This window comes from Zonotrichia leucophrys, chromosome 2, assembly GCF_028769735.1.
Source record: "Zonotrichia leucophrys gambelii isolate GWCS_2022_RI chromosome 2, RI_Zleu_2.0, whole genome shotgun sequence".
In the NCBI taxonomy this organism is placed as follows: domain Eukaryota; kingdom Metazoa; phylum Chordata; class Aves; order Passeriformes; family Passerellidae; genus Zonotrichia; species Zonotrichia leucophrys.
The window spans coordinates 118,695,961-118,756,908 of record NC_088171.1 but is presented as its reverse complement, the minus strand read 5'-3'; the positions used below and the strand labels follow the sequence as shown (position 1 = coordinate 118,756,908).

The window sequence follows — 60,948 nt, the reverse complement described above, 5'->3', positions numbered from 1 at the left end:
TGGCAGGGCGCTGTGCCCGGCAGGACACGCTCCTGCCGTGCTTTTGGAAACCTCCGTGCCCGGGGAGCCCCCGGGGACCCTCAGATTCCCCCTCAGCGGCAGCGCTGAGGGGAAGGCTGGGGCCGGCCCCCGCCCTGTCCCTTCCTGTCAGTCCCTTGCCGGCTGCAGCCTGTCGGAGCTGAGCAGCCTCCCGCCCCCTGAGCCTGGCCAGGGGCACAGGTGACACGGGAGGGAACCTCGCCCGGTGCTCCTGCGGGGCGTGAGGCGGCAGAGGAGGGATGTACATGCGGGGTTGTCACCTCGGAGCCGCCCCCGAGGGGGGCAGAGGAGGCATATACGTAGAGTGTCGCCTCAAACCAGCACCTGAGGGGCACAGAGGAAGAATATACACGTGAGGTGTCACATCACACCAACATCCGAGCGAGACAAAGCAGGAATGTACATGTGGGGTGTAACCTCACACCCTACTGCCACCCCCAGCGCTCCCGCAGGAAGCGCAACAAGCGCCGCCGATTGCCCTGCCCGATTGCACTCCCGGCCCACCCGCCCACGGACTACGCTTCCCAGCAACGCCGCAGGGACTCGCCCCTCCCCCGCCCTCCCACTCTCCGCCGCATGGCATCACGGACTTCGTAGTCTCCCCATAGCACGTAGATCCCTTCCCCACATCGGGCCGTGGCGGCGAACGAAACTATCACTCCCATCCGCCTCTGCAGCGCCGCGCGTGCGCCGCCGGCGTGGAAGTGCGCGAGGCCGCGGCGCTGCGGCCACTGAGGCGGCCGAGGGGCGGTGAGAGCGGCGGCGGCTTCCGCGTCGGGCGGGGGGCGGCGGGCGGCGCTCGGTACCGCACGGGCAGCACCGGCACCGGCGGCGTCTGAGAGGCGGCGGTCGTTGTCCGGCGCGCAGGGAATGCGCCTGTGAGGGCGGCGGAGGAGCGGGTGCGGGTGAAGCCCGGGCGGAGAGGAGCGGAGCGATGTCCCAGCCCCAGCAGCCGCCGCCGCCGTCCCCTCAGCAGCAGCCGCAGCCGCCGCCTCCGTCCGCCTCCAAGAAGCGAGACCGGCGCATCTTCTCGGGCACCTGCCCCGATCCCAAATGCCAGGCGCGGCTGTTCTTCCCGGCGCACGGGCCGCAGGGCAGCGGCAGCATCGAGTGCACGGACTGCGGGCGGCGCCACGAGCAGCGGCAGCTGCTGGCCGTGGAGGAGGTGACGGACCCCGACCTGGTGCTGCACAACCTGCTGCGGAACGCGCTGCTGGGCGTCAGCGGCGCCGGCCCGCCCCGCAGGAACACCGAGCTCGTCAAAGTCCATGGCCTCTCCAACTACCACTGCAAGCTCCTGGCCCCCATCCTGGCCCGCTATGGGATGGACAAGCAGACTGGCAAAGCCAAGCTCCTCACGGAGATGAACCAGGGAGACATCTTTGACTGCTCCCTCCTGGGCGACCGCGCCTTCCTCATCGAGCCAGAGCACGTCGAAACCATGGGTTATGGGAAGGACCGCTCCGGCAGCCTCATCTACCTGCACGACACCCTGGAGGACATCAAGAAGGCCAACAACAGTCAAGAGTGCCTCATTCCTGTCCACGTGGATGGAGATGGCCACTGCCTTGTCCATGCAGTCTCACGAGCGCTTGTTGGCAGGGAGCTGTTCTGGCATGCTCTCCGAGAGAATCTAAAGAAGCATTTTGAGGAGAATCTGAGCCACTACAAGGCACTTTTCCATGACTTTATTGATGCTGCAGAGTGGGAGGATATTATCAATGAATGTGACCCTTTGTTTGTTCCTCCAGAAGGTGTGCCAATGGGCCTTAGGAATATTCACATCTTTGGTCTGGCCAACGTGCTTCACCGGCCTATCATCCTGTTAGACTCCTTGAGTGGAATGCGAAGCTCTGGAGATTATTCAGCAACATTCCTCCCTGGTCTGATACCTCTGGAAAAATGCATGGGGAAAGATGGCATGTTGAACAAGCCGATCTGTATTGCGTGGAGTAGCTCAGGGCGTAACCATTATATTCCTCTGGTTGGAATAAAAGGTGCTGCTTTACCTAAGCTGCCTAGGAAGCTGCTTCCTAAAGCCTGGGGAGTTCCTCAAGACCTCATCAAAAAGTACATCATGTTAGAGGAGGATGGTGGTTGTATTATTGGAGGAGACAGAAGTTTGCAGGACAAGTACTTGATGAGGCTTGTTGCTGCAATGGAGGAGGTTTTCATGAGTAAACACGGTATCCACCCCAGTCTTGTAGCTGATGTGCATCAATATTTCTACAGAAGGACTGGTGTCATAGGGGTCCAGCCCGAAGAGGTCACTGCAGCTGCCAAGAAAGCAGTGATGGACAACCGCCTTCACAGGTGCCTCATCTGTGGGGCTCTCTCAGAGCATCACGTTCCCCCAGAGTGGCTGGCTCCTGGGGGGAAGCTGTATAACCTGGCAAAAAGTACTCATGGCCAGCTAAGGCCTGACAAAAATTACAGTTTTCCCCTGAACAGTTTGGTGTGTTCTTACAACCCTGTGAAGGATGTGCTGGTACCAGACTATGGCCTGAGTAATTTGACTGTCTGTAACTGGTGCCACGGTAACCTAATGCGTCGCGTCAGAGAAGATGGGTCTGTTTTGTATATTGATGGAGACAGAACTAATACTAGGTCTTCAGGTGGCAAGTGTGGCTGTGGCTTCAAGCATTACTGGGAAGGTAAAGAATATGACAATCTGCCTGAAGCTTTTCCTATAACTCTAGAGTGGGGTGGAAGAGTGGTGAGAGAGACTGTCTACTGGTTCCAGTATGAAAGTGACACCTCTTTGAACAGCAATGTGTACGATGTTGCCATGAAACTTGTTACCAAGCACTTCCCCGGTGAATTTGGTAGCGAGATTCTGGTGCAGAAAGTTGTCAACACAATACTGCACCAAACTGCCAAAAAGAACCCTGATGATTATACCCCTGTAAATATCGATGGTGCTCACGCCCAAAGAGCTGATGATGTACAGCAAGGACAAGAGTTAGAGTCGCAACTTCCAACCAAAATCATTTTGACTGGACAGAAGACTAAAACTTTGCACAAGGAGGAGCTGAATATGAGCAAGGCTGAGAGAACTATTCAGCAGAACATTGCGGACCAGGCTTCTGTAATGCAGAAACGGAAAAGTGAGAAATTGAAACAAGAGCATAAAGGGCAGCCCAGGACTGCTTCTCCCGGGGCTGTCCGTGAAGGGCCCTCGTCTGCACCCGCTACACCCACCAAAACCCCGTATTCTCCAACATCTGCAAAGGAGAAGAAAATTCGGATAACCACCAATGATGGGAGGCAGTCCATGCTTACCTTGAAGTGCACTACCACCTTCTTGGAGCTCCAGGAAGGCATAGCAAGAGAATTTAATATTCCCCCGTATTTGCAGTGTATTCGCTACGGCTTTCCTCCAAAAGAGCTTCTGCCTCCCAAAGAAGGCATGGAAAATGAGCCTGTTCCTTTGCAGCACGGTGACAGGATTGCCATAGAGATTCTGAAGGGCAAGGAGGAAGGCAGGCAGGCTGCCTCAGCTCACTCAGCCCATGCTGTGAAGCACGAAGATGTTGCTGTGACCAGTAAGATCTCATCAAAGGATCTGCAAGAGCAAGTTGACAAGGAGATGTATTCACTCTGTCTTCTGGCAACGCTCATGGGTAAGGCTAACTTGGTATTATTCTTCAAAATTGTGTTTTTAAGTAGAAGATAACATGTTGCAAACTGTAGTTACATACACATTTCCCTTTTTCTTAAATCACGCTTAATCTTGCAGCTGACAAAAAATCCCTTTTTCCTTTATTAGAAGAACATTTAATATGCTGTCAGTGACTTTTGGAAATGTATATATGGGGTATATGAGCTTCTTTTGCTACAAAGTCCTCTTTCAAAAATTGCTGTTTAGAGGTGATTGCATTGCCTCAGCTATCCTGTCTCTCTGTTTTTCCTGCCTCTCATTAGGCGCACATTGGAAGTGTATGTGTGAAAGCTACAGATTTTTTTTTCCTACATCTCCCTCAGGTTTCAGGAAATAAATTCAGAGCAAGGGTTAAAAAGGGGATGCTGAATGTCTGCTCATTGGAAGTTTGAGGAACAAATTTTCACCTTTGTAGTAGGAGGAAATCCTGACATTTAGCCCCACAGGGAGTTGTCTTGGTTTAAGCATATCAACTTGGCATTTTCTCCTTAGATAATCCGTTAGTTTTAAATTAAGATCTGGTCCTTTTAAAGATTTAAGAAAAGTACTATTTCAGAATATAAACAGAGGAGAAACTGAAAGAATCTAAACATGGATCTGAATTCCAAAGGTTGGACATAAGGTTGCAAAGCTATACTTATAAATTATCAGTCATGTAAATCTGACTGTCAGTAATTCAAGACAAAAGGACTTTTCTCAGGTGCCTGTGTTTTTTATTTTCCTTTTTGAACTCGGGAGACTTGGACCCCTGTTTGTGTATTTTGTTCATCAGGTTTCACAGTTCTTGCTGCTTTCTGGCAGGAAGTAGAGCTGTAATTATCATACATTCAGCTCTGCAAACCAGTTGAATAGTCATGTTTACAGGTTTTTTTGTGGGAGCCTTCTCTTTTGCTGGAGGGATTTGGTGTGGCTAAAGCATGTGATGTTTCAGAAACGAAACAATTACGTAATCACAGAGTGCTATGTCAGAAGTTCATCAAGCAGAACTTTGATTCTTTTCCAAGTGTGATTGTTTACTGCTGTGTCTTTTACAAGATCGTCTGCTGAATCACTACTCCCCTCGTCACACTGACATTTACACCCCAGTTCCAAAGTGCAGGAAAAAGTTAGGTTTAAAAGTTGTCTTAACTTTTAGATGAAGCTGAAAAGAGGGAGCTTATTTCCTGTCTGCAGGAAATACTGCTGGAAGTATAGTTACTGACTTCATAAATCTTTGGCATGCTTTAACAATGTCTTGGTTACTTAAGCATTAAGGTGTGTTATTATTTCAGAGGTGCTTATCCATAAACTGTGAGCTGATCTTTGTATGCAACAATGGCTTTTTGTCTCTGCCCCCACTACTGTTGGATTCTGCTTTAAGAGCAGCAGTTAGAATAGAATTTATCTCACCCTTCTCTGGCTGCATCCATAGTGCATTACTAATAGAAGTAAAATCAGCAGCAAGTGATAAACCTACCAGTTATAAAGCCTTATGCAACTACTGAATAAGATGCTGTTATTACATCATATTTTTTCTCATTGGGTCTTCATTTTCCTTTAAAAATACTTGTGAGAGAAATCTAGTTGCTAGACTGTTCACAATTGTGATTTTTCAACAGATTAGCTAACCTTTTAAGTCCTTGCACTTTCTTAAGGGTGGCAATTCCTCAAGGTGGCATATTCAGCCTTTTTGAGACAAGAAGCCTTAGTTTTTTTCAACAGCATTTCTGTACTGCTAAAACTGCTGCAAAGATCTGAGAGGCAGCTGTGCAACTTGATTCTGCTAAAAACATTCCTATAATGCAGTGAGATTAGAGTGTGTAGAGGGGAGATGCTGTTGTGATAGATTATAGCTCATTGGGCTGGACACACTTTTCTTTTCCCCAGTGCCTGTAGCAGAAGTGTGTCTTCAGACTTCCATAATTATTCATTCTGTGTGATTAAAACATTTTCTTTCATACAGAGTCTCCTGTAGAATTAAGAATTTTTCTTATTTCAGCTACTAGAATTTTTCTTTTCTAGTCTCAGTTACTTATTAGAATTTTAGATCATGTTCTTAAGTTTCTCTGTATATAATTTTTAAAAATTAAAATTTTTTTCATGGGAAATGAAACACTCATTTCTGGACCAATTAACATATTATGCATGATTTTTTGTAAAGCTTTCTCTTATTTTTTTTTTTAGCTCAAAATGCAGAATTCTGTAGGGAAATTACTAAAGGAATTGGAATTTTGCATTAACATATTTCAACCATTATATTTTAAACCAGATTTATTTGCATCCCTGCAGAAGCACTCTAAAATATGTGCAAGCCAGATATGAATTTATTTTGATTGGTTTGTTTTTCACTGATGAATTCATCCATACACAAGGAATCAAAATAGCCAGGTTTAAATTTAATGTATTATGTGATACCAGGATTTTCATGGAATTAAACAGCTTGCTTTGAAGCCAGCTGAACTTCCCTATAACATATGTTTATCAATTGGGTTTTTTATTTGTGTTGCACTTTGTGTGTTCTCTCTGCTGTCTGAAGTGACAGTCGTGGGCTTGCAGCAGCTGCAGGCTAACTTATATCAGTGAACAAGGCCTGTTTGTGGGCAGGACAGTCTTGATTTGTTCCCATACCTTAATGTTTTGGGATTGGGATCTGGCTGAGGAAGTGTGTGCTGGAGTAGGAACAGTATACTCTCTTTGATAAATGTAGTATCTTGAGGGAGTTTTTAATCTAACTAAATGTTCATCCAAATTAACTTGTGACCTATAAACATCTTGCTACCATGGCAAACAAATCCAAAACAAACGGTAAAACTCAGCTAGCAACAAAAATGTGCAAACCTCAAATGTAGTTTAGTTGAGTCACACACACTAGTTCCTCTGATCTGGGAAAGTCCAGTTGTAACTCTGGGCTTTTTTAGTCTTCCAGTGGGAGATGTCTATCAAAACAGTGTCATTAGTTTGTATTTCTTTCAGTGGCTGATGCTTTTGTATTGTGAGCCCTGCTCTCCATGCTTTCCTGCCTGTAGTACTTGTTAGTATTGCATAAAAGGCTGAATAAACAGTGATGCTTCCCTTGTGCAAGGCTTGAAAAATCATGCCCACAGCAAATAGGGAATCTTTCCTTGGAAAATGTCAGTAATTCTAAGACTGGACTTCTTTAAGTCCAGTGGTTGTCTTGTGTAATGAAAGGGAGTCCTTGAAATAGTAATGGGTTGCTCAATGCAGCAGTAAAGGAGTCCTTAGTATGGAGTCCTGCTGGCTGTGGCCTCTTCAGGCTTCAGTGCACTGAAGCTGTATCCTGGTAGTTCTCAGCAGCTGTATCCTGGTAGTTGTCAGTGCAGTGGTTGTTTTGATTCCTGTGGGCAGTGTTTAAACCATCAGGGAGGCTTGGAAGAGGCACAGCAGCGATGCTCTGGAGGCACTGTGTACAGGGAGGTGCATTTCAAATTGCCAATGAGAGTAAGGACACAGGTGGCAGTGACAGAAGACTTCCTTCAGTAGATCATGGAAAATAAGAAAGAAGAGCAGTTGGTTTATTACTTCAGTGTTCATCTTGGAAGCAAAGGCTGAATTTGTGAGCTTGATGTGCGAGTGAATGCAATGAACCTGAGCATATATGGTTTGAAGGAATGTTTTCAAAATTAATCAGATTATATCAGTCTCCTGTCTTTAAAACATCCAAAGTCAGACTGTGGTGAATGTGCAACGTACTTTTGTAAAGTGAATGGGGGCTTGAGTAATGCTTGCATTGGAGAGGTGAGTGACAACTGTGGGGGAGCAGATGAGCAGGGAATCCTGTGCCTCCTGTGCTCTTTTATTTTATTTTATTTTCCCTATAACAGCAAGCAAAGACATATTGGTGGTCATATTTTACAGCCTCACACACTCCAGCTTTCTCTATCCAAGCAGTACAACAGTTAACTATAGCTGAAGATTTACATTTTCCAATCTTAATAGAAATTTGAGAGATGTTGTTATTGAGATTTCAATCCCTACAGAAGGGGGCAGTTTCTGCCTAAAATGTATCGATATGTTCCTTGTATATTTGATAGAAAGTGAGAAAAATAATATTTTTTCTGAAAATGTGTATGCACAATAGTTGTTCCTGCATCAGGAGAATAGAATTTATCAGAACTTTGTACTGCTTAGACAGCTACAGCACATGTCACTTCTCTGAAGCAGGTAAGTGGTTAGCAAAATAAGGAAAAGGGTATAGGCAAAATGCAGATCTGAAATGATTGAGCAGGTGCTGTTAGGTCACTGATATTCCATCACTGTAACCCAATTTTTCAGTTCTTTATATTCCTTTCCTTATGTAGTCTAGGTTGTTTTTTTTTCCTCTCCATGGCATTTAAAGTTGTCACATTTCAATGCCATTTTTGGCGTTGTTGAGGAACGCTGGTTATACAGGACTGCCAGGGCCTCATGGTTGGTATTTTGTTTCTAACTCTCAAGAAAAGCAAGGTACAGACACAGCTTCTGTGCAGCTGCCTGGGTGGACGTTTGTGTCTCAGCTGCAGTATTGTCTGCTGTGTCACAGCTGTGAAATTGAGCTCTGATTTTGGAGAAGGTGTAGGGATATAGAATTCAAGTTTTAATGAGCAAGGATATGTGCTTGAATTCTGGAAGTGTGTTAGTAATTTCCTAGTTTAATGTTGAAAGCAGAGGTAGGAGGGGAATGGAGACTCGTGTTTAGGGCTTGGCAAAGAACCAGGAGCTGCACCTTGGATCAAATCAAATTTGGGAACCTTTGTTCTAGAACATGTAGGATATTTGACTGCAGACAGTGTTATGTTTTTCTAAAAGTCTTTCAATGTCCAAGGCTCATGTTCTGTGCATTTGCAATAAAAATTCAAATTCTTAATTGCATAGAAGAGAGTGAGGACTCCACTTTTGATTTAAGGAGTAACATTTTCAGCCATTGTCTATGATATGAAAATACAACTGTTTGATTTTAATGTTTGTGTTTGATTTTTACAGGAGAAGATGTTTGGTCTTACGCCAAGGGGCTTCCTCAGTTGTTTCAGCAGGGTGGAGTCTTCTACAGCATAATGAAGAAAACAACAGGTATTTTTTTGGTTTTGTTTTTATTCCTTCCTTCTTCTGTTTCCAAATCCTGAAAACTGTAAATTGGTCTTGAGTCACTTGTAAGCATAAATATATTGTTTTTATTCTATTAATATGGTAAATTTTCATTCTTAAATATTGGAGAAGTCCTAATGCTGCCTCAGACAGACTACGACTAGGGAATCTGCCTAAACCTATTGCATTGAACTTAAACCTCTTACTTCCTGAAATTTTCATTTCCTGAATTGTACAAACAACTCTTTTTTTTTTCTTAGTAACAATATGACCAAAAAAAAAAAATCAACTGATATTTTGTTTTCTTAATCTTTTTCTCCTGAAAGAAAATCGTAACATCTATTCCTTTACTTCAAGATGCTTACTGGATAAGGAGTTCACCTTTCTTATGCTTCTTAGTAGATATTTTATACAGGGTACCTAATTTTTTAAGTTTAAGTGGTTGGTTAAATTTGTTTTACATATTTCTAAGATTATTATTCAAAAGCAAAATTATCAATCCCCTTCTTGAATTGCTGAATGTTGCATCTTGGGTTCTGTGCAGAATAACCAAGCAAGTAGAGTACGTTTGATTTTTAGATGGCTTTAAAAATACTGCCCACAAAAAAGAGCAACTGTTTCTTTAGAGAAGAAAGTACTAAGGAGTTATTTTCTCCCAAAGTTTATTTTCTTGATGAAATCTTTGCATTCACAGTTTAGCTGTTGTGATTTCAGCTATTATAATGGTCCCTTTACTGCTTTCTTGCTATTTGATTTTTTTCTTAGGCAGTTTTATCAACCTTATCTTACTAATTTCTGGAAATAAATTTAAATGTGTGATATACGCAATGCCCACTAACTCTCACTGAATTATTAGCCTGATAATAGAGTTAGCATGCTAAGTGTCTTATATGTTTCCTTTTAGTTTTCCTTCTTTTACTCTGCTTGTACAGTAACGAGTGCTGCATTGTTTGTGGAAAGTGAATCAGCTTAAACAGTGCCTGATGGAAAGGGTATTTTTGACCAATTAATGGCTAGCCAGATTTGAAATCCTGAAATCCAAGGAATTTTAACCCAACTCACAGAAAATGTCTAACTTAAAAGCCATTTTCCCCAGCTTACTGTGTGAGAAATAAGGCTGTAGCAGATAATGCCTGCATACAGAGAAATGCAATAGTTTCAATTACAGACTGTCTTGGTAGGTACAATTCCTATTTCAGCATTAGTACACTTTTACAATTCCAGTATGCAACAATCTGACTCATCTTTCCAGTTTAAGAAGCTGCTTACCTATTTATAATCTTTTAGGTAATGTAATAATGCACCTATTACACTGGATGTTGGGAACAAAGCTGTCTGTGAAGTGTAGGTACTGTTAACCAATTGAAACTTGATTTAATGCATCTTGTTTAAGGCCCTACTTTGAGATTTTGGGATTGCAGTTTCAGAGGCAGTTTTGGTCAATCATAGGAATTGTTTCAGCTCTCTCTTTTGCAAATGAAAGTTGAGCTCCTAAATTATGTATTTAAAATATGTTCTTCAGGCGAAGCTAGACAGGTAGGTGTTTGAGGTTAAATTCTGTTCTGCATTTTGGCTGTTTGGTTATTGCTTCCTATGGATATGTAAAGAAAGGAGCTACATGTCTGAAGCTCTCAGAATGAAATCTTATTTGTAGATCCTCTGCAATTGTGCATATGTGAATCAGAAGCTGTGGAGGATGAGATTAATAAGGAGGTTCATTAGGATGAAAAGAGTTTAATAACTTACCAAATTATTGAATGACCTTTTTCCACTGTTGCCCAGAATAGTCATTTTGAAGGCATTGTATTTGGTAATACAGAAATAGAATTTGCTTGTTGTGTTTCTTCCCTTCTGAATAATTTCTGGTGGTTTTCTTCAAGAATTTTGAGAATGAGAGGGAAAATCCCAACAATTTATCTGTTCCTCACACCTTTTAAACTGTGTTGTTTTCATTGTAGCTCTCCATGCATAGCTGATGGAACTAAAGTGAAGAGAATGGTTGCAGCCAAGTTTTCATCTGCAGATAGCTTTTAACTCACAGAAAGCCACCATCACTGAAGTGATACCTTACTGCTTTTACCACAGCCTGTATGGGACAGAGTTGAAAGAGTTATTTTGTGTTTTATGGTGATAAACTGTAAAAACTGAATGTTGTCCATTTTTGGCACAAAGAAACTTTCAGAACTTAAAATTATCTAGTGAACTCTCAATTTTAACAGACTGGTCAAGTGGGACAATTAAACAAACAGCAGAGCAATAATATTATGCCTTATGTTTATTTTGTAAAGGTTAATAGTTATAATATCTGGGACTACTAAATACAGTAAGCTTGAAACACTTCTGTGAATCTAGCAACACTTCCTCTCAAATAGCAAATTTGAAATTCCTCAGGCCTATCAGCAGTTAGGCAACCAGAAATCCTACTACAATTTTAACTAGTATGGGAGTAGTCTCAAATAATATTTCTTCAGATAGTGTTTTGAACTGTTCTCCTTGTCAGTTTTTGGGTTTTGATTGTTGATGTTTTGGTTTTGTGTGATTTTGGGGGTGTGGGTGGTGGTAGTGATGGGGTTTGGCTTGTTTTACATTACTGCAAGCATAGAACTGCAAGTTGTAGCAGTGTGGTCATTTTATCTTGTAATAGTACAGTATTGTCTCTTCATCAGAGTCATCACAGAAGGCAGCAGCATCTTTGCAGCATGCTGTGGTTATTGTATGGCATAAAAGCCTAAATTTTTTCTCCCACAGTAGTAGTTTTCAGTGTTTGATTTTACATACTTGATTCAGTAAATTTAAATAAAATAATTACTGTGTGTTCGGAGCATGCCTTAAAATATGTTAGCACTTTGAATAACTTTTCCTGTCTTTATAGGTTTGGCTGATGGCAAGCACTGCACTTTCCCACATCTGCCTGGTAAAAACTTTGTGTACAATGCAGCAGAAGACAGACTGGAGCTGTGTGTGGATGCTGCTGGGCACTTCCCGATCGGCCCCGATGTTGAAGAGCTGGTTAAAGAGGCCTTAAGTCAAGTGCGAGCAGAAGCTGCTTCAAGAAGCAGGGAAGCAAGTCCTTCACATGGAATACTGAAGCTGGGTAGTGGTGGAGTAGTGAAAAAGAAATCTGAACAACTACATAACATAACTGCATTTCAAGGAAAGGGTCATTCCCTAGGAACTGCATCTAGTAGTCAACAGCACGATCAAAGGGCCAGGGAAACACCACTTTTAAGAAAGCATAGCACAGAAACGGACTTCAGTCCTTCTGCTAAAATTGAGCCTTCTGTATTCCCAGCTGCTTCTGGTAACAGTGAGCTTATTCGAATTGCTCCGGGAGTTGTGACAATGAGAGACAGCAGGCAGCTTGACCCCACTTTGATTGAGGCCCAGAGAAAAAAGTTGCAGGAAATGGTCTCTTCTATTCAGGCTTCAATGGATAGACATTTGCGGGATCAGAATACAGAGCAGTCAGCATCAGTTGATGTATCTCAAAGAAAAGTAGAGGCAGTGAGTTCAACTGCTAAAACTGGGAGCTTTCAGGCTGCCTTACCCGAATCATTCTCTGCACCAAGTGGTACTGAACACTTGAATACTGAGTCAACTGATGGTAACATGGTGAATTCTGTGGGAACAACATTCCCTGCAAGGTCTAAAGCACAAAAGGGAAATTCTGTTGAGGAGCTTGAGGAGATGGATAGTCAAGATGCAGGAATCACTAATGCAACTGAGCCAATGGATCACTCTTGATAGGTTAAAATCTAATAAGGGTAGAAGAAATTACTGTTCAAATGTAATGTTTATTGGCTGGGCCACACAAAGTGATTAGTTATTAAATCTTGTATGTATGTCAAAGATTATATCATCTTATTCAGTGCATGATAAGCATGTGATTGGCAATAGCTTTCAATATTACCATACTGCTGCCCAGGCTGGCTCTGTTACCTGTAAATTAGTTATTAGAAAATGCACTGAGATGAATATCTGCTGTACATGTGGGTTCTTGAAAATTCTTTGTAAGTTTTAATTTCTTAGAAGTCTTAAATTTTAAGCCCATGCAAGGTTCTTACCATGCTAGCTTAAGGTTACTGGAAGGGCTAGAACAGGCAAAACTAGAAACATGGCAAAGTTAATTCTGTCCCAGGTACTTAATTCCAATAAAAAATACCCTATTGTCATAAATTAGACATATGTTTTAAAAAGTAACTGAAACTAAACTTCTGCTCAATTTGATAATGCAGCATATACAGTACTTTTAATTAAAACTTTGCTGGCACTTCTCCAATTTAATAACTTTTTCATTCATATCCTCCTCTCAGAGATCTTGAAATAAGTGTAACTTTAGTAAACTGAAGTCTAAGTTCTCCTATTGTCAGTTAGAAAGCAAGTTATAAAAAAGGCCACATAGCATATGATGAAGCTACATTGAATGTGGTGTGGTTATGCCTGGCTGGCTGAGCCAACACAACCATTTTGGTGCTCTCTTGGTAGCATTTCCTCCCAAATACCAAACTGGTCAGGTGGTTGTGCAACTTTTGAGACAATTACAGTTGGCAATTGCAAGTAAGAGCAAATGTTCAATGGCAAATCCATTTCTTTTAGAAGACTTAGATTGCTAGCATTGTTGAGAAATAGCAAAAATGAAATAACAGCTGTCCTCTTAAGAGCAAATTAACAATTTATTGGAAGGAAATGACTCTCTAACACGCATTATCCTAAAGTGTTGGGTGATAATTGAGCTTTTAGAAGCTCGCTGTTTACTCTGTGGGAACAAGGGATACAAGCTGTTTCAGTGTCTATAAAGACTCCCCACCTCTCTCAGCCTCACTTCAGCTTGTGATGCAGATTTCCCTGCATCAGTGATAATAGAGCTGCTATCCACTTAAGCAGTGTGTTCATCAGACCTGTAGTGCTAGTTTTTAAGAAGCAGCCATTGTGCTTGCTCCCTAAGGATGGAATGTGTTTCTGATACTGCACTTTGCTTCCTATCTTCATAGTCCTTTAAATGCACTATTGTTGCTTCTTCTCATGGTAAAATAACATTGAATGGATGAAAAGATCTTAATACAGCTTCAAAGGAATTAAGAGCATTTAAATACTGAAGTCTGTGTTTGTGCACATGTAGGTTTTTTCCAGTTCACAAATGTGGTTTGTGTTGTATGTTTGTATTCAGGAAAGTCTCCTCACTTTTTACATTTCTAATCACTAAAACAGTTCTAAGTGTTAGTATGAGAAAATGTCCCATGGGGAAGGATTTATTTTTGTATGTAGAACTGAAATGAAGCAAGTCACTTAAAGAATAGCCCTTCTCTTTTGTCAAAGTAAATTAAAATTGCTCTGTTGGTTAACTTTTTATGTAGATGGTACAAATATTTTATGATTTCATACACTACTTAGAGGTAAAATATAAATACCACATTTTCACAAATAAATGTTAATGAAAAATGTTAAGATCTCAAATTGCTATCCGGTAAGTTAGCAATTTGGAAACTTGGAATGTATGAAGTAATTGGCTTGCCAGAACTGACCTTGCTGATGCACTGATTAACTGGCAGGGCTTATTCAATGAGAAACAGGATGCACATGCAGCACCTGGAAGCCTGCCATGACTTCTGAAAACATTTAGTCTCCCATGAATCAGTCTAGCTCGCTGAAGGCTACATCTATATAGAAAATGTTGAGTAGAAGCTTGTGCTTTGTCACAGTGTTAAAAAACTATAGCAGTGGCTTGTTCTGGGAAAGAATGTCAATTGGGAGAGGATGGGGGGGAGGAATCTCCTGGATCTCCTGCATTTTAGACCAGGTAACTAATGCTTTGATAGTTTTAACCTTTTCTTTAGGGGAAAAAAGTCTTCCTCGGCTGGAAAAACAATGAGCGAGCAGTGTATATGACAGAATTTCAAGTTTGAAATAAATTGAAATATTTATTGCCCATTCATTCTTATTTCAAGGAAAAAATGCTTCTTTCATGCCTTTCTGGTAAGCCTGCAGAAGTCTGTGTGCCTTTTACTGTGTAAAGAGGAAGGCTTGGTTTAGTTTTGACACACTTCCCATTTCAGCAGTAATTTGACATTTTCCTTCTTATCTAAATAGGCATAGAAGCAGATAATAGCTCTGTTTGACTCACCATTAGTGTCATCTCGGGCCCACTCGAGTCATGTAGAGCAGAACCCTCCAGTTCCTAAAAGAAGATGGTCTCTCAGGACTGGTAAAATGTCAGTCACAAGATCTGCTGGTGTGAATTCTGGAAGGCAGGATTGTGCATATTTCTTTGCAGTGTTCTTATCTCACATAGCTTTTTCATGCATTTAATATCAGTGGTTTTGAGAAAGATAGATAGCTCTTGGTGCTCTCAAGTGAAGCTAAACTTCATCTATGTGCCAGTGAGATGTGACTGTGCAGGAGAAGTGAAATAAAGAACACTGAAGTGTGAGTTGGAACAGATGTTTCATTTGGTTGCTGGCAGTGGGTGCAAATGTAAGTGGAGACAAATCTGTGTGCCTGTCCAAGAAGCACCAGTGTGCTTGTTAGAATTCCCTGTTAGAGTCAGGAAAATGCTGCTGGAGTACAAGGCCAGGGAAGACTTTGGCTCATTGTGGATGAGAAGATGTGTCAGTAGGACTTCTCAAATGTCAAGAATGGTGCCCTTTTCTTGAAAAGTAAAGGCAACCAACCCAAATTCTTGCTTCCAAATTGCCTATGGAAAGAGGTTGTGGTTTTGAGTACCCACCTTGATTACCTTCTCGTCTGAAGGCCAAGGATCTTCTGTGCTGTGTCTCATGGCAGAGAGGACGCATCATTAGAAAATCCTAAATGCTACTACGGCTTAGTATGTATAACCTAAAGAAAAGATGATTGCTAAAAATACAGGCCTAGTACAAAAATAAAAAAGGGAATGAACTAGATTGCTGATGAGCACATGGGAAACCTCGGGAGAACAGATCAGTTTTCCAAAACTTTTACTACTTCAAATGGCTGGCTGTTTAGTTGACTTTTTGATAGTGCTGTTTCTCTCTGAATTGTTTGCATTTCAGTGAGGAAAAAGAAATAGCAGATTTTCAAATGAAATCAAAGAAATGTATTTGGGATGTCTTCCCTGTTATAGTCACAGAACAGCTGTGTGCATTGTTGGCTTTGTGAGTTCCATGTAGTTTACTAGTCTTGTGCTGGCTGCAAAATACAAGCTAGACGTTTCCTCTGCCAGAGTGTTTTAGCAGTGTCACAGAGGCACAGTGCCACAGGGCTGTGTGCTAACAACCCTGCAAGGCCAAAACACTTGATTCACACTCTTTCACGAAGTAGAATCTGTTGTCATTGTCACAGGGTTAGTGGAGTTGTTGCCACTTTTTCAATGAGCTGAAAATGCCAGGTAACAAAATTCTTGGTATGTTTACAGTTGGGAGAGTGATGCTCGATCTGAGTTGTATGGAAAATGAATGATTTAAGAAGATGCCACTGTTATCTCTACATTTGTTTGGCTCCTATTTTTAAATATCAGAATCTACATGCTTTTGTAAAATAATAATAATATGAATATGAAGTTAATCCTTTTGTTAAAAAAAGCCACAACAGAGAGTGGTTTCTTTGTTTTGCTTGTGGATATCAGTTTAGCTTCATGAAGAAGTTGCTTAAGATCTTTAGAGTGCAGGATTCCCTCTGAGCCCTTATGCCTGTGGTTGAGCAATAAAAGGTTGAAACAAGAGTGGTATTTTCAGAGTTATTTTATGTTTGATGAGGATTATTGCCAAGAATTGAAAGAGTGCACTTTTAGGAGGGAATGCTATTTAAAATGTATAAATAGGAATTAAAATAGTGTATATATTTAGAAAAAAAATCTTTTTAAAAAGTAAGTGCTTTACATGTTGAATTAAAAACAAATTAGCATAGAAACTATACCATCTCACAGTACTGGCTGTTATCCAGCAAGGTTTGGTTTGTTCTATTTGTGATTGCTGTACTAATTATATTTGATTTTTTTATCAGTAATGTAACAATAGTGTATTATAACAGTATATAGTGTACTATACTACACTTCACTGTACAGTATTTGGAATTTTCTTTGATTGCTATATTAAAACTATAAGTTGAAACATCTGCTTTGGTTTTATAATGTGTATTTTTATCTAGCCTTTCACACATTAGCTTGTTTCATTAATGCTGATTTGCCTACCAAATGAGTCAGTTGAAAATGTATTAATTTCTGCATTTTGCATATAAATTGCATTAAACTTCCATACATGAATACTAGTACAGAGGTTGAAAAACTGATACAATTCTTAGAAAAGTAAAATCTGATGTTACCCATTTTCCTTTAGTAATGGTTCTTTTTCAAAATATTTTTTTTGAGAGAAAAGCTCTTTAAGAAAAAACTTGGGTTTTTTGACCTCCTGCCTAATCTAAGTATTTCATTGAAGACATAGGACCTTTGAATTTGAGAGATTTCTACACCGTGTATGTTTGATATATTTGAGACCAAAATTCAAGACCTGAATCTTCTTTTTTTTTCAAAATTGTCATGAAGAAGATGTAGAAAAATGCTGACCAAGTCAGCATTTAAGATACCTTGCAATCTGTGATTTGAAATGTTGGTCAAAGTGTATTTCAAAGCAAAATTTTAATGTGTGCATGTAATAGTCAAGTATGAATAAGTACAATTTGGAAGAACTACGCTTTTGAAAATTTGGCAATACTCAAAAATGAACATATTGACAACTATCTAAATTATCCCTATGCTTTTCCCACCAGCTACATGTGGTACTTTGTTTCACAAATTGGCTTTAATCAAGACTTCTGAGCCTAGAAACAAGCCATAAAACCCATCTGCAAAACTTTTGTGTTGCTTCTTCCTGTATTTACTGAAAGGCCTTAATTCCAAGTGTACTAGCATTAAAGCATTCTTTAAAATGATGGGTGTAAATACACTGTTAATTTTGATTGCATGTCATATCATGAAGAATTGAAAATTATCCTTCAGAAGATTTGTATTTCAAAAGCTTAAATGATTAATGCTAAGCTAGAAATTTGCTCATCTTTATTAATACAGTACTTATCATTTTAGCCAAAACCAGTACTGAATGTATGAAGCAACAAAGTTAAGTGTGGTTTCAAAGTGTTTTCATTTTACTTCTGCATTTAATTGTACAGCCTTAATATCTGTCTAAATTTTTATTTTGGATTGGAGTTGTTTGGTTTGGGTTATTTGTTGATTGGTTGGCTTGTCTCATTTTTTCTTATGCATGTCCACAGCAAATCTGTTGTAACATCACTGTAAAACCCCATCGTCCTGTCACCATGAAACTCCTCAAAAAACAATCTTATCCCTGGGGCCAGGGTGAGAGTGAGCCTTGGATATTCATCAGGATGTGTAGCAAGTTATGGACGGTGCTTTTGGTATTACAAAGTCAATTCAAACTCCTTATACTGTCTGCAGAAGGTAATTGAAATCATGTTGCTTTGCTTGATGTAGAGGCTTTGATATATGTTGGCTTCTACTGGTTTGTGTAGTTTGGAGCATTTATTACTCAGAAATGGATAAAGAAAAGTAGGTGTTTAGATTCACAGTAGACTTGATGGCCAGGCTGACATTGCAGAAACCCTGTTGCTGCAACTGGTTTGAAATGGATTATTTGGATTTGAGTTACTTAAATTGATGTATACTGGGTTATTCTGAACATCTGTTAACACAGAGGAATTAGGCTTCAGTGTAAGCATGACCTCTGTTGCAGTAACTTGCAGACACTTTGAGAGGTTTCAGAAAAGACTATTATTCTTTGTTCTGTTACTGAAAAACATTGATTATGAGATAGCTGCACAGACTTGTGTTTGGACTTCATCCACCTCTGTTTTTAAAAGACTGCCTAATTTTGTTTTCCGCTGGAAATAATACTTCTAGTGGCTTGCCTTGCTGGTAGCAAATCTAATTTCACTTCTAAAGTGATCCTGTAGGTCTGGACTGGGTCTGTGCTGTTTGGAAACTCGTATTCAATAAATGAAAAATTAAAAGAAAGATGGCAGATGGAAGGAAGTTACTAGAAATTATAAGAAGGTTTAAATGGTGCTGTGGTTCTTATTAGCCATCAGTCTGTGGAGTCTGGCTGGATGAAGTGCACAGTCACTTCTTACAAACCCTCAAGGCATGCTTCAAGCAACTTCTTTCAGAATAAGAAAACTTGATTTTATAGGCTGCTTTGTCAAGTCAGTGTACAAGATTTTCTTTAAAATGAAGTTTCTTTTAGATTGTCACATTGTTGTGTAAATGTAGAGCAATACTTACAGACTCTACCTCCTGATCTTAAATTCGTCTTTCCCGCATGCATTTGTGCCGCCTCTGCAAATCCTCAAGAGGTCTTCTGACACTGGGCTGCCTTTCCTGTTTGCTTTCCATCTGTCTCTTGAACTTTTAGTCTATATCCTTTATACCACGGGTATTTTTGCAAGTTTATTGTCCTCTATTTATACTGTGTCTCTTAGAGACAGTAAGAGGCAACAAATGACTGAATTTCACACAAATTAGACTGAAACCTTATTGCAAGCACAAAAACCTTATATGGCACAGAAAGCAACAGAGGGAGACTGCTGGGAGATGGGAGTACTTACCTGCATATCCAGAAGGGAAGAAGATGCACAGGGATTTATCAGTGTTTGTAAAAATTAACATTGTTTGGTAGGCAGCCATGTTTTATGTCCTTCCATCTCCATGGTGGAACTTTAGAGGCTGCAGTGGCTCACTCCCAGTCTGGGGCTTTCCCTGAGATCCACCTTTGTTTTCTCCCAGGAACAGAAGCTGCCAAATATATACATTTCAACCCCATGGGAGAGAAGGGGTGAGACCTTACCACACATTGCCCCATGGTGATGTAGGCTTTGTGGCAATGAGAAAAAAGCCAAAACACACAGAAAAGGCAAGAGCCTAACTTAAACATGGGGTAAATGAAATAACTTATTTCTATTTGTATGCTCAAATCTGCCCAAGCATTGCTCTGTGCATACCAAATCCTACATCTGGTCACTGCACATACAGGAACACTGCTTCTTTCTCCACTGTGTCTTTCTAAGAATAAGGCTCTTCCTGGCTTCCTAAGACAGATGCTGGAAATAGCAATTATTTTTGCAGGCAGCAAAGAGGGATGCAGAAAATAAAGGTCAAGAGTACCTGCTTCTTTCGGCTTTCAAAATAAGAAAAGTCAAGGCACGGTACAATGGTCAAAACTAAATGCCACTATTTATTTCTTTGTTCTCTCTGTTTTTCCTAACTGTAACCACTTCTTTCCCCTGCCACATTCACCAACATTTTTTTTGGTTTATTTTCTTCCCTGCATTTGAGGTCAGGTGAGCTGGCCCATTCTCTCCTTAGTCTGATAACTTTGGGCTCTCAGGTCTCTATTAAGTCAGCAGCACAAAAATTCCCAGTTATCTATTACCACTGTGAAAATAACCTTTTATTATTTGACATTTTGTTTCTTTCCAACCCCAACCCTGAGGTTCTACATTGTAAACTCTCATAAGCTCCCATCTTTCACAAATCAGAAAATACATTTACAGTGATTGAAGACCTTTCATGTATACCTGTTCTGCCTGGAGAAGTGGAGCCAGGTATGGAGGTATGCAGTCTTTTGGATCTGTAAGCACCCTCTGATGTGTCTTCTCTCCTCTTGCTGGAATTCTGCAGGGCATGGGAGCACCACTGCCTTGGACAAAGAGGCAAACCACTGCCATGCAAGCAGCAGGGGTCAGCTCCTCAGGGAGTGCTGGTTGTGATCCTGGCAGGTTTGTCTGTGTGGTTCCTATTTTTGTTATTAGTGTTGGGAGTCTTGTTGCTAGTTTGGAAAGCTGGCAATCAAAACACTGTTCTTTTTATCAAGTAGTTTTGATTTTTGGGTAGAAAGTCAAGCAAGTGCTTTTCATCTATCACCAGGATACTACTGAATTTAGGCTGAATCTAGGCTTGCCTGAATCTAGCTCAGGCAGTTGCCAGGACACTGTTACTGCTGCCTGCCTGTCAGTGGCTCAGTCTGGCTCTGATAGGTTTGGTCCCTTTCTTTAAGAGTAATTGTTTACTCCTGGAGTTGAGAAATATCTAAGAGTTAAGTTGACTTCTCTTGCATTTCTAGTCATGACTTGCTAGGATGTAGTTCTAAAACCATGGGGTAATGCTGGTACTGGATTAACTGGTGACTTGCATATGTCCCCTTTGGTCTCCAAAGTTGTAAATATGTTGGCGAAATACTTGTTTTAAAATATTTGCATACTTGACCAGAACTAGTAAAATAATTTCTCCGTAATTTCCAAAATAAACAAGTGGAATTTGAGAAATTAGAAAGGTTGTTAACTGAGATAAATATTATAATCTAATCTTGCTGTGGTATCGTTACTAATTATTGTGAGAGTTGATAGCAAGATAATAGGTAATATCTGAGTGTAAACTTAAGAATGTTTTTCTCTCTTTCATTGATTCAAGGCTGTTCCACTTTCAGCCCCTAAAAATTAATATTTGCCTGTACAGTGTCTCATTTAAGTGAATGCTCATGCCAGTGAAACTATAGGGGATGTGATTGCCAAATGAAACTTGTCTCTTTAAAGGAACGCTGTCAATCAGTCTAGCTGCCACTGCACTTTGCACAGCAGATGAGGTGAGGCTCAGGGCTTGGTTTCACAGTGACAGCCTCCATCTGAGCTGTGCAGTGACACCATTCCCCTGCACTCTGTGCAAGAGGATCCTGGTGTTGGTCTCTGGCAGGGCTATATCCCTGGAGCTGCTTTACTGCTCTTCTGAGCCTGGGAACTGTGGTTGTTTTTTTCAGTCCAAGGCTTGATTTCAAGGCCACCTCAGAATTCTTTCAATAGTTGTACAGCCTCCTTGATAAGCTGATATAGGCTGCTTTGGAAACATGCAAGATGTTTTGCATGCATGATTGTCAGGAAGGTTAATGCACCAGAATAAATTCTGAGCCCATCCAGATACACTAGATTATTTTGGTATTTTTGTGATATGGTAGCCTTTAAGCCTTTTGCTTACACCCTCCCTACTCTAGCATGAATACTGTCAATGCCATAAAGTTCATGAAATAAACTTTATTTCATGAAATAATAAAATTCATGAAATCACAAAGTACATGCAATTCTTCTGTGTTCAGAATGTCTGAGCACAGGCTAATTAAATTAGGCAAAGGAAACAGTATTTCTTCCCCTCTGCAAGAGGCTGTGTAAATAGGTTGATTCAAAGTGCCAGAACTTGCTAACTCTTCTGGGAGAAGGGGCTGATCCTTTAGGACTTAGCATTTTAGGAGAATGTTATTAGAAGCATTTAGAGAGAATTTCAACAAAATCAGATCAGCCATGAACAGAATATGGCCCTTCAGAATCTTTGATACCAAGCAGATGGAAAAAAGAAAAGAATAAAACATGACAAAGTATGACTGAAGGCACATAGCAAATTAAATTATTCTGAACTGCAGCTCCCCTGAACTGGCTGTGACATGACTGGAGTACAGATGACAAGCTGGAATCTTCAGTACTGAGATATAGAACAGATGCAGATAATAAGGTGCTGTCACATGAAAAACTATTTTAATTTAAAAGAGTATCTGGTGTGCATCCTTGTGCTTTTCATTGGGAATTTCTCCAAACATGAGGGGGAAGTTCAACCCCACCGGGATGATGCAAGGAAGAACACCTTGGCTGCTGAATGCTGGGGCTGTGACATTGAATCGAGACCAAGTCAAGCAGCTAGGCTGAAGGCTTGATGCATACACATGGTTTGATTGACATATTTGGGGTTTCAGCCAGAGCTGAGCTCTGAAGATTGCAGTCATTGGAGCAGCTGCTGATAAAGCACTGAAAACTGCTAAAAGGAAAGTACCTGGTAAAAGACCTGTGAAGTCACCTACACTGAGCTTTTTATTTTATAATCATCAAATGTTTCTTTTACTGTATAGATCTTAGTTCTGTGAGACAAGTAGCAATTGGTTGGGAAACTGTTTGCTGAGGAAATAAGCCTCTTGTTTTTTACAATTAAGAAACTGATTCTTAAGCTTACTTTGTAGGAATTTTTCTAGATTCTTCTCTCATACTAATAAATCAGTTGCCTGGCTTGTTGATTATTTTTGCTGAGAATCATCTTCACAAAGACTCTGGCTTCTTCCTCTGTGGTAAGGTTTCCAAACAACCTACAGAGAGAACATTTAGGACAGACTGATTATTCTTAATTTCAAGTCAGTGATGTTAAGCCCTGTGCCTCCCAGGGAACATCCATGGACTGCTTTATTGTCCAGAGAAATGTTAAATTGGCTGCCTGAATTCACAGTGAGATTCCAGTGCATAGCAGCAAAGAATTACAAACTTGTGCATGTGACTTCAGAGTTTTACTATCATTTCCTTGTGGCAATAGACAGTGGGATCATGACTGCTATTTTTTATTCACTGAAGGCTTTGTCAGGAAATAGATGGAACTCTCACCAAATTGGAGCAGTAAATAATAGTATACACATAGACTTTATTTACAACCTTGTAGTGTGGTACCTTCATGCTACAGCAGCTTGGTGACATTTTTTGAAGCATCAGTGTTGCATGGGGAGGGATCTGTTGCCCAGCAGGAACAATCTGCTGTTAGTTAAGGTAATAATGAATACCTAATAGAAGTTTTTTCCCTGCAGATCAGCAGGAAACTAAACAAGAAGGAATAAATAATGGAACGAATTGTAGGACCATCACTCTCTCTTCCAGGGCACTTTGCTCTTTGAATTATCTTCGTAAGATCGTGTCCCTGTCTATGGAAATGTGTTGCCCACTGCCATAGTACTTGGGCAACACTACAAAATCCAAGTAAGATCCCAATGCCATCAGCTGATTCAAGTGTTTGATTTTGATTTGTCAGGAGACTCAAAGAACAGTTCTAAGGTAATGGGAAAGTGGCAAAAAATGCCACTGGAAGTATATCACTGTGACTCCAGGTCTGTGAGCGATGATTTGCCTCCTCCTGACACCCTGGACCTGCAGCACCTGGTCATGGTCTTTGGGTCTAGGCTGGAACTGGGCCGTCCTTTGTCACAAGGGAGTCTTGGGCAGGGCAAACCAAGGCAGAAAGCACAATGGGACTCAGATATTGCTGGCTGGTGAGTCTCCTATCAGAAGTCTATGAAACTGAGTGGTGGCTTTTGGCCATGACAGCTCAGATGGGATGGGAGGGGACAGTCCAAATCCTGCGACACAGACAGCGTCTGTTTGTGCCTACATTCGTATAAGGTCACCAAAGAGAGTAGTAGACCTCTAGCTTGGTTTTGTCAAGTTATTAGAAGCTAAGAAGAAATAGAGAGAGAGGAATGCATCTCCATACTGTTTTTTTTTAATCATGTAGGAGCAAAAGAAACCCCAAACATTAGACCTTGTCCCACAGGACAGAAACAGGATTAAAAAAAAATAAAAAAGAAGTGAGGCATGTATGTTCTTACTGGTGTACTCCAAGGAAAATGTTTACTGGATGTCATAACAACTACATCTTTAGGCTATTATTCCTTTTAACAACAGGACCATCAGTGCTTATTATTTTAGCATTTTGCTTCAGCTAATGCTTTCAGGATCTATTTTCTGCAAATTAGGAACACACGTGTTACTATGGGACTATACAAGAAGGCACCTATTTAGACAATAATATTTTTATTTCAGGCTCCTTTCACTGTGAATTAAATATAAATGAGTGCTAAATGATGCCATTTCATACTGTATGAGGCTGTTGACACAAAACCTGTCTCAGGGTGGTTTTTATTACTTTTTCATTACAGCTTTTGTAGTTCAAAGACTCCTGTCAGAGCTTTGATGTGGGGAAACCTGCTGCGTTGTCATCTCGGGATACTGAAAGTGCATCACAGGGAATGTAGGTGGGTGCTGAAGACCTATTAGCAAAGACTACAAATAAAACCCTCAAGGATTTAATTTTCTTTGTGAAAGATGCAAAGACACTAGTTCGTCCTTGTAGTGGTGGGTTTGTGGAGCGGCTGAATGTGGGTTTTGGTGGGTTTTTGGTGGGTTTTTGCCCTCCGGCGCCGTGGGGGCTGTGCCGCCGCCTGTAGTTCCCGCGTGCCCGCGCAGGGGGCGCTGCGAGCCCGGCGTTCCCGCCCGCAGGCACCGGGAACATCCACGGCGCTGTGGGGATGCACTGGGAACACTGGTGGTGCTGTGGGGATGCACCGGGAACATCCAGGGTGCTGTGGGGATGCACCAGGAACATGGACGAGTCTGTGGGGATGTACTGGGAACACTGGCAGTGCTGTGGGGATGCACCGAGAACAATGACAGTGCTGTGGGGACATGCGGGAACACTGGCAGTGCTGTAGGGATGAACTGGGAACAGCCCCAGTGCTGTGGGGATTCACCAGGAACATCCAGGGTGCTGTGGGGATGCACCGGGAACATTGGCAGAGCTGTGGAGACACACCAGGAACAGCCCCAGTGCTGTGGGGATGTACAGACTCCACACACAGCTTAGTTTATTCAGATAACTTGTGTGTATTCCATCCTGGAGGACAACAGATTGTCATGAGCCAGCCGTGTGCCCTGGTGCCCAAAAAGGTTCCCTGGGGTGCATTAGGAAGGGCATTGCCAGCAGGTGGAGGGAGCTGATCCTGTCCCTCTACTGGTGGGGCCACATCTGGAGTGCTGTGTGCAATTCTGGGCTCCTCAGGACAAGAAAGACAAGGAGCTTCTGCAGCAGGTCCAGCGGAGGGCTGCAAAGGTGATTAAGGGAGTGGAGCACTTATTTTTAAATACAATTTAAAGCATAACTGGAACATCTCATGTAGTGACGGAACAAAGGGGAATGGATTCAAACTGAAAGACAGTAAGTTTAGATTAGATATTTGGAAAAAATGATCACCCTTTACTAAGGATGGTAAGGCACTGAAACAGGTTGCCTGGAGAAGTTGTGGATGCCCCATCCCTGAAAGTGTTCCAGGCCAAGCTGGATGGGGCTTTGAGCAACTTGGTGCAGTGGAAGGTGTCCCTGTCCATTGCATGGGGGCTGGAACTTGATGATCTTTAAGGTCACTTCCAACCCAAATCATTCTATAATTCCAGCTAAAGACTTGTGTTGGGAAATACTTAGAACACACAGAGGTTCTGCTGGAATGTAGCTTTTACTTCACGATGGTGACAGCTTCAGGAGGTCGTTGCCTCTGTGGTGGTGGTAGTTAGCAAATTTCCTTAAGTAAACAATTGAAAAAAATGTATTTGGAAAGAAAATGATGCATAGGAAACCATCTGCTGGTTTTGGTGATTTGTTTGAACCACTAAAGTAAAAATCACATTGCAATTAATAAAAATAAAATAAAAAAGTGATGTTTTGTCCCTGTGACGGATGTGAGCACTCCAGTGTCAAGTGAGCACCATGACTTTAAATGCTGTCCCTATCCTTTCTGTTGTTGTTTTTTTTTTTTTTTTTTTTTTTGTTGTTTTTTTTGACCGTGCAGCTGCCAACACTTGTCTTTAAAGCAGATGCTCCCACCTTGTTCTCCAAAGAGCTGTGTGGAGTCCACGTGTCCATCAGCACAGCCACACGAGGATGCCATGCCATGTTTCCACCGGAAAGGAAGCTGTAGCCAGGTGGCGTCCGGTTTCCCCCAGGCAACTAGTGACAGAATGAGAGAACCCAGTCTTACGCTGTGCCAGGAGAAGTTTAGGTTAGACATTAGGAATTTCTTCACGGAAAGGGTGACTAAACATTGGAATGTGCTGCCCAGGGAGGTGGTGTAGTCGCCGCCTGTGGAGGTACTCAGGGAAGGACTGGATTTGGCACTTAGCGCCGTGATGCAGCTGACGGTGGTGTTGTCGTACCTAGGACTCGATGATCTGAGAGGTCTTTTCCAACCTGATTCTATTTGGGGGTGGCCTCTTCCCAACAGACCCGTGCCGTAGCTGGAGCAGGAACCCGTAGGAGCGCTGGCTGGCTGATGGATGAGACCCTCGCTTCCCTCTCCTCAAGCACCCGAACAGCGACAGGACATGGGTTTTTCGGCAAGGGAGGGAAGCGGGAAGCGCTGCCCTCGTCCGCCGGGACAGCTCGCCGCGGTGCGGGAGCGTGAGAAGCCGAGAGCGCCGCGCCCCCTGCGCCGAGCGACCCGCGGGCAGCAGGGCCCGGGCTGCGGGAGCCGCCGCTGGGCGTTTGGGCCGCTCGCAGTTCCATGTGTCCATCCCGGAGTTCCGTGTGTCCGTCGCGGGCGCGTCTCCGCGCTCCAGCTGCTGCCGGGAAAGAAACTCCAGCTCTGGTTGCAGCACACATCACTAGCGGCAGCCGGAAAAAAGGCTTTATGCCAAAAAGCGGGATCGACCGCCAGCTCCCTTCGATAGCTCAGCTGGTAGAGCGGAGGACTGTAGAGGCGCGGCCCGCGGGAATCCTTAGGTCGCTGGTTCGATTCCGGCTCGAAGGAGACGCTCGGTTTTGCCGCGCGGGGGCGGCCCCGCCGTTACCTTCTCACTCTTTTGCCGTCGGGAGCCGCCGCCGTTGCCGCGGGCGCGGGGGAGGCTCGCGGGCGCTCGCGGCGGGGCGTTGCGACGGGGCCGCCCCGCTCCCCCCGCCCCGGCCCCGTCACATCGCCCGCCCGCCGGCGCGAGGCCCCGCCCCCTCCCGCCCGGCGCGCGGAGCCGCGTGCGGTCGGCGGCGGCCAATGGGGCGTCAGTCCGCCTGCGCAGATTCAAACGGCGGCTCGCGGGGGGGAGGCTGCGCGCGAGATTCGGGCGGCACGGCCGAGCGCGCCGCGAGCGCCGGCGGCTGAGCCCGAGCGGCGGTGGCGGCGGCCGGTGCTGGGCGGCGGCCGAGCGGGCACAGGGCAGGGCAGCGGAGCAGAGCGGCTCGGAGACGGAGGGAAGGAGGGCGGCGGGCGCCGCCGGACCCCGCGGCAGCTCTGACAGCATCGGAGAGCGAGGCGCAGTAGGGGCGAGACAGGGGCCGCTGCGCGCCCCGTCCTTGCGGGCAGCGGCCAGGCCGAGCCATGCCTGACGCGCCGGGGCCGGGCCGGGGCTGAGGGCGGCCGCCGGGGCGCTGCGGGCACCGCGGGCAGCAGCGGGCCCTGGGAGGATCCCTGCCCGGCTAGAGGCATTCTGAGCCGCCGGTGCCCCGCTACGTCCCTGCCCGGCTGTGAGAGAGGGAGCCCGGGCGGCTCGGGGGCTCCGTGCTGCGCCCCGCTGCCGTGGCGGCCCCCCCTATGGTGCGCGCCGAGGATGGCGGAGAGACGGCGCAGGTGAGTGCGGGACCGGGGCGCTCTGCGCTTTCTGCCCCCCTTCCCCTCCCGGGCAGTGCTGCCTTCCACGCCGCCGTCCCGAGCCCAGGTGCTCCCCCCGCGCTCCGGGATCTCGGCCAGGTGCTCCCCCCGCGCCCCGGGATCGCAGCCAGGTGCCGCCCCGCCCCTCAGCGCTGCTCTCGGCCTCCTTCCACCGCCCCGGCCTCGGCTGTCACTGCCCACCTCCCTCCCCCCTCCGGCACCCGCGCAGGTATCTCCTCTCGGACTTCTGGGCACCACCTCTGGTGTACAAATCCCGCCTTTGCCCTGGCAGCTGCTCTCACTTCTGTGCTTTCGCTCAGGTCGGCTTTGTTGTAGCTTACCTGGGCAGCTGCGCTTGTCGTCAGTAACAGCTGTGTTGTCTCCGCTGTAGCTTTCCGTGCTGGTATTTTCCTTTTGCTGGAGTAACACTTTTTCCTTTTCACCTCCCAAGTGGCTTTGGCGCAGCCTTGATATAAGGTTTGGGTTGTGGATTCTTTCCGTGTGTTCAATGGACCTACTTTTTCTCAGCTGATATATTATTTGACTGAAGATATCACAATCTAGCCTGAAATATTCCTAAGAGATCACGTTTTGCACAAGAGCTCTAGCAGCTGCCCTAGATGGCTTTCATACATCTTTTGTTATATTGACATGAGAATGGGTGTGTCTTTGTTTTGTATTCAGAAGGTGGGTCTTGGAGAACTGTTTTGTCACTATGGTTATTCCTGTCTTAAATCAGTTTCTGGAAAGTTAGAAAGAAGTGTTGGAGAAGGATTAGGATTGGGAAAGGAAAGGATACTTGGTGAGTTATCTATGGTATCTGGGGTTTGTTGTGAATGTGTACTTTTCATGGAATTGGGGGTGGTTTCAAAGTTAAGCATATTAAAACTGCTTTTGTGTTTTCTTCTGACATGGGAAAAATTATGAGAGAATATTTTTCTGCAAAGCTGCAACTAAAACAAGAAAACAACGCTTTGGTGTTTTAGTTGTGTAAGCCACAAAGGGCTTTGCTTGCAGAGGCTGACTGCTGAAGCTATCTGTTCTTGGCTCGGAGACAGCATGTTTCTTGGCACTCCTAATAAGCATTTTGTAGTTTAAGGGACTTTCACCTGTGGTATTACACACAGTGGTTTCATTTTTGTCAAGCTTTAGATTGTATTATCTCTCCCATGGCTGTGGAGTGCTTTGATTTCATGATTGAAAGTAGAGCGGGTTGTGGATAGCAGAGGAAGGTTTGGTTAGAGATCGGTAGCCCGAGGCGGATGTTGTGTCAGTGCCTGGTGATGGTATCTCCACAACTCAATCATTGAAGCTAGGAGTTTGTGTGAAAGTGACTTCAAGACTTTTAATCTAGGTGTGAAGTAATGACAAAGTGTAATTGTTTTGCACCAAATGGTATTAAGTTTAATCTCACATTCATTTAATGTTAAACTTCTCTTGGTTGTTACAGTTGCAAGCTTGATTTATTTTCTTTTAATGGTCCTCAACTCAGAATTGCAGCTAGCGCAGATCTCACAAAATATGTACTTTATTGTCCCAGATGTCTTATTTGATGAAACTTGGTGGATGCCTTCCACTTTGGTGCAGTATTTTAGCAGTTTCATAACTGCAAAAGAATTGTCAAAGGAGCTATAACAGCCCCATGTGTTTAAAAATCTTGTCTTTTTTATTGAAAACTTCAAGTGGTAGTCCCACTCATTAATCAGGATTTGATTTATAGTCTATCACAGCACTGGTGTAAGCAAGACTCAGGACTAGGTGCTTGTTCAGGTGGGATGGAGGTGCCAGAGGGGTTGGTGCCTGCCTGGCTGGCAGAGGCACTGGTGTGGCCGTGGGACTCCCGGTGCAGGGCTCTGAGCCGCAGCTGCCCCAGGCGGGGCCACCTGCTCTGGCACCGGGAATGGAGCCCTGCTCTGCTTCTGGGTCCCTGTGCACATGGAGCCCTGCTCTGCTTTTGGGTCCCTGTGCACATGGAGCCCTGCTCTGCTCTTGGGTCCTTGTGCACATGGAGCCCTGCTCTGCTCTTGGGTCCTTGTGCACATGGAGCCCTGCTCTGCTTTTGGGATCCCCGTGCACATGGAGCCCTGCTCTGCTTTTGGGATCCCCGTGCACATGGAGCCCTGCTCTGCTTTTGGGATCCCCGTGCACATGGAGCCCTGCTCTGCTCTTGGGTCCTTGTGCATATGGAGCCCTGCTCTGCTCTTGGATCCCCGTGCTCATGGAGCCCTGCTCTGCTCTCGAGTCCCTGTGACTTTTCTCCTTACTGAAGATTGCTCACGAACCAGTTTGCTCTGCAGTGGGTGAGGAGGTCGTGTTGACAAAGGGCTCTACAAGAAGGCCTGATTTTAGTTATAAGTGAACTGTATGGCCTACTTGGTATGAAATGGTATTATGAGAAGTGTACTTTGGTATTACAATCCTAAGATAGATCCCTGAAGTTTGTCAAATACCTGTGGACAAAAGAAAAAAGAGGAATTGGTAGGGAGGCAGAAAAAGCTGTTACTTCTGAGTTTAAATTCTGTTTTTGTAAGTCTTAACCCATGATGCAAACCTCTTAAAGCATTTGCAGCTCATTTTTTTTCTGAAAGTATGATGAAGAACTTGCTGTTGACCTTCCCACAAGTTTGCTGCCTTGTCTTTCAGCAACTCAGCAAAGTTTTAATTTGCTTATGTTTTACTGCTGCATCATGAAGCTAAGTAGGGCAAATGCTGATGTGGTGTAGGATGTAGAAGCAAGTCTGTAGGAGTTTGGCACTTACTGTCCTGTGGCAATGCTTTTGAATTAAGTATGTCCTCGGTGGCTGACAGGAACAGACTAAATGGGAAATAACAAATAATGTGTAAGTGGTTAATCAGCGTGCTGTGCTGATAATTGCATGTTCTAGAAAATAATGGAGAGATCATCCATTTAATCTGTTCTTGGGACATCAGCACAGGTTAATTTCATTACTGGGGAAGAGGTTTTTTTTTATACTTTTGATTAAAAAAATTGAAGGATGAGAAGAAATAATTTTTGTTGTGAACCTGAATTTATGATATTTTTTTCATGCTTTGTACCAATAATAAAATAGAGAAGAAAATTGCCCTGTGAAACTGCTTTTAATTTAAGTGATGTATTTGGATGGGAGTCCCTTCTTTGTGCCTTTGGTATAATTAATGCAGGGGCACAGCAGCTCTTGTTGTTAGAGCTGGGTTTCCACATGTGTTTGAATTTATGCGAACATGAGTCACTGACAGAAGTTTCAGCGATGATTCCATGAAGCTCTTCCCGTGCCGCCTGTTTGGAAGGCTTTGTTTATGCAGGTTGTGGAGTTCCGCGTTTCTCCAGTAGATGGAGCGGGATCTACGCGGAGTCGCAGCGGTACCTGGCTGTTCTGCGCTGGGGGCTCAGCGCTGAGGCCCAAATTATTTATTCTGGAACATCTCTGTCTTCAAAGATTTGTGTCTAATTCCTCTAATACCGAGGCGACGCTTTTGGTCAAGTCAGGAGCCCACGTAAAATCTCGAGTTGAGATTTACTTACTTAACATTCTTGTTGTGTTTGTTGTTTCACTTACGGAGGTGGACCATGAATGTGTTTTGCAGCCTAACACCACTCTGTAAACTCATTCATGTAAAATAAAGATGAAAAAATGTATTAGGAATGCGTGAGTCTTAAAAAGTAGTTTTTACTTCAAATTTAAATCTTGTCTTGGAAGGAGTTATCTGTCCAGTGTGTGGCCTTGAAATTAAAATTAATTTGGTAATTTGACCGGGTGAACTGCTAGAGGCAGACCTTGTGATTGTGCAAATCCCATGTGTCATTTTAGAACAATATGTACAGATTGGAAAAAACCTGCAAGTAATTAGAAAAAAAGGTTTTTCAGAGATGTTTTAAACTCTCTTTTGATCTTCTTCACTATCTGTTGTATTTTGCAGTGAGGAAGACGATGACTTTCAATATATGGATCATGACTATGAAGTACCACAGCAAAAAGGTTTGAAGAAGATATGTAGCAAGGTGAAATGGACCCGTGAAGAGGTAATACTTTTTTTTTTGTTTTACTCTGATCCCTACCTGATCTTCTTAGCTCATGTAATATGTTATTATTTAGTATTGTATTGGGGTAGCATGTAAAATTTATTGGCTGAGGTTATGTCTTAACAGGATGAAAGGCTAAAGAAGCTGGTGGAACAAAATGGTACAGATGATTGGGCTTTCATTGCTAGTCATCTACAAGTAAGTTGAATCTCTGTTTCAGTTGTCTTAATATTTATTTACTTTGGTCATATGTCTAGCTTGGAAATGAAGTGAAATAGACTCAGAAGCACATAATAAAAACAATTTTAGAGGATTCTTCTAAAACAGACTTGATCTAGCTCAGACCTTGAAGAATCTTATGGGGTCAGTCTTCAGTGATAGTCTGAAATGATCAAAAATGCCTTGTGTTCACACTTGCTATTTGTTTTCATTATGGAATTCATTCCTGTATCTTACTGGTTCCATCACTCGTGGTGGCTCTATCCACAGTTCACAGATTGCTTCTGAGGCAGTTAGGAGCGTTTGTTGCATCTGAAAGATTGCTTGAAAGGAGCAGGATTAATTTTTTAACTGCCATAGGCAAGGGGGCATGTGTGCTTTACTTATGTATTTGTGTGTGTTTGTTGGGGTTTTTTGTTTGTTTGGGTTTGATTTTTTTCTTGCAGTGATGACTGCTTCCCTGAGGTAATGGTAGAAAGTACCTACAACTAGAATTGATGGTGTTTGTTTCTCGTCTGAACAAATGCTATTAAATGCTTGCTATAGAATATAAGGCTGAAATTACTTCCTAGAAGTGATATTGGATATTGAAATATTAGAAATCAAAATAATTGGACCTCCTTCTGCCTTTGAGGTTCTTACAGTATTATGTGGGATGGTGTGGTTGTATGAACTTCCACTGTAAGGTAAAAAAGGACTTGAATTCTAAATGATGAACAAACTATAACTTTGCATTGTTCTCATGTTTTTGTGCAACTGTGATGCCTCTATTTTTTTTCCAAGTGGCAAAATATAGATATCAGGTAATGAACTTAAAGTTTCTAATTTTAAGTCGTGTAAGAACAAATCCATATTCCTTACATGTACCTTATTCCCTTATAAAAATCAGTGACATGAGTGGATGGCAGAGAAGAATCAAAAAGCTTTTATATTAAATTGTTTGAAAATACATTTGGCGATACTGATATGCAGGTGTAGTGTGGAGTTGCATTTAACAGATCTAACAGTTTAGTAAAAAATTCTCCATCTGAAAAAAATGTTTCTGGAGACAAACCTGTTGTTCAGCTGGGCCCAAGTGAGGTTGAAAAAAACGTTCTCCAGTTATCATAGGAAATGTGCATAATCAGGTGCCTGCTGCAGAATCATGGATGTTGGAAGGAATTTCTGCAGGTCATCTGGCTCACAGCCCCTGCTCAAGCAAGGTCAAGCTGTCCAGGTCAGGGTTTGGGTTTGATTATCTCCACGGATGGAGCCTGCACAGCCTTTTTAGGTGACCTAAATAATAGAGGCTGCCAGCTAAATAATAGAGGCTGGCATACTTCACACTTGTTACTGATAGTCTTCTGCTAGGAGAGCCAAGGGTATCTTGAATTGTAAAGGCCCTCAAACTGCTGTGCTTTTAAACCCTCATTTCTTTGCTAGACTAGCACAGATAAACCTTCCCTCCATTCTGCCAGAAAAAACTGAAGATGGCTTCAAGGTCACTCTTAGAGTGAGAGTGTAGCTTGTAAACACTTGATTTTTTTTTTTTTTTTTTTTTTGTGGCTAAGGCAAACTGAAACGATTATATTGTTTCATTCTGTCATTTGTTTTGCTCTTCTCTCCAAATCATATTATGATTTCGGAAATGTCTAGAAGATAAAAGCACTAAAAAGCCACAATTTAAAATGGTTTTGTCCAAATGGTGACAGCTATTCTATATTGAGTCTGTCTTTTACAGCTTCTCTTCAACAGGAAATGATGATGTTTTGTAAAAAACTGTGGCATGCTTTTAATCATACAGTTACTACTTGTGATTAGCTTGAAGGTCCTGTGAACAGTGTAATGTCAAGTGTCAGTGTTCTGGGTGGTTTTTCTGGTCTTGCAGACTGCTACTTCTTTAACTTCATCTTAGCATGGTAACACCTTTATTTGGTAGACAAGACCAGGAAAACCTTGCAATTGGTACTTGCTATCCAACAGCTTGCTCTGAAGCAAGTAAATAATTGTGTCCCAGTGTTAAAAAAGTATTCTGTCCTGCAGGCTCTTACCTGTATATTTGTGAGCATTTGACCAGCCTTTTCATATAGACAGCTTTTAGGAGGCTAAGTGAAGGTTGCTTCTCTTTCATAACTGGGAACAATATTTCAAAAGATCCTTAGTGAAGCTACAGAAAAGCACCATCTGTCCTGACCAGCAAAAGCAATCTTCTTTAATTAGTATATGTTAACTAAATTTGATCTAAATCTGTTTTCCCTAACACTGTAGTAAAGAGCTGAGAATACATTCTTTTGGGATTTAGCAAAAAGTGTGTTCTTTTATTTGGAACAAAAAGTATTTCCTTAAAAAATTTCTCCCCTTATTTAAATTATAGATAATGTCAAAAATAGATCAACCACAAAGTTCAGAGAAAGTGGGGAGTAATGAGGACAAATATAAATTTTTCTTTAAAAATGAGTAAGTTCTGAATTTGATTATCAAGTTAGTACATTGAAATAATTAAATTAGAGCTTCATGCAAGGTTGGTTTTTTTTCCAGAGAAGAGATTTTTATAAGCAAATGGAATAAGAAATAATAAGGGAGAGTTTAACGATTATACTTAGAACAAATTTCTAAATAAGTCTTTTAATTTGAAATAAGCTAATAATTCATGCTAGAGTGTATCTACAGCTTTATGTATTTGAGAGTATAACAGCTACACTGCTCTTCTAAAACTGTTTCAGAATCGTTCAGATTTTCAGTGCCAGCATCGGTGGCAGAAGGTACTAAACCCAGAATTGATTAAAGGTCCCTGGACTAAAGAAGAAGATCAGAGGGTAACAAAAACTAATTGATACTCTGCTCTTTAATAAAATTGACATATGAGTGCTAAGAATGTGTACTTTTTTTAAGTTCCATTTTTATGTAGTTGATGTCTGATGCATCTTGTGATATGGATACTTTTATTACATTATGATGTGTGAGAAGAAAAAAATTCTCTCTTAAGTAGATGGAAAGTTTGGTCTGCTCAAGCATTTAATTTCCCATTAGTGAGATTGCTGGCTGAATTACTCTAGTTTATGAAGTAGAGGGGGAATCTCTTTGTAGCACTAAAGGTCAAAGGTCTCATTTACATCTTTTGTTCCTCAAAACCACCAGACCTGAAGGGTTTGGGAACTAAGGGAAATTATTTCATAACCTACTGTTACAACCCTGAGATCAACTCATTTGGTTAGGGCATAGTGCTAGTAATGCCAAAGTTGTGAGAGTGATTCCTGTATAGGCCATTGGACTCGATGATCCTTCTGGTTTCTTTTCAGCTCAGAATATTCTGTGAAACCATTTCTTTGTGTAAAGAAGCTATCAGTGGTTTAGGCTCCTTTTTCACCTTCCTGTTGGTAATCCATACTGCAGCCTTTTGCCTGCACAGCCTGGACTGCCTGGTAGGGAGATGCAAATACAGATTTCTTGTGGTATTTCAAACTGGTTTCTTGTTCCTACTGTCTAAAACTGTTCTAAGATATTGTAAACTACTGTTTGCCAATTTATGAATATGGTCTTCCTAATATATTTTTTTTACAGTTTTCATTAGTCTTTTAAGAAAAAGCTTCTACTCTGTAAGAACTCCCAACCTCCTTTCTAGATGTAGAGGTGTGGGTCTTTTCTCATATGGATATGATGAAAATAATCAAACACTTTGTTTACCTGTTTCTTTTTTGTCCTTTCCTAATGTCAGCTTATGCAGTGGGTGAAAGAAAGGAAACTTCCAAAGGAATGTTTTCATCAGTATACACTTATATTCTAAATAAGCGAGAATTTGAAGTTAGTAATTTCTGTTTTCTTGAAAAATCACTTTTAAAACCCCAAGTCACTGTGTGCCTCCTTAAGCCTAATATCAGTTGCCTATTAGAGTGCTATTCTAAAATGTGTGTTTATCAGTGTTCTCAGCCTTTGATTAGGTAAATTAGGTTTTGAAATTATAATGTGCTTTCATCTGTATTGCAGGTTATTGAATTAGTTCAGAAGTATGGTCCAAAGCGCTGGTCTCTAATTGCAAAACACCTGAAAGGAAGAATAGGCAAGCAATGCAGAGAAAGATGGCATAACCATCTCAATCCTGAGGTAAAAAAGTCTTCATGGACAGAAGAAGAGGACAGAATAATCTATGAAGCTCACAAGCGTTTGGGAAACCGATGGGCTGAAATAGCAAAACTGCTTCCTGGAAGGTGCTTTTCAACTCTGTTTGTGTTAAATGTTGGAATATGAAAAGTGCTCATCTCAGTACCCTTTCAAATCTCGTTAGTTAGAGAGCATCTGCTGAGATTACTTCAGAATATAGTTATCTTGATAGATGCTAAAAATCTTTCACATTTGACCTGTGTTCTTAAAAGGATGTAAAACCCATAAAAAGAGCTCGAACCATTTGAAGGTGTCTTCAGATTCCTCCTGATCGCTTAAAAACCCTCTATAATAGAGCTGAACTGAATTAACTGCAAGCAGTGGTAGAAAAGTGGTTTGATACCAAACTTGATCTCAAAGTGCCTTTATTAATATGCATTTGTTGGTGACTTTCCTGGTTTAAGATCTGATTTTTTTTTTTTTTTTTTTTTTTTTTTTTTTTTGTGTAGCACTTGTTGAACTGGACACTTGTAAAAGAAAATCTTAGTAACCCTCAAAAGTCCAGACCTAGGGGGTCATGCTTTGCAAAGTTAGTTGGTTATCATGAAGTCCTGTGTTAAGAATTAATTGTATGCATTGTTTGCCTTATATTTCTTTCAGGTTTCACTGCCAATTTCTATGGTTGTGGAAAACAACATTTTAGTGTGTGAACAGTTTAATGAAATAATTCTTTTACCTTGTACCGTTAACTGAAATTCAACGTTAACCTGTCCCTTTCTGAATTCAGTTTGTGTTCAAGAGGTGACTGTCTAGCTGTGCCTGAGGAATATCAGCATTTGTTACCTTGGTGTAATGAGGGATACATGCTTAAAAATTTTGTGTTTTGGTGAAGTGCACAGTCCACGGCTCACAATAAATGCTTTGGAGGAATGAGAAGAGACATCTAAAGAGAATTTTGGAGAGGGAAGATGAATTTGACAGAAGAATTCCTATTTGCTAGCTTGTTTGTTGTCGATAAATTGGACACTCTTAGCTAAAGACTGCTAAGGATCATGGATCTAGGAGATCTGAAGAGTCCAACACTACTGGGATGAAAAAGGCAAATACTTTCTGGAGTGCCCTTAAATGAGAACGGGGCTTTAACCAATTTTTGTTTCTGTGTATCCCTACCTAAGGCTAGGAATAATAAAACTAGTGTTTTAGGCAGTAATGCAGTTATAGTCTACTCTTGCCTTAATGTTTGTTTAGTGTTTGGAGTGGCTTCAGCCTGCCTGTCAAAATGCCACGCCTGTTTTATCCTATCCATGATCAAGGACGTGAACAGGTAGTAGGACATTCTTCCACAAAGCTGTCCATAAAATGCAGAGTGGGGGTTGTAGGCTGTCAATTTTAGAAGAGATGTCTTCTGGTAGCAAACACCAGCCAAAGTGCCTTTATTATGTTTTGGGACAGGGAGGTGATTTTTTTAGCTACATGCACTGCAAATTTATAGCAGAGAGGTAAATAACAGTGTTCATTAAATTATTCCACGTATCTAAGAAAAAAGGTTCCTCATCATGATTACAGTCAGAACCAAAGCTTTCTCCTTTTCTGCTTTTAATTTCTGGCACACTTCGAGTTTAGTAGAAGGAAGTTCTAAAAAGAGTGGCTTTCTAGTCATTATGCCAAAACCCTGCGGATAACAGAACTTTCGGTCTAAGCTGCTGGAACTTTTTGAATTTGTGGCTTCAGATTAACATACTGTACAAACCCTGTCAATTGTGTCATATATTAAATTTTGAGATATGGAAACTAGTACTGTTTTATGCTTTCATTTTAGGACTGATAATTCGATTAAAAATCACTGGAATTCAACAATGCGAAGAAAGGTGGAACAGGAAGGATATTTGCAAAGTGTTATAAAGTCTGAAAGCGCTAGTTCTGCTGAACTTCAGCCCCAGCCTTGTCTGACTATGGAACACTTGCACACTCAGAATCAATTTTATGTGCCTGTTCAGACACATGTAAGTTCAAAATTTAGAACAATAAGTATCTCTCAGTTTCAAATAATTTATTTGGTTTGAAACAAGAAACACATCTGAAAGATTGAAGATCTGTTGAGTATTTTTGTGATTTTATGGCAACTCAGGATTTGTAAACCATAAATAATTAATGTATAATAAACTAGAGTTCATTTTATATCCTCATTTTCTTGAGGGTTTGTAAAATGTTTTATGTCTTTTTAGATTCCAGCATATCAGTATGCCTCACCAGAAGGCAGCTGTCTAGAACATGCTCCATCTTCTTCCAACATAGTTCAGGTAAATTGTTAACAGCCTTCATAAATTAAGGAGTATTTACTGCATAGTATTATTCAGTAAATTGAAAAGATGTGTATCTTCAAAATGACTGTTAGTCTTTATCATTCACCTACATTTATATAGGTTCCTCTGTAAGTAAGCTTGCTAGTGTAGTTGGTAGTTTTATGCAGGGAAAATGAAGCTTTCTTTCTATATCCCAGATACATGATGTTTGTGCTTATTTCTGACAGAAATATGGCTTAAAACATAATCTACTTGTTAAATCTTGGGGCTAAATTGTGACCTATATTAGCATTACCTAGCTTATGAGAGCTTTAAGACAAGACTTTGCTATTTACATCTATGTAATAAATATAACCCTATCCTGAAAAACTCAACTTACTGTGACTTACACTTCTGCCTGTGCTTTTTTGTTCTCATTTTATTTCTTTCTCACTGATAAACATCTTTCAATAAGTTGCCCTTCTGCAGCATTCTAAATCCTGAAGAATTAAGCAATTTTAAAACAAGTAGAAATTAGATATATTATTTCCTTTTGCTTTTTTGGGCTCACTTGGAATATATCTGAAATTCCTCATGTGGTGCAGAATGAATATAGATCTTGGTATCTAATATGATGCCTTGGAAGAATTCTTGTTTTTTTGGAATTAGTAAAAGAAGTAAAAAAAGACACAGGGAATAATACATGGATTTTTTTTTTTTTGTGTTAGACAGAGGAATTCTGTAGAACTCTCTACCTAACCTGAAGTTTCCCTGTGCAGGTCATCTGTTTCATGTTGCATTTTCTTCCCTGATAATGGTATAGGAATACAAGTCACAGCAAAGCCTCAATTGGCTTTTTGACAGTCTGGATTGCCCTACACAGAAAAGTATAAGATACTTAGTACTCTCTAAACTAGTGATAGCATATATCCTCACCTATATTTATAGCAATAATGGAAGGTGTTAAGGAGGTTAAGAACAAACAAACCAATCAAAACCAATTAACTAATTTTCTTTTCTGATAGTAGTGTTGGGATTACTTGTATAAATACTGTGTCAGCAAATGCTGATTTGAAACACTTTCTCACACACTTAGTGAGGATAAATAACACAGAATTGTAGAAGGAATGTGAAACCACAAACATATAAACAGTGTGCCAGCACTGGGTTCTATTAAAGATAGAATATAGTGACTTTAGTTCAGAAAGTGCTTTAGCAGACAGATAACTTACAGACTATATTAGAATCCAGTTAAAATACCACCTTACACACCACTTTAACATCAGATCCATCTCCTGATAATTGGAGTTGTTTCAGTTGTGGGTGACTTCTGTACTACAAAATTGGATACAACCTGAACAGTTTTGTTCCCTCTCTGTGTAGGTTCCTGTTAAAAATACAGCTGTGTTATAATGCAGAATCTTTACTGTGAAGAAGTGGTGGAAGTAAAAAATAGTAATGGCTTCTTTCTTAAATTTTTCAGCAGCCATTTATTGATGATGATCCTGATAAAGAAAAGAAAATAAAGGAACTTGAATTGCTACTTATGTCAGCAGAGAATGAAATCAGAAGAAAACAAATGTCTTCTGTAAGGACTGTAAATTTCTCTAAATATTTGAATTTGCATTACTGAGGTTAATCCTCAGAAATTCAGTAACGGTTGTGTGGTTTAGTGTGGTGTTTTTTTCACCTGACCCTCTAAAATCAAACCTATGGCTGTTGCATTGGAAAACAAAAATCTATATATTAGAACTGAGACAACTTATTTTTAGTGCAGTTCTCTAAACTGTGAAGACAGCAGCAATATGACCAACAATTTGGCAGTTCCTAAAACCCAGTATTTTAATCCTCTTCAGGAGGTGACATGTTTGATATCATTGCCATTCAGTTTTATGGATCGGCAATGTTGAGCCTCTGCCCAGTAGAGGTGAAAAATACATGGGTTTTGCCCCACTTGATTTTGAAATGTCCTGTAGATTGTATTTTCCTCAAACTTCAGTGTGAGTGCTTGCAATACTTAATACCCACATTTGGACATAACAAACACTAAATAAATATGCACTGTACACAATTTGTGTGTAAATTCAGTGGAATTAGTAATTCTGTAGAATTAGGGTGACTTGCAGATGGCAGTCACTGATTTCTTCAGAGGACTGGGCATATCAGACACCCAACTAACCCAACCATATTGATTACTAGTTTAGGTTACAGGTGAACTTCAGATTTTATGTGGCAGAGTTATTCCTGCCATTCTTTTGAAACAGTGCAGTCTGCTTATCTAATAGCATCTGGTTTGCTTCTAGATTTCCAGTGAAAATGAAAATTTGTTTCTTCAGTACTAAGCAGTCTACTGAAGTGGGATAACCTTTTAGAAGTTTACTCAGCTATTAATGCAAAATCTGCATTAAAAAAACCCAGATCAAACAAGTAGTATTTCACACTCTAGAAACATTTTCTGATCTTAAAATTAGAAGTTCAGTGTTCTGTACTGAAGATTACTTCATATACTGGTGTTCAGGTACACAGGAAACTTGCATCAGAGATGGCTTCCAATACAGCCCATAGTTTCCTAAGTTGTGAGTGTGTATAAGATATGAATGTGAGGTAAGATAAAAATCTTACACAATTTGAGAATGTTGAGCATGTTAGTGTAAAGAGAAGGCTAATTTCTTTAATTGAAACAGATAATTAGTATTTAAAAATGCCAAAATTAATAGTTATGCTTAGTCTTTCCACACACTACTTTTTTTCCCACTCTGCAGTCACATAATTGACTCTTTTCAGCCTCTAAGTTGAATAAGATTAATGTGTTTCTTCGCAATTTTTTAGCAAGCTGGAAGCTTGTCTTGTTGGTCTGGAAATTTTATCATGGAGGATTGTATGCCTAATACACTAAGTAGCCTTGAGGAACAAACAAGTAATTTCTACAGCATGGATGAGACCCGCATCACACCTGTTCAGCAGAATTCACCACCTAAGTACTTGGGTGTAGAAGCAAATAGAATGTTAACACCTCTACAGACCATTCCAGAATTTGCAGAGGCACTAGATCTTATGGAAATTGTAAGTTTGTATTCCTTGTTAAAAATAAGTTTTTAATTAGGAGTGTCAAGTTACACAATACGTGTAAAATACTCTTAAATTACCATATTTCGTGTTTGTCTATAATTTCTGCCTTATCAAGTGCTTTATTGTCTGTTTTAAAAGAATTGTGTCTTAAAATATCCAGTGTTTTATGACTGTATGAAAGACACAGAGAGAATAGTTCAGTATATGGCTTGTGGAGGTAGAGGGCTGATAGATTGGCCTGGACATTGTGAAGTAGTCTGGGGTAAGCTGCTTGTGTTTTGCCCCCACCGCACAGGATCCGGTGGCATGGAGCGATACGTGCTTTGAGCTCTCCGAGGCCGTGGTGTCCCCTGTCAAGCCGGCCCCAGTGAAACTGATGCGGCTCCAGCACAGCGACGGGGCCGCCGAGTGCCAGTACAACGTGGGCGTGATGCTCGATGGCAAAAACCACAGCAACATCAGCGGGGACGAGGAAACAGTTTTTTCATCAACCTCAAACTTAAGCAAGTTCAGCAATCCACCTGCTATCCTGAGAAAGAAGAAGAGATTGCGTGCTGGGCAGTCGCCGGTTCCTGAGCTGAACGACGGCTTGTGTAACGATGCCGTCAATGTGGCACTGAAGCGCACGCCAGTGAAAACACTACCGTTCTCTCCATCACAGGTGAGGGTGTTTGTAAACGCTGTTAAATGTGAAGACTCTGCTGGGTGGGTTATAAATTGTAATAGTTTCTTCCCTAGTAGTGCATTGTAGCCTAAATAAGCATGTCAAAAAACTTCTTAAAACATCTGCATAAGGGTAAATATATTAAAAATATACTGTTAACCTCTATTTGGAAGACTCATGGGGAGGGCGGTAGCAGCAGTGGCAACCTGTGTCTCAGCTCACACTTTCTCATGCAAATAAATGTTGCTAGAGACCTTTTGTTTCTGTGACCTAATTAAAGAGTGGGGATTTTAAGAAGAAAATCAAGGTTTCAGCAATAAGTGTAAGTTGAGAATAGACTACTGGGATTTGTCAGTAAAAGTCTTTCAGATACATGTATATAATTTGGAGGGTTTTGCTGTTCAGCACAATGGTGAAATTTTGTCTTGTAAGGTTGCTTTTTTTTTTTTTTTTCCTTCTTGTGCTTAGTTTTTCAACACTTGTTCTGGAAATGAACAATTTAACTTTGAAAATCCTGCATTTACATCAACTCCAATCTGTGGGCAGAAAGTTCTTATTACGACTCCTTTACACAAGGAAATGACACCACAAGATCAAAAGGAAAATGTGGGGTAGGTTTATTACATTAAACATCTGGTGGTGTTATTAGATTAAAGTTTAATACACATGGGGTAATGCTATGGTGATCTCAGTACTTTCAGATGCATGGTGGTGATATGTTTTGTAAATGAAGGTATTTTAAAATGTTTCTTAGATTAATTTTATTACATTGCTAATGATAAAATATTAAAATGTTAAAATGCACGTATGAATGTTTCTCTATGCTTGAATAGTTTTAGAAGTCCCACAATGAGAAGATCTCTTTTGGGTTCAACACCAAGGACACCAACTCCTTTTAAGAATGCTTTGGCTGCTCAGGAAAAAAAGTATGGTCCCCTCAGACTTATGGTATGTGATTATACTTTGTCTTTGTTGAAGTCTAAATGCCCTCTTGGTTTTGACATATTGGAAGCCTCAGTGTGATCTTAAAAAGCATTTACTTATCCTAGACAACAGCTAGAATGTGAATCAAAACCACTTTGGATGTGGTTGTTAGACTTGTATCCTTCAGTGTAGTATGAAGGCATGGTCTTCTTGAATAGTAATTTAGTACATATAATCATTTGATCCACAGTAATCTTAAATGCATCAGTTTCATGCTTGTGAGTTGTTTTAAATTTGCCTATCCTTGCTAAAATTGTATCTCTTACAAGGGGGCTGCATAAATGCCTGAAATTTAATACTTTAGGATTCTATTTTTTCAAAAGAAAAATTATAAATCAGAGAATGAATGGGTATGGGTTCTCCAGCTGGGTAGTCTGCTATGAGCAAACTGCTGTAGTTGAGTATGACTGACCTCATTATTTTAAACAACTTTCACATTTCACTTGAAAAACTGCATTATCTTTGAATCCTCTATGTAAGAGCTATGTAAGAGCTGAGTTGTTCTTTGATTTTGGTGCTTCTACAGCACTAAGACTGAAACTAGGTGTTTACCACAGTATGGTAATCTTGAGTGATGTTTGCAGTTTTCTTCATCCTAAATCCCAAAATTTTAGTATAGCAGTTCATGATCCTCTGATTCAGCTGGCTGTCACACACTTTTTTTTGTTTGGTTGACTATGGATAATGTTACCTTTTTTTGTTAGTTTGTTCCAAATGAATTAAATTTTTGTTCTCTTCCTAGCCTAGCTAAGGTATGTTAATGCATAATAACTTTTGGAATTCAGGAGACATATGCTTTTCAAATTCTGAAAAGATTCCAGCCAATATATATTGACTGCTTCTTTTCTGCAAACACAGAAGGTAGCTCAGACTTTGCCACAGGGCTTGGCACCATCTGTGTTACCCTATAGATTCACAGTCCCTCACTATGCAAATGGAGTGGTTTGGCATTCCTGTTTCTGTCCACTATTAACCTCCTGTTCAAAATCAAATTTTGAGGGCTTAAGGGAATTCTTCTCCTGTTGGTACACAAAGGAGCCATCTGTATGGCTTCTGTGAAATTCTGTACTGTACTTAGGACTATCAATGTCTTATTCAAAGATTTGTGCTAAAATTGGTATAAATTCATTTCACAACAACAGTTACACATTTCCAGTACAGTGTTTTAGTATGTTTTTATGCATATATATATATACATATATGTGTTTTAGGTAGGTATTTAGTATATATAAATTACTTTTATCCCTTTTATCAGTGGATAACCATTTGCAAACAAATAGTTTGTCTTCTTCAATGTTGCCTTGCATTTTTTGAGGCATTGTGTGCATATATATTATATATGTTTTATCTGGCTAAAAATAATGTGGAGTAAAATGAACTTGAAATAATCTTCATAGCCTTGAAGTGTAGCCCTGTGATTTTTAACTACAGTAGCTTAGGTCCTTTCTTGCTATGTTTTGCAAGATCTCTTTTTTGGCCTACATTAGCTGAAAGTAGAATGTTGTAAGAACTGGCCACTAATAGACTTCCTGTATTTTCTTCTTCAATTTTAATTAATGTTTAGTCACAACCACTTGCCTTCTCGGAGGAAGACATTAGGGAAGTTTTGAAAGAGGAAACTGGAACAGATATATTTCCCAAGGAGGAAGACGACGCTTTGTATAAAAACTGCAAGCAGGAGGTAATATGACAATAGTAATTTCAAATAGGTAATAACTGCTTTGAAATAATATTTTACAAATTTTTTTTTGCAAAATGTTTATTTCAGCACAACTTTTCTAAAAAAGTCAGAAAATCACTGGTCCTAGATCCACAGGATAAAGAAGAAGTTGGGGCCCAGCATTTGACAGAAGATAATAGTTTAGATGTACAGGTAAGAATTAAACTAAACAAATCTAACTGAAGAGCATCACTGGCAGCAATATTAATATGGAACTGTGTATCTTTTGTTCTGCCCACTAAAATAAATTTTTGGACTGAAGTTGCTAGATTAATGCATCTAGAAAGTGAAAAGTACCTTCAGTTTCAAATATTGTTTTATGTACATAAGAAATAGGTGAGCACTGGGCTTGAATTCATGCATGAATTTTTCCTTTCATTCCTTCAGAGTAGGTAAAATAATGTGAATGTTTTACAGGTTTGTAGCAAAGCTGTTTCCATGCTGGTTGCCTAAAAACTTTAGCATACACATCATGCTGAAGCTTTCTGTAATATACCTGGAAGATGACATTTGCTCCTGTGCTGTGCATGCTTGACAGTCTGGCAAATGTGTTCTGAAAATACCTAATTGCATATTAGGGAGCATGTTTTTCCTGCTTCACGTAGTAGGGGAATACTTGAACAAATATCAGGCATATAAAAGATGAAGTTTGTGTGCTTCCTCTGCCTAAAGGAATTTGAATACTTTTTCCTCTTGCCTACAACCAGGACATGAAGAAATCAGATATGAGGCTATTTTGATCCCTCTTTCCTTTAAAAAGAACCTTAATGTCTTTTCAGTTGAGTAATTGAATAGCTTACTCTTTAGTCTAGTGTGAAAACTCTGTTCTAATGAGTTCTTAATGCATGTGTGTGTTTAATGCTTAAAGAGTAAATGTCTGTAATTCTTTATTAGATGTAAGGCTATATACAGGATGCAGGAGCCAAATTCCTTAAAAAGCCAGTGTAAGGTGCTTAGGTCTTACTCCTTTCTAGCTGGTTTTCTAAATTCCCTTCTAAAGTGCCTCTTAGACTCTGTGCCAAGCCTTGGCATCTTCCTGCTGGGTATTGGGTGCTCTGCCACCTAGTGGGAATTGCCAGCTTCCCCAGGAACGCCTTTTGGGAGGAGCAGCAGTGCTGCAGCCATTCCAGCCATGACCAAAATGCCTGCTGTTCTCTTAGTGCTGTCTTGTTATGACACATTATTGTGGATCACTGAGTCCAGGTTAAGATACTCTGTGATGTTTTGGTCTGTTAAAGGCTGGGGACTGGGGAAAAGTTGGTTTTTCCTGCATTTTTATAAGGAGTGCTGGTGGAACAAGAACATTCACTCCTAGCAAGAGAGATAGTGGTAGTATCTTATTTAAAAATGAAAAATATGCCAATCTTTAAGTTGAAATTGTGTGTCCATGTGATGATAATTTAGGAATAAGGTCTGAGGAAGAATAAATACTTAAAGGTGGTTTAATGCAATTTAATGGGGTGTTTTTGTAAGCAAGCAAATACTTTGCCATTGTTACTGTGAACTAACTTTTGGTCTTTAAAATTGACATATATCTGTCTTCCACTTTTGTATACTGAAGCTGAATTAATTTATGTTTCTTTCCATAAACATTACCAATATATAGAATTCTTCTGGAATGATCCATCCAGTGCTTATTTCAGTTCTTAAAGCAGTTCCTCCCCCTAAAATTGATGTGATACTACTTTTTTGACTCTAGTCTCCTTGTCCTGACTTCCACAAGGATTGTCCTACACGTGAAAGTGAGGGGTTTTTTTCTTTTTAACTGTTCAGTGGTTGCCACCTTATCAAATCTTGTTCTTAACAAAATATATTAGAGTGGCATGGCTTTAGAGTAAAGAAACTGTCTACTCAGTGACATCTAAACCATGCTTGCAGGTGCTTGTTGTACTATGGATCCCAGTATGGACAGGGTAGTTCTTCATATACTTCATTACATTTTCTTTTCAGATTCTTTCCTAGGGTCTTTCTGATAATATTGACTTTATTTACATTTTGGCTTCTCTGAAGACAGCATTTGAAGTCTTTTTGTATTAACTACTAATTATTATTCCTGTTCTCTACTCTCTTTTTTGTCAATAGTCAAAAAATGCATACACCACATCTTTATTAATGACACCATTGTTGGAAATACAGGACAACAGATGTAACCTGACATCAGAAAAACAGGATACAAATCCAGCAAACAAAGCAAATGCAGTAATTAAGAAGAAACTGAATACATGTGCTACAAAAAATGTCAAAATGGAGAAAACTCTTCAGGTCTGGATGCGAAGAATTCTGTTCATTCTGTTAGTGGGTTAACAAAGAAATTCTGTATTGCTTTATTTCTGTCTTGCACTAATATCTAGAATTGTTGAAAGCAGTGATCCAGTTTCAGTGTTTCTGTGATTCTTATTTCTTGTAAGTTGGTCATTTTTCTGCAAAGTGTTTATTCATAGCTAAGTTCTTCAAACACAACCCTGATGTTTCACACTTTGGTTCAGTGAAACAAATTGATGTTCCACTAAGATTTGTATGTAGGAGGTAAAAAAAACAGAGTAGGGGGAGACCAACAAAACAGGTTTGGGTGCCCAAGACTAAGAGTTAGAAAACTTGACCTGGTGCAAACCAAACTTCTTTAGGACTTTAGTTTCTCAAATTTGTCTGGTGCTTACTCTTCATAATAAGCCCAGTGGGATTCATTAAGCAGAGTTTATCCACAGATTCTGTTTGGTAATTATTCTAGTAACAGGCCTGTTCTTTTACATACGTATATTTTCTGTACTGGTAAAACCACTGAAGCTAGTTTTCCCTCTGTCCTGATCACCAGCTTTAAGAAGAGATTTCTTTGACCTGACTTTGTACCAATTCCAGTTTGTCCAATAGGGAACTAATGTATAAGGTATTTTTGTCTTCTCAGAATATCTATTCTGTACTAATAAAAAAATTTTGAAAACCCAGAAGACAGGACACCTGGAGCCTGATCTTCTATATTCTACTTAATTGCTTTAACAATTGTGTTTTTAAGTAGAGAGACAACAGTATTGCTTTCTGATCTTTTCTTATGAGGAAGAAGAACAAAGTTCATATAATTGTGACATTAAAAGTAAAAAAAAAAAAAAAAAAATTTAAAAATTCTTTTGCTGTGAATTGCAGCAAAGGTGAATACATCTATCTGACCCAGAAGTATGGTCTTCAGAATACTTAAAAGGGGAGCTTAGTAATAGTATACTCACAAATATTTTCATTGAACCATCTTTTTTCCTTTTTCCCCGGAGAAATTCCCTCTCAGTTTTGTGGCCTCTCTAACCCCAAGTCCCTTCCATGAATCAAGTTCTGCTAAATTTACAGAGAAGCTCAAACAGCTAATTTTCTTTGTGAATCAATATGTGGAACTGATCCTTTGGATCAGTTTCCAGCTCCATGTGGGAGGGAGAGGATCTTGCATTCTTCATCATGCTACAATCAGCCAGTGTCAGATCCAATTTGGAGCTGAAATGAATCAGCTTGAGATTCAGTACCTTATGTGAAGATGTAGGCTTTGCTTCATGGAAAAAGCAGGACTAGTAGCTTAATTATTCTTCCATCCATCATTGTCATTCCCAATTCCTTTGCTGTTTCTAATATACTCCCCAAAAATCTGACCATTCTTCCACAGCTGTCACTTGTTTCAGTGAAGTTCTCACAATCTTCTTTTTCAGTTCCCAAATCATTTTACCTTCCTTGGTGTCTCCAGACAGCTGTCAGTAATGTGTTTTTCTGCCTGTTGAACTTTGCACATTTAAAGAGGAAGATATTCAAAGAGAAGATAACTTAATTAGCTTCCCTTTTATGTATTAATTGTTGAACTGGTTAGACTCTCTTGAAGAATGTTTTTCATTTTGTGTGTTTGAACTCAAAGCATAACCCAGATGCACTGCTGGGGAGCTGGATTTAAGGGGTGATGAGGGAGCTTTGTCACAATTTTAGGTACTGTACTGTAGAACTGGATCCTTCTCAGTAAAATATATTATTGCTAGGCTTGAATAATTTAGTACTACTCTGAAACATTGTATGAGAATTGCTTAAGTATTTTAGTTTGTTAAAAGAACCTTTTTAATGAACTTTATTTTATGCAGCCAAGTCGTGACTGGGAGGCAGTTGTTTATGGAAAAACAGAAGACCAGCTTATCATGACTGAACAAGCAAGAAGGTATCTGAGCACATACACAGCTACCAACAGCAATTCAAGGTCTCTGATACTGTGATGGTCACTGCAGCTGACAACCATCTCTTTCCATTGATACTGAAACAATGTTGAAGGCCATTCCCGTGCCATACTTGGGAATTGAGTCTTTGGGAGAGTCTGCCAAGGGAAACCTTAAAGCTACCTTAAAGCTTCCTTTCTTCTTCTGACTGACAAAGAACAGACACGAAGCTCTTGCATTCTTTACGAAGGGATACCGCAAACAGTTCTGCAATGAATTTTTTAGATATTAAAAGAGTAACCCCCTAAAATATAAAGAAGGGTAAAATACATTGCAGTACTGACAACATACAGTTTTTAGGTCTATTTTTCATATTTATTCTTTTGACTTGCATCGCTTTTTTATCTGTTAGAGCATTTTCAATATAGAGTAGGTTTATAGGTTGTTACTGGTTTCCAAACGAGCAACATACATGACTGAATGTGCTTTTGCTTATGTAGCATTTTCTAGTATATAAAGAAACACAATGGAAAGGAGTACAAAGGAAGGATAGAAAGTTGCACTACTAATTTTTTTTGGTATGCTGCAAAACAATGAAATTAACTACAGTGTTAAATATATTTATTTGCAAATGGTACTAGAAGTAGGCAGAGGGGGGTGAATTAAGTTAGGTGTAAAGCATCAGTATTTTCTTCATAAATCTCAAAATGAGATGATTGTTGAATGTATTGTACAGTATGTAGGAAGCAAAATTTTGTAAATTGGAAAGGAGTCTGTTTTTATAATTTATTTCCATTTCAAAGCTTAAATGTAGATATTTATATGTATGCAGGTTGTCTAGAGGCCAATGTTGTTTCCTGTTAAAACAGCTAAGATGGAAAAAGGACAAGTTTAAAATATATGAAATGGCAGAAGAATTACAGTGGTGAAGTGTAAAAATCTATACTGTATGTTACATCTACATAAAGATTGCACTATAGCCCTAAAATCATGTTGGTTGACAACATAATTGCAAGGTATTCCTATATTATACAGCAACTGTTCCTGTACCTTGTTTAAATATATTTAGAAAGAAATGGTGGGGTCTTATATGTGACCGAGGAGTACTTTGTCCTGCATAGGAACTAAAAACTAATGCATTTACAATATGTATATTTTATTCCTTTTTTTTTTTTTTTTTTAAGAAACTTGGCACCTTGGATCTCAAAACAATTTATCTGCACTTAACTTTGACCATTATATACTGACTAAATGTTTGAAGAGCAAAGAGAACATTCTTTTATTTATGAAAAGTCTTTGTCCTTATTTAAAGGTATACAGGTCACAACACTTGCTTTAGTTGCCTATTTTAGGTATTTGCACTTATTTTATGTCTTTATTTTTGGTTTTGAAGGAATGTTTTGGTTTGCTTTTGTTGTAGAGATTTTTATGTAGTTAATTTCGAGCAAGTTATAATGGAGTGCTCTCAACAGAATACTGACAGGTAAATAGAATTGTACACTGTAGTTTTAGTTATTTATAATTCAAACACTCTTCCTCTCCACTCCCGGGTGTGCTGCTACAGATCGTGGCAGAATCGGCTTGCTGCTATGAGAGATGGAAAGAGCGAGCATCATATGCACTGTATGTAAAATTACACGATGTCAGGTTCTCTAGTTAACTTAATGAGATCAACCAGTACTATGCAGGGTGTGGAAAGTGTTCCTAACACTTTAATATCAAAGATGGTAGAGAAGAATTAATTAATGGAGAAATTTAACATATGATGGATGAGTGGCACAAGGAAGGTAATGGGTTCTTAAACTTTTTTAAAGCATCTCAAAGCTTACACAATCCTTGTTTTTATGAGCTTTTTGATATTGGCTCTGATAGTAATTGGCACAAACATTTTTAGTAGTTTTTAATTCACATCAAAATTTCAAGGGGGGCGGGAATCCTATTATAAGCAAGGGATCAGAAAATGCCCATCATGCCAGGATTACTCCTCACCTAGCAAAATTTAAAGGAGTCAATTAGAATTCTTGGCAGTACTAGATTTAGGTGTGCATTACCAGAATGGATTTAACAGCAACATGTAATGCTGGAGACAACATTTAATTCACAAAAAATGAAATCAGACATTAGGACAGAACGACTATCTAGAATCTGGATGGTATATTGAAGTAGAAATGGTATCATCAAAGCTACCTATACCAAGTTTAAGCATAGATTTATGGTAAATAGTCATAATTTGTGTTGGTATTGGTTGGATCGTTTAGTTAACTCCTACTTTGTTGCTTTAGCAGGAAGGTTTTAATCTTTCATATGTCAGGCATCTTATTACTTTTTGAATGTTGTGTGCATTTGCATTTCTTTCAGTTTATAGGTAAATTGTACATGCAGCAGCCAAACTTGCATGAAACCTAAATACATATTACACCATATTTTTGTTCTAAGGTTTGACATAACGTGCAACAAATGCCTTGTTTATCTTAGTTTTTGTTGTACTACAAACTTTTCTTTTATGTAAGAGGATCTCACAATACAGACCGCGTTAATGTCAGAAATAAAGCATCTATGTACCAGGTTACTGTAAGTGTCTTTTGTTTGAAAGCTGTAACACTCAGTGCTCTTAAAGCAACATGTATGTATGTGTGCCTGTGGAACTGCAAGAGACCTGTGTTTTCTGGCCTGGGCAGAGACAGCAGATGTGGAAATGAGTGGGTTACACAGCAGGATGGAGTCCCTTGGCAGTGCCTGCTTCAATCCAACCTGCGTGTAAGCCTGCTTGTATCTGATTATCAGTTTATATTTGTCTCTCAAAGCTGTAACACAAATTTTTAGGTATAGAAGACAATTTGAGTGATGAATGCTGATAGTGTAAAGCTCTAGTTACATTCCTTTCATTTGTAGGATAGAGGTATTTTAGTATGTGTGCCTGAGTCTTGGGAGGTAAATGCAAGTGTAAGCTATGCAGTATGATTTTTTTCCCCTCCCCTAAGAATTTAGTCGTTCTCACATACATGTATTAATCTGAGTTAGTGTTAAACTCAAACTCTCTTGATCGAAGCATGGGCATTCAATGCAAAATTTTAGTTTCCTTTCCCAGTTTTGTCACAGTATAATTGATAACTAAGGTAATCTGTTGAAGGAAAAGGACAAGAGGGACTAACATGAGCCACTTCTTGAGAAATAGGTCCTGGTAATTCGTATCATCTAGCTTTAAGCTGTATGGGCAAACTCTTGACTGTTACAGGGGCTTTTCTGGGGATTTGGCTGTCATAGCCGCTGTATGAGTAACCTGCAGACATGCTTGTGTTTGTTTGCAAGTGAAGTTTTCCATCACTTGGGACAAGTGAGGTGGACTGACTAGAGCTGTTGTTTGTGCTGGCTGCTGATGTCTGAAATGGGGGCAAAGTGTAGGTAGAGGAAAGCAAAGTCTAGTGATGTGGCAAGTTCATTTTTCTGTATTGAATTTCCTCAGTGAAACAAAGTGGAGCAGATGGACAGCAAATAAGGCAGGTTTGGCAGGAACTACAATGCCAAGATTGTAGATTTTTATTATATGAAAACTCAGGAAGCTTTCTTATGAGTCTGACTTATTTGGAGGAAATGGTCTTTAGGAATTGATTGGTGAGAATAATCCCAGTTCCTACTGCTGTTAATCAGATTTTGCATGAGAATGACTACTAGATTTGCACCAAACTAAAACTGATCCAATGCTGTGAGTGAATCAAGCTTTGTGAAATAAGGGTTTTAACACTGAATGTTCATGGACCCACACCAATGTTGCGCCATACCTTGTGTGACCAAGATGCACAATGCCAACAACAAAAATTTTGAAACCGAAATGGATCCTTGCATTTGGTTTTGTAACAAATACTCTGGTAAAGGTTCAGTTCCTGGACAGAAAATACACTGATGTTTTCTAATGCTAGACCTCATGTAATTTTTTTTTCATAAGTTTCCTTGACGTTGGATAAGCTGAAGCTTTACAGGCTTAAATGCTTACTTTCATGAGGAAGCTGTGGATTACTGTTTCTGAGCCAGCAGAGCCAAAAGGTTGGTCCCTCTTGAAGCTGCAGCATACTGGTGTGTGTGGCTTCCCCTGGAGACAGCCAGTTTATCCCTTGAGTGGGTTGGATTCTTGCCCTGCAGCTGAAGGGAACAATGGGATCCTTGTAGTTCTGCTAGCATGATGTGTTGGAAGAACAGGTAAGCTTTGGGCATTTATACACAATCCTACATTTTTGTATGAAGCAAAAATCCAAATGCTCATACCTAGATCATCTTAACAAGCTTCAGTAGTGCAGCTTCTGTTTGCTTCTGGAGTAAGAGATGTGCAATATGGCATTCTTCAGTTTCACCTTCTGCTGGTGGTGTGGTTTTCTTTCTTAATTTCATTTTCTCTTGTGCTTCATTGCTGTGTGTGGTTTTTTGAGGCACAGAACTGAAAGGAGCATTCTGACAGTGCCCACACTTGGGCTGTATCACCCCAGTGATGCAGTTGCTATTGCAATGGGAGTTCTGTCTACCTGCTACTATGTATTACAGAAATGTTGGGTTCTAATTTGGGTTTATTTTTAGAGTCCTCTGGATTACTTTACCTGACCTCTGATTTCCTGTGTCATCACACCCTCTGATTACAGAGAGAATGGATGTTAACAGCCTTAGTGCATGCAAGATGGGAATGGGCTGTGTATCGGTTGGCAGTGGTGGACACGTGTGACTGTCCTGTATCACCGTCTGAGGGAAGGGCTGCTTTTCTCTTTTGGGAGGGAGAATTCTGCGTACTCCAAATCTGCTTCCTTGCCCACCATTGAGCAGTGACTTGGTCGTAGTTACTCCTTGCAAAAGTGATGTTTTGCTGGTTGCACAACCATCAGAGCTTCTACCCCTTATAGTGTTGTGCACTCTGCTTCAAAATGGTCTGTTCAGAGGTTGAGGAATATTAGCTCAGCTTTCTGAGGGTGTCAGGCTTTAAATAAAAATTAAAAATTAAATTTAAAAATTTAAAAAATTTCTCAATAGGACATAGCAGTAAAGCAGACAAAGAAAAGTCAGAGAAAAATGCTTATTGAAGACTGCTTATATGCAGTGATAAAAAGTATCTCAAAAGCCTGTGTAGGAACTGTCTGAACAGCCGTAGCTATGCCTACGTGTTAGGTGGAAAGACAGAATTTGGGAAAGGAACCAGTTTGTACACAGGAGCGGCTGAATATGTGCTTGCAGGCGATGTCGGGATGAGCTGGCCAGCATCGCTGGTTGCCATCTCGAAGCTGAGTTGTGTGCGGGCGGGCAGCGCCCTTGCTCGCCTGCGTCTCACGCTGGCCCCGAGAGTTTGCGGCTCCTCGGGCTCCGGGAGCGCTCGCCCCGCGCCGGGGCTGCGCAGGGAAGGGAGCTGTGCGAATAGCCGGATAAATCAGCCGCCGGCAATTTACAAATGAATGCCACGTTCTCCGCAGCCATACGGAAACGGGGGATCAGCGGTGTCTGGAGGGCCCGTGTCACCAGAAGTAGGCCAGTTTGTGCGTCGTCCTGCGCTGGCAAACGGCCAGGCTTTGTGTGCTCCAGACACCAGATGGGAAGCAATTATGAGTGTGACAAGCGGGTCATCTGGCAGACACTCTGTGGACCTGCTGCTGCATAATTTTTGGCGGGAAGAGGAGAGGTTTTTCTTTTCTTTCCTCTGCTCCCCCCATTTTTTTTTTTCTTTTTCTTTTTTCCTTTTTGTTGTTGTTGTTAATATAGCATCTCCTTTAGCAAACTTTCAGTGACTGGGTGTGGAGCATCCTATGTTTGCTGAGCTGATGCTCCTTTTGTGCCTTGTGGTGAGCACTCTGGAGTGCAAGCATTTTCCCCTGGGCCAAGTAAGCGATGGTTATGCTTGTGTTTGTACATTGTGCAGTTTGTAAATACTGGCCTGCAGTGCTGGCATGAGTGTTTTAGCCACTTGGCCAGCCAAGCTGGGGCAGAAGAGTTCCAGCGCAGAACAGGAGAATGGGGGAGCCTGGAAGTTCCTGCAGCATGGACTTGGTTGTCCAACAGCGAGAGAGAAATTTCCAATCTCCCTGTAGGGCCAGGTGGAGGGGGTGGACCTCTTGGCAGCTGGGGCCAACATGGGACCTCATCAGTTTGTCCTTTGACCATAGCCAGTGGCCTGTGAAAGGGGAGTTCTGCGAACAGGGACAAATCAGCTTAGCTGGCTCCAGCTGAGTGTGACAATGCAGCCCCTCGGCTAAGAGCCTGTTGCTAATTGCATTGGGCAAATGTGCAAAACACATTACATCTTCCATTGCTTTTGTCTGTCTGGCTGAGGGAAAATGGCAAACATGGCCTGGGTCACCCCAGGTCACCCTTCTCAGGGCACGGTGGAGGCAGCAAAAGTCCGAGCAGGCACAGGGGCTCCATTGGTCCTGGCCCTGGAGAGGAGAGAGAACCATGGCTGGCTGGCAGCAGATGCCTTTCTTCCCCCAAAGCACCTGAGGAGCTTGGTGACAACGTGGGGCATCTGATTCCCTCCCTCAGCAATGGCTCAGGAGCAAACATGGGTGTTAACATGACAAGGGGAGTTTCTCTTCACCTGAAGTTCTCCCATCTCATGCATATAGTGAATGGCTCTCAGCCATGTGTCTGTAAATAGCTGCAGAATTTGAATCCTCTGGAAATCATGTTCACTAAAACTTTGAGGTTTGGAGCCTCAGTTCAGCTCATGACAGACACTGTCAGTAGTTTTATGGATGGTCCTGTGCAGGGCTGAAAGTTGGAATTAATGATCCTTGTGGGACCCCTTCAACTCAGTATATTCTGTGATTCTGTAATGTTTCCTGCTGGTAAACATTTGCTCAGGAGTCATCAGGGTCTGTGTTTATAACCCAGCCTGGCCCTGTGTGGGTCAGCATTGTGTTCCTTGCCCTTGGAGAAGGCAGGAGTAAGCATGCATGTTTCTCTCCTCTCCAGGTTTAAATGAGCAGGTTACAGTAAGGTAAGAAGAGAAATATTGCCCTGAAGAGACTCAGTGGTTGCAAGCACAATTTCAGGGAAGAAGCACCTGCAGCATGTAATGCTGTTCATCTTTCCCAAGGTTTGGTGCCAGGTTCTGGGATAAGGGAGGTGTGAGCACCCCAGTTCCAGCCCAGCCCCCTGCCCCACAGCAGCTCAGCTCTGCAGGTGGACAGGCACTGGATCTGGCTGTCAGCAGCAGTCCTTGTCCACCTCATCCTTCTACATCCTTTAAACCCTAGTGCTAGACACTGCTTGCATTCATAGCAAAGGCATACTCTGCAAATGTGCTTGGAGCCAGCTCTGCTTAAACAGTCAAAAATGCAAATAATAAAAAATGTTGAAAATATTCACCATGATTCTGCAAGGTCTGACTATGGCAGGATGGGAGAAAAAGATAATGCTGATTTAGGTAAAATCTGTAGAGCTAAGCAAGAAAGACCACCTCAGGTGCCAGTACTGAGTGTTGATATTGGGTGTCATGAAATTTGGAGCTGAACCCTGCTGAACCCTCAGGCACACACTGCTACAGTTCAGGTGGTGGCTGGACCAAAGCACTTGTTGTTGTACCCTGGTAACTTTTTTTTCCTATTAGGCATTTTTTTAAATTTAATTTTAAAAGTTTTATTTAATTTTTAAATCATTTGGGAGATGTTTTTATATGTAGTGATTGGGGACAATATTTTCAGGCAGAGTTTTTTGCAATTTTTTGTCTCACAAGGAGTGTGATGGCAGGATAGAAATGACTATTTTGTAGCATAATACTTATGGAGCACAGTTTTTCTTCTGTGCATAACCCAGAACAAAAAGCCTTTCTGGCTCTTTACAGAGCATGAATGAAGCTATTAGCTATTGATTTACTTAAGCAATATGACAGCTGCAAAGCAGGCAGAACACAGATCTTGGAGGGAAGAAAGAACTTCAGACGCCTCAATAGATTTACTCTATAGCAGTGACCTTCATTTGCTCTGTTAGCTGCTGGACTTGTTTCCTTGCTGTGACCTCATACCCAGCAGCAGCCAGCCAGTGATGCTAAAAACTCTGTGTCTTGGTTTGGAAAGACAGGAGTCTGCTAAGGAAGGCAGGAGCCTCTCTTGAAATGGAGAATGTAAACCCTCTCCACCCTTCCAAATTGTTATAAATTTTAAATTAAGGGGCAAAAATATGGGAACAGGAAATAACAGTTCCTTAATAGGGAAAAAAAAAAAATAACGCAGTACAGTAGAACAACACTGACAGAGTCAGAACCCAACCTGACACCCTGTGGGTGTTGGTAGCAATCTAATTGGAAATGTGGCTGCAGTCTTCCTAAAGTATCAGGTGTGGTTCTGTTGGAGTGAGGGGGATCTGTAGAGAAGGATGTATTCTTCCTCTGAAGATCCCGTGGAAGAAGAAGATACCTGCTGTTTCTCTGAGGAATCCCGTGGAGAAAGCAGTGCCAGTGTCTCAAAGTCTTCTGGATTATATCTGGGTAGCAATGCTTGGCTCCTTCCTCTGTGCTCACATCTCACAATGGGATGTTATAGTTCTTATCAGCCATGCAGTGACATCCAATAGTCTGTTATCAGCAATGTTCCCTCCCCAGGGAGGTGTGAATGTGGTCACTCAGAGAGATAAAGCAAACTGCCCACTTGACAAAGGTAATCTGCCATACAGATGGTAATGGAAAAACAACTTGCATTGCAATCTTCAACACTCTGGATTTGAGTGAACACGGAGGGGTTTGGTTCTGAAGGTCTGGTGAAGGTTTGAAATGAGCAGGGAGGTCAGGGATGCAGGCACTGCCCTGACTGAGCTGCTCAGTCTGTCCCTGCAGTGCTCACGGGCACACAGGTGCTCTGACAGACCTGGCCTGGAGCCTGTGCAGGGGGAAACTCAAAACCATTTAGTTTTTACTTTTTAAAGTGGCTTAAATCCACACCTGGATGCCTTGTAGCAGTGGAAGATGTTGATGCATTTGCAGGAATATTTTTCTTAGCACATTGCACTGTGTGAAATGTTTTCCATGAGGAATTTTAGTGCTGAGAACCAGCTGAGGTTTGTGGCACCTAAATAAAACCTAATCAGAGACTCAGAGCTGGCTGTTCAGGAGGGTGCAGACACCAGGGCTGTTTGTGGCAAGCTGTCCCTGCCTTGCAGCATGTGGTGCACAAGCAACCCCGGTGTCCTGAGGTGCAGCGCTGCCCGTGGGTCACAGTGCACAGCCAGCCTAGGGTGACAGGCAGCCTCCTCCCCAGCTGTGTGCAGCCCAAGGTGTCCAGGATGTTTATGGAACAGCAACAGAATAACTTTGCATAACACTGTTTCCAGCATATGATGGAGGTCCTTTCATTTCCCAGCGTGTGACAGCAGCCAGGACTCTGTGCCTGTGCTGGTTATCAAGATGCAGGAGCCTGCATAAAGCTGTGTGCATTCACCCTGATTAGATGGACTTTGTGCTGTCTCCTCATGGGAAATGAAGGGAAATAAAGCAGTGCTTCTGCAGTGGGTGATGGTGGTCTGTGGTAGAGTTGCTGGCTGGGAGAGGGTGAAGCCAGATGTCCCCTGGCTCGATGCCCCAGCAGGACACAGCTACACTGTCATTTGGGAGTGGGTGCTGAGCCACAGGGAAAGTGTGTGTGTGTGTGTGTGTGTGTCAGAGGTGGTTGGCACAACACCTACCCTCTGGGCAGCAAGTGTGAGGCAAGGGCTCCTGGATCATGTGAGGTGTTCCTCTGTAAGGCAGCTGTTGTGTCCTGTGTCGCAGAGGGCTGCTGCAGGGCTCCTGCATGTGCTGCTTTCACTCTGAAATAATCTGCTTAAACTAACAGCCCTCCAGCTGGGAGCACAACTAGATGCTGAGGAGGTGACTTGGGGGGTTTTCCTTCTGTTGTGGGCTCTGTGGCAGAACTACTAAAGGGTTTTGGTGCTGACCTGATGATTTCTAGGGACAAAAGTGATTGCTGTAACTGGACGACCTGACTGTTGCATAAAACTGGCTCCATAATCTCATTTATCTCTAACTTCACCCCAAACATCTGTTGAATAGTCTGTTATGGTGCATCAAAAAAAAGGTTAGAGGACAGAGGGTTTTTTAGCATTTATCAGATCCTGGGAAAAGGAAGTGTTCAAATTTCCTTGAGTTCTTTGCAAAAATATTGCTCCTCGTGGAAAGTATCAGGTCCAAAACTGTGAGCAACTAAACCCAGACTGTGCTGAAGCCTGCACTGCTGGGTTCCCTTTGTGAGGCAAGTGTTTTCCTCTGGTGTGAAGTGACCCCCTCCTCTGGAACTTGTGGAGAGGGCTTCCATGGCAGCAGGGCACAGTCCCAGAGGTTAGGGCTGCTCAGAGCCTCCTTCAGCATTTTGGTGACTGCATCATGTGTTTCAGGTAAACTACTGGGAACTGAGCAGTCCATGGGCTGTCAGGAGCTGTGTGCTTTATGCTTGTTCTGTCTGAGTTTTGAAACCTACTTTTCCCCATCTTATATTAACAGTCATTGTTGAAGTTTTCAGCTCAGTGGCTGTGATGCAATTCTGTGGCTTTATAAATACATGTAGGTTTATCACAGCAGAGCAGTTTTGTACCCTATTTTTAGGCACCTGGATTAGCTGGAGTAGATTTTTATTTTGTTGATGTCTGCTATTACTGAGGCTTTAAATGTCTTGCAGAACAGCAATTTGCAAGCTTGCTAATACCAACATTCTCCTGAGAGAACTGCAGGCACCTATGAGCTAGAGGATAATGGTGCCAGCCAGGTTAGATAGGGAGAGATGTGAAGATGGAGCCAGCGTCTAAGCAAAGCAGCATTTACCTCTGCACACCTGGGTGCTTGCCTGCCTCTCTTCTCCATTAGAGGGTACTCAGAAAGGAAGAACAGGGATTTCCCTCCCACATCAATGCAGGATTTCTGGAGGGTGAGGCACTCCCAAAATCTGGTCATGGACCTGGACAACCCAGTGGGGGGACCTGAAGGGTGAGAAAATCAGTGAAGCTGACTTGGTGTCAGAGCTGTGCTCTGTGTCAGGGCAATGCTGGTGTGTGGGGTTTGCACTGGTAATTCATGCAACTCTCCAGATGCCTGCTGGGGCTGCTGTGTAGAGGCAAGGCTGCTGTAGGCCAGCTGGTCATGGCTAAGAACAGCAGTTGTGTCAATAAGATATTTCTCTTGCTTTTGCACAAGGGTTGTTATCAGCTGGAACGTGCAGTCTTCCTCTTTGCCTTGCTATCTGTACAGAGCTGCTGGTGCCAGCTCTAGCAACTGGACTGGGTGAGGAATGGTTTACCTGACCCTGTATTGATGGGGCTGAGGCTGCTGACACCCACAGTGCTTGGATTCAGTGTGTTTCCACCTTCACTGATTGCTGCATTGCACTGACACACCCATGCCTGACCCAAGTCCCAAATCACACCTCACACAACCCCTCTATATCTGCCCGCAGTGAGGTGTAATGATTAGGGACCCCATAGGAGAGTGGCTGCCAGAGTTACCCAGAGCTGCTCAGGAGCCCCAAGTTAGAGCTGTTGGGCTCCTCCCCTGCACCACACTGCCTACACTTCCTCTTTATCCCACGTTCCAACACCAAACCTTCTAACAACATCATAGAGTATCGAGAGGAATTCACTGCCAGAAGTGGTGTGAGGTTTTAAGCTATGCCACAGCAGATAATCCGTACCATTCACATCCCAAAAGCCTCCCTAAAGGTTTGGTTTTAATTTGTGGGGATCAGGCACAGGCAGGAATCCCTTCTTGGCTTTTAGGAGGGCCATGTACCATAGGG

At 41.3% G+C, this 60,948-nt stretch overlaps 2 protein-coding genes and 1 non-coding gene across 6 annotated transcripts; all 3 read left to right on the top strand.

Moving 5' to 3' along the window:
* Nucleotides 1–807: 807 nt before the first annotated feature.
* Nucleotides 808–16,849, top strand: VCPIP1 (valosin containing protein interacting protein 1). The gene is made up of 3 exons (XM_064706180.1): nt 808–3,662; nt 8,660–8,746; nt 11,634–16,849. Exons 1-3 carry the CDS (start codon nt 974–976, stop codon nt 12,503–12,505), a joined length of 3,648 nt encoding a protein of 1,215 aa, XP_064562250.1. The 5' UTR covers nt 808–973; the 3' UTR covers nt 12,506–16,849.
* A 10,232-nt stretch (nt 16,850–27,081) lies between these two features.
* On the top strand, nt 27,082–27,171 carry TRNAY-GUA (transfer RNA tyrosine (anticodon GUA)). Its single transcript is given in 2 exon segments — nt 27,082–27,118; nt 27,136–27,171. It is a non-coding gene; the product is annotated as a tRNA-Tyr (tRNA).
* A 680-nt stretch (nt 27,172–27,851) lies between these two features.
* Nucleotides 27,852–50,390, top strand: MYBL1 (MYB proto-oncogene like 1). Of its 4 annotated transcripts, none has more exons than XM_064703532.1 (16): nt 27,852–27,981; nt 31,921–32,023; nt 32,150–32,221; nt 34,945–35,037; nt 36,206–36,426; nt 38,139–38,322; nt 38,545–38,619; nt 40,088–40,189; nt 41,431–41,664; nt 41,966–42,331; nt 42,803–42,945; nt 43,168–43,282; nt 44,883–44,999; nt 45,087–45,191; nt 47,121–47,300; nt 49,139–50,390. In XM_064703532.1, the coding sequence occupies exons 1-16, from the start codon at nt 27,962–27,964 to the stop codon at nt 49,265–49,267; spliced, it is 2,259 nt and encodes a 752-aa protein (XP_064559602.1). In that variant the 5' UTR covers nt 27,852–27,961; the 3' UTR covers nt 49,268–50,390. The 4 variants fall into 4 exon arrangements, with proteins under 4 accessions (XP_064559602.1, XP_064559603.1, XP_064559601.1 ...); XM_064703533.1 differs by having other exon boundaries at nt 40,085–40,189; nt 47,175–47,300; XM_064703531.1 differs by having other exon boundaries at nt 40,085–40,189.
* Nucleotides 50,391–60,948: the final 10,558 nt, after the last annotated feature.

What these genes read in the sequence shown, in the direction of transcription:
- VCPIP1 (XM_064706180.1), top strand. Translation starts at nt 974, where the DNA reads ATGTCCCAGCCCCAGCAGCCGCCGCCGCCGTCCCCTCAGCAGCAGCCG. An exon ending in TCTTCTGGCAACGCTCATGG is followed by an intron (nt 3,663 to 8,659) that starts GTAAGGCTAACT and finishes TGATTTTTACAG; the next exon opens with GAGAAGATGTTTGGTCTTAC. An exon ending in CATAATGAAGAAAACAACAG is followed by an intron (nt 8,747 to 11,633) that starts GTATTTTTTTGG and finishes CTGTCTTTATAG; the next exon opens with GTTTGGCTGATGGCAAGCAC.
- MYBL1 (XM_064703531.1), top strand. Translation starts at nt 27,962, where the DNA reads ATGGCGGAGAGACGGCGCAG. An exon ending in TCATTGCTAGTCATCTACAA is followed by an intron (nt 32,222 to 34,944) that starts GTAAGTTGAATC and finishes AAACTGTTTCAG; the next exon opens with AATCGTTCAGATTTTCAGTG. An exon ending in TACCGTTCTCTCCATCACAG is followed by an intron (nt 42,332 to 42,802) that starts GTGAGGGTGTTT and finishes TCTTGTGCTTAG; the next exon opens with TTTTTCAACACTTGTTCTGG.